The sequence below is a fragment of the Meriones unguiculatus genome, chromosome 10 (assembly GCF_030254825.1).
Source record: "Meriones unguiculatus strain TT.TT164.6M chromosome 10, Bangor_MerUng_6.1, whole genome shotgun sequence".
NCBI lineage: Eukaryota > Metazoa > Chordata > Mammalia > Rodentia > Muridae > Meriones > Meriones unguiculatus.
Window position 1 is genome coordinate 63,069,142 of NC_083358.1, and position 70,275 is coordinate 63,139,416.

At 39.6% G+C, this 70,275-nt stretch overlaps 1 long non-coding RNA gene across 2 annotated transcripts; it reads left to right on the forward strand.

Annotated features, from left to right (window-relative positions):
* Positions 1–9,397: 9,397 nt before the first annotated feature.
* Positions 9,398–53,129, forward strand: LOC132657039 (uncharacterized). 2 transcript variants are annotated; one of them, XR_009594880.1, is made up of 3 exons: positions 9,398–9,917; positions 39,906–39,970; positions 51,000–53,129. It is a non-coding gene; the product is annotated as an uncharacterized LOC132657039 (long non-coding RNA). The 2 variants fall into 2 exon arrangements; XR_009594881.1 differs by lacking the exons at positions 9,398–9,917; positions 39,906–39,970 and adding exons at positions 45,315–45,381; positions 45,900–45,977.
* The last annotated feature ends 17,146 nt before the right edge of the window (positions 53,130–70,275 follow it).

The following is a 70,275-nucleotide window of genomic DNA, read 5'->3' on the forward strand; positions in this document are numbered from 1 at the left end:
CCATGTGTATGTGGAAATATTTTCAGTGTGTCCGGTCACACTGACCAACGCAAACATCAGTATTCAAGGACATATGCCGGGAAGGGTTGAAATCAATGAGCTAAGTGATGGAACTACAATCCCCCATGCTTGAAGAGGAAGAGGGGGAGAAGAAAAGAAGCAAGATGATGACAATGGTCCTGTCTCTTTCCCTTCCAGGTCCTTCCATCTTCCTCCACAGGATATTCCAAGCTCCACCTAATGCTTGGCTGTGAATTTCCGAATCTGATTCCGAAAGCTGCTGGGAGTGGCCCCTCAGAAGATGGTTACACTAGGTTCCTGTCTGTAAACACAGCAGAGCATCATTAATGGTGTCAGGTGTTGGCTCTCTAAGGAGAAGGGGAGAGGGAAAAGAGGGTAGGAGGGGGTACCTGGAGGAGAGGATAGAGGGGGCTATGATCAGGATGTAAAGTAAACATATAAAAAGAAATGCTCAACATCCTTAGTCATCAGGGAAATGCAAATCAAAACAACTCTGAGATTTCACCTTACACCCATCAGAATGGTTAAGATCAAAAACTCAAGTGACAACACATGCTGGAGAGGATGGGAAGAAAGGGGAACCCTCCTCCACTGCTGGTGGGAATGTAAGCTTATACAAACACTCTGGAAATCAATCTGGTGCTTTCTCAGACAATTAGAAATAGAGCTTCCTCAAGATCCAGATATACTGCTCCTAGGCATATATCCAAAAGATGCTCAAGTATACAACAAGGACATTTGCTCAACCATGTTTGTAGCAGCTTTATTTATAATAGCCAGAAGCTGGAAACAACCTAGATGCCCCTCAGTGGAGGAATGGATACAGAAATTGTGGTACGTCTACATAATGGAATATTACTCAGCAATAAAAAAACAAGGAAATCATGAAATTTGCAGGTAAATGGTGGGAAGTAGAAAAGATCATCCTGAGTGAGGTGTCCCAGGAGCAGAAAGACACACACAGTATATACTCATTCATAAGTGGATATTAGACATAAAATATAGGATAAACATACTAAAATCTGTACACCTAAAGAAACTAATCAAGAAGGAGGACTCTGGCTAAGATGCTCAATCCCCATTCAGAAAGGCAAAGAGGATGGACATCAGAAGATGGAGAAAACAGGGAACAGGACAGAAGCCTACCACAGACGGCCTCTGAAAGGCTCTACCCTGCAGGGTATTAAAGTAGATGCTGAGACTTATAGCCAAACTTTGGGCAGAGTGCAAGGAATATTATGAAAGAAGTGGGAAATAGCAAGACCTGGAAAGGACAGGAGCGCCACAAGGAGAGCAACAGAACCAAAAAATCTGGGCACAGGGATCTTTTCTGAGACTGATACTCCAACCAAGATAACCGAGAATCCCTGCACAGATGTAGCCCATGGCAGTGCAGTGTCCAAGTGGGTTCCATAGTAATGGGAACAGGGACTGTCTCTGACATGAACTGATTGGCCTGCTCTTTGGTCACTTCACCCTAAGGGGGAGAAGCCTTATCAGGCCACAGGGGAAGACAGTGCAGTCACTCCTGATGAGACTTGATAGACTAGGATCAGAAGGAAGGGGAGGAAAACCTATCAGTGTACTTGGGGAGGGGTATGGGTGGAGAAGAGGGAGAGAGGGTGGGATTAGGAGGGGAGAAGGTAGGGAGCTACAGGGGGCATACAAAGTGAATAAACTGCAATTAATAAAAATTAAAATAAAAAATAAGTTATTTAAAACGTAAAAAAGAGGAAGAAAGAAAATTTTAAAAAGAGGGCTTGCAACAAGTTCTCACAGTCATTCTTAGTCAGGGGTTATACCAATAACTTTTTTACTCCCCATGAATATTTCTGCTGGATATCAGGCTCCAGCTTGACCTCTCTTTTTCCGGACATGAACCTCTTTTGCACCTTCCCTCTGACCTTCTTGTTTCAAGTAGGAAATTTGCTATTAACTCTAGCACTGTATCCTCCTACTGCAAAAGTTTTCAAAAATGTTGGTAAAAGACCTCATGGTGTGAGCGTCTTTGAGTTTGTCTTGTTAGGATTCATTTGGTTTCTAAAATAAATAAGTATGTGTCTTTCAGCAAATTTAGGAAGTTTTCAGATATTATTTTAAATGTTTCTCTCTGTCCTCTCTCTCTCTCTCTCTCTCCTCTCCTCTCCCTCTCAGCCTCTCTCTTTTTCTGCATCTATCTCCCTCCTTCCCTCCCCATCCTATCTTCTCCGTGTTGCTTGTGCTGTTTTCTGGTGCTCTACCACCTCTATTCTAAGCTTGTCCAATGAACACTTTATTTTGCATTTGACCATTATCAGCTCTAAATTTTCAATTTGATGTTTCTTTATAACTCTGTAGTTTTGATGCTGTTCAGATTTTCATTTGTCTCAAGAGAATTTATTATTGCATACCCACACATTTATTATTTTCCTTTGGCATTCTTGCCAGATAATTGCCACAATTGATTCATATGGTGCGTGTATCTGTTGATTATTATTCTTGATTCATGGTGTGGTTTTCTTGATTCTAGGCTTGATTCATGATTTCTTTTAGCATATATAAACATTTAGGTATTATAGCAATGGATTCTTTTTGGTTTTCTTGGATGTTTTCTGTAAAAAGTCTTCTTACTAAGTTACAGTGTAAGAATCAGATAGTAGGTCTGTCTTTTTCACCCTGGTTTACAAGGTCAATTCACCCTTTAACATACATGATTTGCCTTCCTAGCTAGATGTAGCACTGTCCCACACCAGTTTCTTGCTTTAGAGATGCCATATAAGTTCAACTCTCTTCTCCATCGGGCTCTAAGAGTACCGAAAGGGGAGACGTGCAGGCATGGGAAGCCCAACTCACAACATTCCAGGTAGAGGTGGGTCCTTATCTGTCCCCCTGCTAGGGTGGCTCCACTAAGCCTCTATACATTTTTTCTACTGGTGACTACAGAGCTTAGGGCTTAGCTCTCTATGAAACCCCACTCTGGTGTTAGTTTCCTAGAGCAGACTGGAGATCCTTAAAAACAAGAATGTATGTTTTTTTTTTACTCATTTTTCTATCTCCAGAATCACATTAATGTGATGAAGTTGTTCTTGATGAGTCAAACCATAAAATAATCATGAAAGAGGTTACAGAATTATATGAGCTTTAAGGACTCAAAGTCCTGTGGCTCTACAGACATGGTTCTAAGTAAGGCATAACTAAAGATTAAGGTGCCTGGTTCAGAGATTTAAAAATTCAGAAGTTCCCCACATCAGAGCTAAGAAGGAAGAGCCTATAAATAATCTTTTATTTTAAAATAACCCATTTAAAGTGTTAAACATAAATGTTTTGGAATCATCACTAAAATGATGTGAACCTACGCACTCTTCTTCCTGAGGAGAAATTTGAGTTTTTCAGAATGCGGTGCTGGATCTGCTCCTTCCCTTTCCCATCTGGAAGAACTGTGGCTCTGCTCTGCTGGCTGTTTCCCAGGTTCCCTGCAAATTTAAAGCAGCATTGTCTAAAACCATCAACTGAACAACCCTCTCCTTCTCACTTGCTCTGTTTCCCATCTGCTAGTCAGATGATACCCGCTGCATCTGCAGCCTCCTCTGCTCTTCAGAGCTGCGGAAACTGGCTTCCAGGTAGCCTCCCTTCTGCTCCAAGAGGAGCACAATTGCCTCTCAGTTTTCCCTTCCAGCAACACTGTGGTGACTATCACCCCCCATAGCCTACTCCCCATTAACGGCTGAAAGTACATTTATGCCTTGGAGGATGGTGAACAGAAAACACTTTAGAAATTTTGAATACATAGAGAAATACTTCAAAAAAAAAAGACTCAGAGTGTAGCTCTCTCCTGCGCTCTTGTATTTTCCTAGTTTGTTCACTAGCTGTGTCTTGAAAGTCCACTTTCTTCATCACCCATTTGTCAAACTACCTAGCAAAATCTTGAGAGAGAAAAAAAATTACAAAAGGACAGGTTCCTTTCGATTGGGTATTTCAGAGGTTTGCGTCTGTGGTCCCTGAGCTCCATAACTTGAGGCCTAAGATGGGATCTAGCATTATGGCAGCAAGTCTAGAACAGAGCAAAGCTATTTACCCAGTGAAGCAAAGATTTAGGGGATGCATGGAGAAGAAACAAGCCAGGAACAAGACACATCCTTCAAAAGCATGCCCCAGTAACATACTTCAAGTAGACCGCACCCTTCAATTGTCCATTCAGCTTCTAAATCACAACAGTTCTCATGAATAAAAATAATAAAATATGTTTGCCATTGTGGGATGGTAATCCAGATATTTGCTGAAAGAGAATCAACCTATGATCTTCATTTGCATAGAACTTCAGTAAGCAAATAGGGTCAAGAGAATACAATTGCATCGCATTTTAAATGCTAAATAATGTATTTTAATGACTGCCTGATCCCTGTCATTTCAACCATAATTAAAGTCAAACTTTAAAACTGGCAAATAATTAGTAACATGCCAACTTCCTTTTTAAACACGGTTCCTCTTCAAAATGTCTTTTTCTTATTTAAATTCATTAATTTACCCAACACTATAGACCTACCCTCACACCTATCCTCACAACTTTTCCAAACACAGCCTTACACACCCGCACTTTCAACCAGACTCATTTCAGAGGGCACTGCAAGGCCAATTTTATTATGTTTTCCATTCTAAAATTCCCCTGCCCTTCCAGGAGAACCCACGTTACTTTTCTTCAAGATAGCTCAAGATCCAGTTTCTCCATGAATATCCTGCAAGCTGGCATCTCCCAGCTGTCTTCAGGGGCTCCTCACCTGGAAATTTTCCACCAGCAATTTTTTTTTTGCATCCTTGTTCTAACCCTTCATATTCCCTGCTTTTTCTACTGTCCTATGTGCCTAATAATTTTACAAGTTCACTGTTCATCAGAATCACTTGTAGTTTTCTTGGAAAGAAGATAACTGAAGCAACTCTAAGTTAATAGGTGCAGGAGACAGAACTCTAAAGATGTACCACCAAGAATCCTGTCCTTTGTTGTTGTTTTTAATCCAGCACTAATCTAAGTACGACTGTGAAAGGGCATCACAGATGTAACTGAAGTCTCTGGTCAGCATTTCTTAGGGTATTTTAAGTGATCAGTGTGGGCCTAAGTAGTTGGACAGGGCTTTCCAGAGCACAGGCTTTCCTCTTGATGTGCACACAGTAAAACAATTTTGGAGGTTCTAAGAGAAAGAGGGACTCCACGTGCCTCTGCTGGCTTCAAGATGGAGACAGGCAGATGGGGGCAGAGAACAGCCTCCCGCCGACAGGTAGGTAGCAAAGAGCTGAACTTTGTCAACAACCTGAGTAAGTGTGGACTAAGTCCTCCCCAACCCCGCTAGTCTCCAGACAAGAATGTAGCCTTGACAGACAATGGGAACCCCTGAAAAGTGGGCACAGCCAAGCCCACTGGGCCTTCAGACATTCAGAAGTAAGACATTAGAAACTAAAACTGTTTTATTGCTTGTTAGTGGTCACTTGTTCGCAATAAAAAAATTAATATAAAACATGTGATGCTGGGCTCAGGAATCTGTGTTGTAACAAATAGGCAGTCTCTAGCCACAATTTGAGAAACACCATCCAAAAGCTTTTAATTTCTATTCTGCATGTCCAATAAGAAAGGTTCAAAGTCATTTCCTCCTTGGCAAGATAATCCTTTAGCTTGTAATTAATTCCACCCACACGGAGAGTCCCTGTTTTAGGGGCTGTTAACGTCTTCTAACTTTATAAAATTCTCCAAAGTACACAGCTATTTTCATCCAAACTATCATGGCCGAAGCCAGTGTTTGGACAACTCCTCATTTTTGGAGAAGGTACAGGAAATGCAAACAAAGGAGGGTGACTTCTGAGTAGGGCATTAGTTTCTTGGTCAATGGGCATTGGTCACAGGGCAGTAAACAGAACTCTGATGGTCAGGGTTGGGGCCAAAATCCCAGGAAGGGTACTCCAAAACTAGAGCCATGCCATGCACTATGCCAGCTCTGAGCAGACTCTGCACTCCCCATGACTCCATGATAGAAATTTCCCGAGTACTGTAGTAAAAGGAAAAGAGATGGAGAGATACCTGCAGGCTTGAGATTCTGAATTCTATCCTCATGAATATAATCTCTGATTGCTGAAGACCCAGAAGCACAGTTTTTCTAAAATCAGAAAATACTAGTGTTAGAAAGGAACTCGGAACCTCTCACATTCAAACCTTCACCACAAACGCTGCTTGACTGCCTCTAGTTCTGGGAAGCTCACCACCTCATTAAACAGTCTATTTCATGTCTGGGCAATTCTGTCCAGAGGATGCTTCCTTGGCTGAGCTGTAATCTGCCTTCAACCTGCTGTAAGCAGCTGTTTGCAGCTGAGTCAGTGTGCTTGCCTGGTTTTGTGTGTCCAGTAGATACAGGAAGACCACCATTGTACCCAGCCTGTGCTGGGTGTGCTTTCAGAAAAACCTCTGGTAATTCTTGTATTTTATTATAGGATATTATTCTCACATCTTTCCTTGCACTTGGTCTCTTAGAAAATCAGAACTAGAAAGACCCAGAGTAGGCAGACTACAGGAACAGGAAATGGTGATAAAGTAACAAAAGAAAATGGGCAAAAGGAGGGCACATGCTTAGAAGCCAGAGGAGGGACCCAGTCCCTACTAGCTATCAAGTTGTAACAAAATTCACAAGGTCCAAAGTACTCTATGTAAGAGCATTGCTTCCTCAAAAAATAATAATTACTTATCCTTGCTCCATTGTTTTATAGATCTTACTGCACTAGACTCTGTTTCTGTCAGGATTCTAAGTAAGACAGCTTCAGGGAAACCCTAACGGAATCTTCCACCCCAGCTAAGACCAAAAGTGTTCAGGACAAAAAAAGCAGAGAGCATAGGAGGAAAGATAGTCTCCATTCTCCCAGATCAGACAAAATAGTCTTCGTTTTTGACCATCAATGTCTGTAACTCTGAAAAGCCAAATATGCACTGTGTTTACATGTCCAGAGGGACAGACACACTCCGAGACAAATCACAGAGCCAAAATGTTGATGTTTTGGAAATGTTTCAGGCCAAGGCCCTGCTCCGGAGGCTTGCACAGCAGGAATGCAACGGGGATCCCAGAAAGCCATTGCAGGTTCTGATAGAGAGGAAGACTGAACGATCTGACTTAAAAAAAAAGAAAAAGTTTCTTTTTCCGGTTCCCCCTCCCTTCCCTGTGGCCCAGTGTAACACCTGTCTCATCAGCAGGGGCACAGGAAAGGGATGGGCCTCCAGGCACCTCGGTCCCCAGATTCTCCATGCCTCATTCTTCATCCACACCGCTCGTAATGTGCCATCACTGGCACAGTTACACCTGAACAGTCTGGTGCTGCCAAACACCTGGCTTGATTTTCCACTGTCCAAATGAAAAATAAGCATAATCTGTTTTTTGAGGATACAGCAAATGAGGGAGTTCATGACAAATTGTGTTGGTTTATGCAGAATGGTGATAATAAGATACAAATGAGAATTTTTTTTGCTTAATGAATAATACTAATCACGTTTCAACAAATGCTGTGCCCTTCTAATTAGAGAGACTGCATAAAACCAGCTTAATTTATTTGTGACTAGTTATACAGAGTTTAAATATTTACTAGAGATTTACTCAAATGTTTGAGAGGATTTTAAACATTTCCTCCAGTGGAAGTGGCCTGCCTGATTCCATGGAATGTGGTGACAGCTCTAACTTGTGGGGGCTCTCTGATTTTTGCAATGCGTGATGAAAACCCAGTCCCAACATGAAGAAGAAAGGATATTATTGATTTGCATGCTAATTCTCCAACTGTTACTCATTTTCTTGATTCCAGCTTCCAAAGTTGCTCTCCCAACATTCATCACTGTAATACACTAGAGGGGCTGAGCATCTTTTTCAATAAATTATAGGAACTATGACTAATTACAGTGATATTAACTATGCAAAGTAATGTGTAACTTAAAATGGATGCGTTCATCATTTCAAATTACGGCTTTGACTTCTGACAGTCTAATACAGGCATGCTCCCTTTGAAGAAAACGAGTACTGTATTTTTCAGGAGTCGCCATAAAAACATAGGTTTTGTTTATAAGCATAAGATCTTACTAAATATAACTCACCTCTTTGATGACCTATAACAATGGTAGTGAAGACATGAGAGACAGTAAGAGTCAGGGACACACATGTGATGTGTTTCCCTGACGTGAGATTTGACAGACAACCCAGCTGATGGGAGGCTTTGTTGAAATGCTTCATCATTTGCATTTTTTCAAAAGTATTTTTTGGGCATGAATTATTTTTAAAAATATTTTACTTAAAATTTGAGAAACTTATACGATGAATTTGATCATATTCAACCCTGACTCTTCCCAGATAATTCCCCTGTCCCCGTAACTCTGTGTCCTCTTTTTGTCCTTTAGGAACCCATCAACTCCAGTTTGCACTGCGCAGCTGCTCAAGGATGTAGCGCATGGTCAACCTCCAATCAGCCATACCTTTAAAGGAAGCCGAGTTTCCCTCCCTCAGAAACCAGCCAGTGCGTTTAGCCCACCAGCGTGGAGAGGGAGCTAATGAATGGCTTCCCACTCTTGGCTAGAATGTTGACTGTGTGTCTCATGCAGCTACCAGCAGCAAGGGATGGGGTCCTGTCATGAGCAGAAGACAGTTTCACACTGGTCCTCCCAACCTCTGACTCATAATCGTTCTGCTCTAGCAGCTAGCCTTCTGAGAAAGTCCTTGAGCCTTGGGGTGACATAGGTGCTCCAGGTATGACTGAGCCCCCCACCAGTTCATGTTCTCTGCACTTTGACCAGTTATGATTTCCATGAGCTGTTTTTATTTCATTCTATTTGTGTCCTCCTGTTCTGGAAGAAGATTGATTCCATTGGGAGATTCAGCCATCTGTCTAAAGATACAGACAGGCTCAACAACTACTCCAGATTTGCTCCCATGTTGGCCATGTTGTCCTCTCTACACCAACTGAATTGAGGTTCGAGTTTCTTAAAGAAACAGAGAACATTTTCAAATCCATCATTAACACATTCAATACAATTTGTTCCACTATTCCTTTTACCACTCACCCATTAATCTATAATGATTTATGAGACACACTTTCTCTGACAGGCACCATTTTAAATACTTCAAGCATTTGGATGATGTTACAGCCCTGCATTACAGCGTTGTCACCTGCCCTCAATATGACAAGGACTGTTGACATGCCGTGGACTACCATGCGGTATACTGCTGTTTGTAGAGAGGGTTACGGAAGTACACAGTGGAGAGATTGAATCTAACCAAATAAGGAGAAGGTTGGTAGAAAGACTCTGGTAATGTTCAGTTCAGTCTGAAGGAGGTTACTGGATTTATCCTAGTGGACAGGAGCACAGCCTTCCACAGACTCAGAAGAACAAAGCCAGGAGGGAACTACATCCAGGAAGATAAGTCTTGTCAAATAGACATGGGCATTTATGAAGGGCTTTATGTACATGTTATCTCAGAAAGCTCTGATTTTGTTGACAGTTTTCAGGTGTGCCAAGCAGAAACGTTCTGGGGATGCCTTTCTGTTTCATGAGGGGCACCTGAAAAATCTGCATAAAGCAGTAAGGAAGGGAAGACCCTAGAGGGGAAGATGAAGTAAGAGCCGTTGCAACAGGAGGAGCACCCCGCCCTCTGAAGGAAAGGACGGGACTTGGTTAGCAGACCTGGGTTTGGAAGCCCTTACGGAACCGAGTGCAGTGTAGGCTGCCCACAGTTCACACTGGCATGTTTTCCTCGAGCCTCCTTCTCTGCAATTTTGGTTTTTATGTGATGCGTATCATTATCCCTCAAGCTTACATAAAACAGGACTGGATGTTTAACAAGGAGAAATTCTGATTACTCTCTTGAAGTTACGCTGCAGATGGTATCCATACGTAACAGGTACATTCTCAGGTAAGAATTTACGATTCATGATGGGCTGTCATGACATGATAGTCTCTCCTGCAGTCTACAAAGAAACCAGCATGTATATGCTTGCTGGGGAACATATTAAGTTCCCAAGTCTACTTCCTTCAAAGAAAAAAACTGTGAACGATAAAGTAAGTGTATGTTTCAAATTGTACTATACAGCCTAGATTTTTTGGTGGTTAAGGTGGCAAAATGGGTTTCAATGCTATTTAATGATAACACACTTTATTTGTAATTAAGAAAATGATTGTGGGGGCTGGAAATATGCTGAGGGCAAGTTTGGCTTTCATCATCCATTGAGCAGTTCACAAGTACCTGTAACTCCAGCTCCAGAAGCTCCAATTCCCTCTTGTGGATTCCGAGGCAGGAATGTACTTATGGTTGCACATACCGACACCCCAGAACAGACACATGCACACACACACACAATTAAAAATACAGAAAATTAAAATGCTTGCACAGTAACTGAAGACTCCAAACCAATTGCCTAGCTAGAAACAACTTCTAATATAAAACACGTGACCTTGAATTAGCCATATTATATTGTTGTGCCTCAGTTTCCCCATTTGTGAAATGAGACAAAAATATTGACATGAAGGTTTATGAGTATGGAAGTGTTAACTAGTAATCATGCATACAGAGCTGAGTAGAGTTATACATTATTATAATTTTATTATTGGTGAAATTATCAGATTAAAGGACACATTGCAGCTTTAGTAGTATCATGCGATTCTGTCCGTCAGTCTGTGATTGCATTGTCATTATTACTATTTTGTGGTGCTGAGGTTGAACCTGAGGTCTTAGACATGCTTTTAGACAAGCATTCTAACTACTGAACTATCTTCCCAGATCATCATCATTACTTAGAAGAGCCCAGATGTGGCTGGGAGTTTGACAGAGGGAATAACAACTATAAGAGGTTAGACTGACTTCACTTTTGTTTAGTTTCCTCTAATGTCTGTTAAGTGGCAAAATTTTAAGTATTAAGATACACAAACTTTTGCAAGCACAGCGATGTTTTCAGATTTGGAGCAAAATAATCTCTTCTTTTTCTCTCAGGCATCACTTTTGATTTGTCCTGTATCTGTGTTTTGTTTGTTTGTTTTGTTTTTTTGTTTTTTTCTGATCTTTTGAAAGCCTCAGATCTATTTATCCTTCTGAAAGTTGGGAGCTGATCCAAGATTTAAAATAAAAATTAAAAAAAAAACACGTATTTAAACATAGTTGGTGCTCGATAAACATTTTGCAGACTAAACTCCTAGGATGAGCAGACATCACCACTGCCACATTCACGCTCTTTGAGTTGGTCCTTGTGACAGTAGGTCTTGTAGGGGTCATTATTTCTACTGTACAGGAAACAAACCTGGGAGGTAAAGGGCTTTGCTTGGGTCATGTTTTTTGCTCAGAAATTTGTCTGAGGTCCCTACTCCTGCTCAGTGAACAACATTATGCTTGGCCTTTGGCTATGCGTCATGAAGAATTTTTAATCTTTAGATGACATGTATTGGATTAGGCCTGTCCCAAGATGCTCAGGTCATTTAGGCACTGGCTTTTAAGGCTGGTTCAGAAATCTGACCCCACAAGCAGGAGTTCACATGCAGATACCTCCTGGTAGAGCAGAATAATGTAACCAATTCTCACCATGTGTTGGATCTTCCTCAAAGAACCAACATTTGCTCTATTGGTGGAAATTCAGAGACTAACACAGGTCCAGGACTTCACCACCTCATGCACTGGGAGCAACTCAAATGGACCCCCATTTTATTACCTTTCTGCAATACAGATCAGTTGATTTAGTGGAGCCTAAAAAGATCGATCACTGGACATTTTTTAAATGTGTTTAATAAAATGACAATTTAGAAGCAACCTATCAGCTGCCAAAAGCCTTTCAGGAATACGTGATGCACCCTGATTAGAAAAGAACAAATCAACAGCCACAGCCTTTGGGATCCCCCAGATCACAGAACTGCTCACCTCTCTTCTGCTGCCACAACTCTAGGTGCTAATTTGTCCCTGGACATTTTGGAGCCTGAGGCTGCAGCCTTGAATCCCAACCCACAGAAGCTGGGACTGGAGCTGTTCTGGCAGCAGGAGGAGGCCCTAAAAGCATCCGATTATTTTTAAATGTGCTTTCATTGTGCTGCTTGCAGCTGTGAGTTAATTTTGTTTAAAAAAAAAAAAAGACCATTTGCTTCTTTAAAAACCAGGTTTTTATCCCTCTGCAGAGCAGCTGTAGGAAGAGCAGACGCATTTCAAAGGCCCTGTTTCCCTAAGAGGCACTCTGGGAAGATGCCTTCCCACCAGCAAGGAATCAAGGCACCAGTTCTTCCTTGGCTGATGTGTCCAGATGGGCAGATAGATGGACCAATGTAGACCTGAACAATGTGATGGCTGACTGGCTGCATTTTAAAGAGACCCTGATCCAACTCTCATCCCTTTTATGTAAGAGAAAGTAAAAAAGCAAAGATGTGAGTGGCCTAACACTTCAAATCTAGCTACCTCAACCCCTGAGGCAACTATAGTCTAGGTTGAGAGAGAAATGTGCTGTGGAACAGTAGTGTTCCTGCACTCAGCATCGTTCTTCTACAGGAAGTGTTAGCCATTGCTGTATATGGCAGCTTAAAGGTGCTTTGGCCACAGGCCTCTTTTTTCTGCTTCTGCTCCATTCAGAATCACTATCTCAGTAGAATTTGAAGTTCCTTCTCTCTTGCCGTTAACCATTTGTCTGAGAATATCCTGCCTCAGAAGGTGTCTTTTTGGACATGCTCATCCTCCTCTCTCTCTCCATCACATTTTCTAAACAATTTTAGTACCATGTTTACATTTATTTATAACTTTGAGGATCTGCGTTTCCCACGTACTTCCTTTGCTAGCCCACGCTGCCTGACTACCAAGGGTCCTGTTGACGCGGCTTCTTTCATCACTGAGAGAGTCGGTGTCTCTGTGAATCCTCCCATGAGTCCATGCCGTGAGAATGAGTCACATAATGACAAACACTAATCAATCCCATCTCTGTCACTGCCCTGTTAGCTACAGGGTGGCTCTGCCAGTCACTTGCCAATCAATTTCACAGAATGGAGGTTGTGCCTCACCCAATTCGAGTCTCCTAATTAATGGAGTGACAAAATTCTGACATTTTGTTGGCTTCTCTGTCTCTTGTGGGAATTTCAGGATGAGGCTTGAAGGAAGTAGGGGAGAAGCAGGATGGCAACAAGGGAAGACACTGTGGCTTAAAGGATCTTTGGCAATTTTTGGTTAATGGTGATTTTTTAAAATAAATAATATCCTCTAATTATGAAAGAAATGTGTCTCCATGATACAACAACTTTTTAAAATACTGCAATTCACAAAAAAATATTTCAGACCAGTTCATTTGTTTGATTTGTTTTGCTTTCGCATGATAACAGCCTCAATGTTGTCTACCTTAAATAGTTTGCATCATGTAAAAATCACCCCAGAATGAAGGCAGACCTCAGATGGCCCATTTATCTGCCCATCTGCACAAATAAGCTACAAATATCATTAGACACAAGGTCTCACTCCACCTCCCTGTTGTGCCTTCTGTATGTTCATTATTTGGCTTCTGCTGTGGCCACAAAATCTCCAACTATGCGGCTGCTGATTGTGATATCTGGACCACGTGACGACATACTGGTGTCCAGGGAAGATGCCTTTCTCCCATCCAACCATTATCTAAAGGCCTCCGCTTCTCTTTTTGCTGTAACAAATGCAGTTATTTGCCTGCCTCTACAGCAGACATTAAAGCCACAATGGTGAGATGGCGGGGGGATGTTTGTCAAAGACTATAAAACTTCAATTCACCCTAAAGGATAAATAAGTTCTGGAGACCTAAAGTAAAACACGGGGACTAGAGAGATGATCAGATTGTGTGCTTGAAATGTGCTAAAAAGAATACACTGTAAATGTTTTCATCAAATATAACAGAAAAGTAACTCAAGAGATAGATCTGTTAATTACTTTAATGCTGTTAATCGGCTCACTAAATATTTGCACACCAAAGGATCATGGTGTGCACCTTAAATACTATGATCCTAATTACCTTTCTAGAGGCTAAGATAATGTCACTCAGGAAATGGCTTGGCCCTTGACTAAATAATCACTTCTAACCAAAAAAAATCCCTAACTGGAAAGACTGAACCATAATGGTTGTTTTCTCCCAGCAACAAAAACTTACGGAACTCAAGTCAGTTTCAGAAAACTGCCGGGATGTGGCACGTGGCATGAGGTAGTGGGGGTGAGAGATGACAGTTAATGGTTGTGTTTGTTCTACTCCAGTGATTCTATTGCCAAGGGAAAAGCTATTTGAGGTGATTTTGCTGTACTACAGTTACAAACGTACCTATACTTTGTGAGGGTGTGCACGTGCTACACAATTAAGAATCATATTATATCTGTGTTTCTGTGAACCTCTATCTTCCAGTGAGTAGCAGGGGATGTTCCTTATGCTACCAAAGCTCCCTAAAACCTTACTGAAAATTGTACAAAAGAATGCATGACACCTCTAGTGTGGACATTCCGTAACTCATTTCACCCTTCACCTTTACAAACGAAGGTACCATAGGCATTCTTAAGAGTACAGCACCGCTCACACCCAGTTTTGTTTCCATAGGGTAGAATGCCACAGGTGGAACCCGTAAGCGATGGAATAAAAACAAAATTTTGTATACTTATGAAAACTGGCCACTTAGAAATAGTATGCCAGCTTTACACTCTGCCAATGGGACAAAGTGGGCATAATTAAGTATTTATACCTGATACGGTTTTAAATCTCCAAAGCAATAAAAATTCTGTAGACATGAAGTTAAATCTAAGAGAAGGTAAGAGAAAACGATAGTTCGTTAAGGACTCAGCATTTAGAATTTGTAAGTTGCCATTTTTTTTTTTTTAGTTTTTCCTCTCTGGATATCTCCTATAAAACAATACAGTTTTCATTGGGTGTGGATGACAGCTAATCTCTTTGAAGTTGGTGCTGTCCAGCCATGCCTATGAACTAACCATTCTTCCTGGAGGGAGGCTCCTCAAGACTCGGGAAGTCAACAGAACTTAAAAGAAGCTCTGGAGACTTTCAGATTCACCAAGTCCCATCCCAAGGTCGTGTAAACAATGGTAACCCTGCGAACAGTCCAGCGCCTGTGGCTCATGCAGAGGCCAGCGGGCATGCAGCTCCCCTGGGCAGTCACCCAGACTGGGCTAGACATTTTCTAACAGTGATCCAACTGCCTTTTCATCACTCCTGCTTCTGTAACTAACCCTTCAAAGTGACTTTTCAACCATGTTGTTCTGTAACCCCAAGAAACTGAGGGGTTCGCCAAACTAGACATGAGGAAGGTTGTTTATGAGGTGATTGTTAGTGCCCTAGTTAGGATATTTGCTCACATCTCCCAAGGAAAAGTCACGCAATAGATGGACATTATGCTTTCAGCTAATCCTACTTCTCTGATATGAAATTAGCATAGTTTAGGCATATCTGATCAAGCACAGAGGTAAGTGTACTGACTCATGTAACACAGAAGAGTACCCAGAGATGACTAGACTCTCAAACATTGTGGTAACCAAGACAATTTTCTCTTCTTTCCTTACTGTGGCTTGCTGATGCCCTGTCCTACTGCAAATAGGGATTCTAGGAGACCTTAGGACCTTACCTGGCAGGTTTCTAAGTATGTACCTTCTTACTTTTCCCACCAGAAAAGCTACCTCAAGTCAAAAACCCCTGTTTAGCTAGGGCTAATTAACTGACAGGTCCTTTGCTCTGTGAAGTATAGTGGGAACACCAGGTTACTGTGTAATTGATAGTCTCTACTGCATAAACAGACCTCAAGTTCTATCTATCTCAAACATGGTGGATCAGGAACTGAAACCAATATAATCCTAAATCCTTCACACTTACCATCCATTAAACTCTCTTCAGCATTATGACTGTTGTGTAAATATATACACACTATCGTCAGACGGCATACCGTCTCATTCCATCCGCTCCTTCTCGCATCGCAGTTGTCCTAACCTTACACTATGGACAAACACGGTCCTTGCTTAACACTCATCCCTGAGAGAATCACTGTCTCAGTCAGATGGCTGTTATGCTTTCTTTGAAGCTACAGCTAGCTGCTGGGACTGTTGGGAATCACAGAGAAGGGGGAGCAGCAGATGCTAAAATGGAAACAGTAGTCCTCAGCCCTTTCCTGATTAAAAAAGTCTCACCTGCATTATAGGAAAGTAGTCTGAATTTCCATTTGTTCTCTCTCTCTCTCTCTCTCTCTCTCTCTCTCTCTCTCTCTCTCTCTCTCTCTCATAATCTAGGAGAGTAGGATAACATGATACAAAGTGCTCAAAAAGGTCCCAGATTTATAGAGAAGCTGCTAATCCGGTCTCACACACCCATCTTGTGATGGACAGAGATTATAGCCAAGATATGAAGACAATTTGCCAGGATTTAGAAACCCATCTAATTTCCGATTTCCTGGGGGGATGTCCTCCAGATTCAGCTCCCATATCCTCTACTAATAGTCATCCCAGTTACAAAAAGGTGTGTCTGACCTTCAGGGAAGGCATGAGATTTTAAGGGAAATGAACTTCAGAGAGAAACTCCCAAATCTAAGACAAATATCTGTGCAGCCTTAAAGGAAGAGGATCCTACCGGGTCCTTGAAAGAGATGGAAATGCATCCAATGACAGGAGATAAAAAAGGAGCAGCTGAGGACAGTGGTTGAACCGGGAGGAATGGGGAGTTGTCAGCATTATCATATCATATAGCTGTGATGTGCTCGAGTAGTGATTTGGTGTAAGATATTGGAAACAGAACAGTAAATGCACAAAAGCCACCTACTTCTACAGATAGCAGTCTTGTGGGGGAAATGGGCAGTAAGGAAACATTACAGGCATGATGGCTATTTCTAAAGCTGAAGGTCAGGCAGGTTGGGGATGTAGAGTCCATTTGTGGGAGTAAGAAGGGTCTCCAGAGAGATCAAGGGTGAGCAGAAAAATATTCAGAGCATAGAGAGTGGAGTAGAGATCTAAGCCAAGGAAGGGGTCTGTGCAAAGGCCTGGAGGGGAAACAAAGTGGTGACTGGCAACCTCAAAGCCAGTTCCCTAGTGTGAGCACAAGAAACAGCGAAAAGGGTGAAGTGAGGGTCTGGAGAAGCACATGGAGGCCGGAATAAGCAAAGCTCCATAAGCTACACTCAGGAATTTGATCTTTATCCCAAGAACAATATGGAGCATTTCAAGCAGGGAGCCATAGAATAATAGCTGCATCTTTATAAGATTGTTCTGACAGCAGCAGCCAGAGAAGCCAAATGTACTGAACAGTCTCTTAGGAGACCCTTGTACTCGCCACATAGCTTGGGTGTGGGTGTGGAAGGAGGGAGGACTCAGAATTTGCTTCCATCTGTCTCTAAACCATAGATACCAGCGTATGCAAAATCAAACCTAGAATCTGCTCAGGAGTCTCTGAGAATTAAAGAGAGAAAGAAATCCAAATTACCTCCTGTTTGCTAGGAGGAAATTACAGAAGTGGGTCTACAAAAGAAAAATAAAATTAGTTGTAGTAATTCTAATTCACAGACACTATTTCCTGGCCAGATGCTGCAGTGGAAAATCGCAGAAACACCCACTAAAATCATAAATGAAAATCACATATTCGTAACATTTAATGAGAATACAGGCTGAATTTACAGCCGCTGAACGTGCAATATGGATGAAGATGTTGATTTACCCATGCAAGACGGAAATATATATGATAGAGCAAAACAATAGCCAGAAATGTGATAAACATTTGCATGAAAATGAATCACGAGAAAAACTTGAGACTTCTTCAATACTTTATGCACCAAATTATCTTCAGGGCAGTCAAAAAGAAATAGTAATAAATAATAATAGGGCGTTTTCTTGCTGTTATTTATTTATCTTTGTTGACAAAACCTCTGTTGACTTCAGGGGAAGTTCAGCCTCCAGAATGTGGGCCATGAAATTTATAGTCCTCAACTCAGAGAGCAAAGACCTTGAACATCAAGAAAGTCTCCTACCCTTGTTTATATACACTGTTCTTTATCACAAAGGAAGAGCTGGTCCCCATTCCAAGTAACCAAGCATTATGCAAGGAATATTCTGACTCACCCAGAATCCTTAATCAGTAAATGCTGTGCCAATGGAAAGAAAGTGGAGAGAAGTCACAGCATCCATTAATAAAAAATGACTGGGGCTTTCTATCAACAGAAGAATCATTAGGAAATGTATGGTAGGAAAATAGTGGGCTGTAGATTTGTGGTGGCGAAGATGGCAACAGAATACTAACATTCATACCCTTTTAACCACTGCCTTCAAATGATGCTGGATTTCAGGTAAGCACTCATGTACATAATGTAGAATCACACATTTCTAGTGCCTTGCTTAACTACAGCCGCAAAATAAGGAACTGCTGTACATGTCCCTTTGGCTCACTTTCCACTCTGCAAACCTAAATATTCCTAACAGGCAATTGATATTTCTTTTCTGATCATGTTCCCCATGACGGTATTGGTCAATTGATCAGTTAAATATGCCAGGGAAGAACCCTTCAGATTTAATATAATCATTTTTGAGCAATCTCCTCTTGGCTATACTTCCACTCCCCCTACCCAGAAGCCTTGAGTAAATGATGGAATCATGATTCATCTTTCAGTAAATGCTGCAATCTCTATTTCATCTCAGGAGCTTGGCTACACAGAACACTTGAAATTTCAGAGTAACAGCATTAGCTTTAGAAAGAACAAGGCAGTCATGTCTGACAACAGAAAGCCTTCTGGAATATGTCACCTGGTGTTTTAAAGGGACTTGCATCATTTGCTGAGAATGATGGAGAGTAAGTTCACTATATATATATCCAGAGACCTCATGTGCAAAAGTGAAAATCCGTTACTTAATTCACTATTTACTATCGTCCAAAGTTGGAGCCAATATAAATTTCATAAATTTATTCAGATTCCACTACAAAATAATTTTTTAGAATCCATTAAATTAGCTGTGGGTCTCTGCATCTGCTTCTATTGTTTGCTGCATGAAGCCTCTCTTAGGAAACTGGACTGACCACCAATCTGTGAGTACAGCAGCAAATCAATAGGAAACATTTTACTTTTTTTCTGCCAGTCATGTTTGGTTCTATCCAAACAGTCAGAGAACATGCATGAGTCTGAGGTAGATACTCTGCATATAAGTTATGTTTGTGTAGCTTTGTGTTTGTGTGAAAATCATTAGTTTGGGAGCAGGGGATGTCTCTAATCCATCTTCTCGTGGGACCCCTTTTCTCATGCTGGGCTGCCTTTTCCAGCCTTAGTGTGAGGGTTTGTACCTCATCTTATTGTAGCTTGTGGTGGCTTATTCGGCTAATGGCCCTGAGAGACCTGCTCTTTATTGGAAAAAGGCAGTGAGAAAGAGTCGGGAGTAGATCTGGAGGAGAGGGAAGGGAGGCTATGGTCAGGATGCTTTATATGAGAGAAGAATACATTTAAAAATATGTAAAATTAATTCTTTATATGGATATATAATTCAAAATTGCCAAATTACATCAAATGGATGCTTTTTGTTTGCTTGCTTACTTGTAGGGAGATTTGAGTAAGTTAGTGAACTAAAATAACAAAACTAATGTGCTCATAAAGCTGAGGCAAGATGACTGGGTTGAGTTTCAGGCCAATCTACCATATTCAGTGAGACTTTTTCTTAAACAAACAACAAAAACGTAAAACTTTTCTCCTGCTGAAGAGTTAATAAAATATAGATTCATGTTTACTTCTAGGATGTCTGCATTTGTTCTTAACTTTTGCCTAAAAAATAATTATTAAATTAATGTATTTAATTAAAACCAAGTTTTTTAAATAAAAAAAAAAAAGAATCTTAACAAATGGATGGACAAAACCCACAAAAGTTGATGCTACTTTTCAAATATCAATAATGCATGTCACCAGTGAATTACCTAATCATACTCCATTGTAATGGTGTTTCTGCTCATCATTAACCTAAGCATGGCCCATAAAGTTACTTGAGTATCCATAAATGAGCTAATAATGCAAGTATACAATTTACAGAACGACAGCATCAAATCCCTCAACCAGGTTGTCCTATGAGGCTTGGGGCTGGAAATTGGAAATAATAGTATCAATGGATAAAACGAACACTTCTGTGTCAGGTTCCTAAGCCTTGCAAAAGATCATATTCCTCATCCGAATTCATTATTATGCCATCTCTAATGGAAGTCTCCTCTTCACCTATGTTCTCCCCTTAAGTGGAAACTGGACATGTAATGCTTCAAAGGACTCCTTGGTTAATGAATTAAGGACTCTACTGGTTTTGAAAGGAAGGTAGAGCATACCACTTACCCCATACAAGTCCTGTTTAATACAATTTTCTATTAGAATTCCAGGATTTATGTCAATATTATAGAAAAGCTCATTTTGACTATAGCACCAACATGACCTAATAAATGACTTCAAGATGCTGGAAAGAAATTTGGCCAAGACAAATAGGTGTTCAAAAAGGCCTCCCCAACACACTCATTTTGCTATATGGAAAATGAACTAACCAAGTTTAATGTACACCCAATGAAATTTAGAAGCATGGTCTAATGCTTTTTGATCAGTACCTGAAGTGAGCAGTTTTTTATTTCCCTGCTTCCTCCTCTAATGTGTATTCTCAACAAAATGGCCAGAATAATCCTTCTAAAACAAACATCACCTCATACTACTCATCTGCTCACAGCCCTTCCATGCCTCCTGTTCCATGGAGCAAATAAACCAGGGCCCTGGCTGGTAAACAGAGTCCACACATTGATCCTCTCTAATAAATTCTTACCCTTTTGGTCACTAAAGTTTGCTTCAACACTAGTGGACACACTGTTTCTCTAACAGATGCTCCATGATGGACCAGAGGACATTTGTCCAATCTGTGCTTCTGACAAGAATGTGCGTCTTCCTACCATCCACAAGGCCAGCTTGCTTATTGCCCCACAAGCTTTGCTTGAGTGTCATCATCAAACCCTTTCCAAACAGCTACATGCTTCATTCCACGGCCCTTTGCCACAGCTCAGTAGTCTGACAGGCATTCTAGATCCTTCCTGTAGCATAGCTTATCTTTCTCTAAAATTCTGTAAGGCTCTAGATGTACCATGTCCATTGTCCTCAACTGAACTGATACTCCAGACAGTCCATTAACTTCAAGCCCTGTGTGCCCAGAACATAGACTACATGGCACCTACCAGGTGCTTAACAATAGCCCCTGAATGAATTGAGTGACTGCATGAAGAACAAATGAACGAATTCTAAGTTCTTGACCACCGTACAGATCTATCTCACTGAAATTTCTTAAGAGTGTGTAACTTAAATTTATAATTACATTCCGCAGTTTCTCATCTGTGAAATGAAGTCATTCTATTAAGAGAGCTGCTACAAAGATTAAAACAGAAAGCACACTGAAGACAGAGCCAACCACATTGTATTTTGAAATAAGATTCCTCATTGATCTTGGACTTGGTTAGGCTTGGTTAACTGGCCAGCAATCCCAGGAATCCACATGTCTATGCTTCCCTAGCTCACAGGCACACACCACTATGCCGGGAATTTTTACATGAGTTCTAGGTATTGAACTCAGCCCCACTGTACTGGTTGAACCATCTCCTCATCTGAGCTTGCATCTCATTGAGGAGTGCTTTCCGATGCCTAATTTCATCTTGTTTACATTGTTGATGTTTAGTAAATTCTTGATGAGCAACTGAGAGTGAACAACATGGGTGTGTTTCCTGCTGCTGCCTACGGTAGCTTGCAATACAACTGGTCTCCTTTCCCTTCTACTGAAGTAATTAGAGCACAAGCAGATGTCTATAGCAGCATGCACCACCCTTCTCATCCTCCATGATTACGCTAATTGGGAAACTAGGTCCCCAGAATGTTGTGAGCAAAAGAATTACACATTTAGGAGATGTTGAATTAAACAAACTTAAGCAGACTTTTCCCCTACAGGACTTCTTAGAGCCTCCAACACACTAATAGACATTACAAATCTTTGAAGTTTAGGCAGTGTCAGTAGCATTCTGTGAATGTATTGGGCCATGTGCTCTTCCTTTCACAGTCTACCCATCAGGAAGAGCCTCTTTCGTGGAGCATCTTAAATCAAATTTTCTATGGAACATAATCACCTGTAACAAATACAGTGAAGTCCTTCAAAATCAGACTCTAGGGCTGGAGAGATCAGCAAGTAAAGATGCCTGATGTTCAAGCCCTGGGACACACAGAGTAGAAAGAAAGAATTGAACCCTGTAAGTGGTCCTTTGACTCATATACATACACATACACATACAACATACATTTACACAGACACAGACACACAGAGAGAGAGACAGACAGACAGACACAGACAAACACACAGACACATACACACACACAATAAATAAGTAAATAAATAAATAATTTTAAGCAGACTCTATAAAAAATTAAATTAAATATGGCAACAGAAATCTGGGAAGTACATGTTTCTTTCTAATGCTACATCGTTCAAAGGACAATTTACCTAGACTTTCTATTGCCCCCCAATACTAGTTTGCCTGGGGCTGCAGATGACTTAATTTTTTAATATAATTTTTTCATTTATTACAATTTATTCACTCTGTATCCCAGCTGTAGTTCTAACCTCGACCCCTCTCAATCACACCCTTCCTCACTCCTCTCCTCTCATACCCCTTCCCCAGTCCACTGATAGTGGAGAACCCCTCCACTTCCATCCAACCCTAGCCTATCAGGTCTCATCAGGACTGTCTTTCATAGTCTTCCTCTGTGGTCTGGTCAGGCTGCTCCCCCTTCAGGGGAAGGTGATCAATTCATTTTACATCCTAGTCCTAGCCTCTCCCACTTGACCTCCCAGTCTTACCCTCCCTCCCTGTTTCCCCTACTCCTCAGAGAAAGGGAACTCCCACCCACACACCCCAGCATATTAAGTCACATCAAGAATGAGCACATCCTCTTCCCCTGTGGCCTGGCAAGGTAGCCCCGCCAAGAGAAAGTAGATCACTTACTCTTAACAGAGAATTATTTTGGTAACTATGCACACAAGACTAAAATTTATATCAGTGTTGTGGTTTTTTTGTTTTGTTTTGTTTTGTTATTATTGGTCTAGGGCCTTATATAATCTTGAAACGCTAACCAAACAACCAAGGCTCTTTGTAGACAAAGTCATTAAACTGATGGCAAGAAAGGGAGCAAGGAATGCTCTTGCCTTCCTGGTCTTAGCACAGGTTCTACAGCAATCTCCCTTTACCTATACAAATGGAAATTTACTATCAATAGGGAAACATTACTCAAAGTCCTTTATCAGCCAATTCTTTTATTTAATTAAATTTACCAGGTAAGGTTAAGTAAATCTAACAAAATACTAAGGACATAGGCCATAGAACTTACATGCTTTGATGAGGCCACAAAGAGAAAGGCAGGTAAGGTCAGGTAGGCTAGGGAAGGGCAGTTGCGGTTGGGTTCCCAAGACACGAAATCATCATCTACAGAAGGAGGATCCGGTTAAATGGAGACGAAAGAATTAAATTCCACTCTGTCCATCTAAGGACTTAGCATCATAGTAGCCAAGTATAACATAACCAACAGATGTGCTGAGTAAATACCAGGAAGAATTTCTGGTTTGGACACAGGCTCCAGCAAAGAGAGGATGAACAGAGAATAAGGTATGTAACTGCAGATAAATGTACAGTCAAAGCACAATACCACATGCTAGGTCTTTCATCTGACTTCCTAGCTTCATCCTCTCCATCCGCCCCAGAAGACCATCTTTTTCTTACCCCAATGAAGGGAGGATGGAAACTAGCCAGGCTGTTTCTGTGACTCTGATCGATGTCCCTATGTATATCCACACAAAGCCTGGTCATCACTATTGCACCAGAGTGTAAATTCTCATTTTTCAAGTTACAAAAATATCCAGACATTTGCCTAATACCCGAGCTCCTCCCTCCCCTTCTAACTGTCGATAATTTAGTAACCTTTAATGGAATTCCTTGACTCCAAGATTTAGTCTCAATAAGCTGACTCTTCCCTGAACTTTAAATCTGGAGTCCTGTACTAGGTTAGGGTTCCTTTTCCGTACTCTGCTCTATTGAGCTCTGCTAATCACAGGAACCCCATTATACACCATTATCAGAGGCAAAGACGCTGCCGCAGGGCACCTCATTTTGAAATATTTTAATGGTAAATTTTAATACAATCTTGAATGAGCCTTCAAGCTGCTACGGGGGACTGCCTGCCTCCAGATGAACAGAGATGACCATGGGGCCCAAGGGGTGAGTGCTCGCCCCCTCAGGCTCACCCACAGCGCTCTCTCCAAGCTGTTATTCTTTTGTCTTCTTAAGAAGATCTGGCTTCCTCTGGATCCTCTCCAGCGTTAAGCCCACTCATTTCCGTGACTTGCAATGTCCTCTTGAAAACTAAGTAATAGAAGCAGATGCTCTAGCTCACACACATATTTTCTCACTCAAACATTTATCACAGCTTCCCACCCAAAGCTGAAGCACGATCTGCTGGGAAATTCACAATCCCTACCCCACAAAGGAAAGTTGCCTAGGTTGTTCTGCTGGGTTCCGTACTATAACTTTCAATGGGCATAAAACTTACTTCTGAAGCTTTTGCCCATCCGCTCAGATTTGGTACATGTGAGTCACCTGCTGGAAACCGGATATCCCGTTCTTTTTGAGCATCCCTATATGGAGGTGGAAGGGAATATATTCTTTTTCATGGAAAGAAATAAGACCTGCAAAGATCCTGGAATGACATTCATAACAATTTGTATTTTTTTTTTCTGTCTTCTCCTTCATCTAGGGTGTAGGGGAAGAAAGAGACACAAAGAACAATAATTTCTAGTTGTTTCCCTAAACTAAAAGAGCTTATACTTTGACCATATTCCTACCTATAATTGTATCATCTACTACATAATCAAAATCTTTCCATTTTAAACTCTCCAAAAAGCACACCATTACAATAACCTTGCGTGTCTTATAGAAGGCTGATTCCCACTAAATGAAGACAATTAATTAATTAAAAAGACTCGCATCCAGTATTTCTTGTGACTGCTGTTTATCTCCCATGGCATGTACAAACTTTTTTTAAAGAAATTGCGGGAAATGTCAAGACCCTTACTTGTTACAATTTAATTTTGTGCTGCTCAGGCAATTACAGTTCAATGAATGATGATTCTAACACATCCAAGTTTTCATTACTCTTTGCTTAATTTGTCAGTTAATGCCTTTGAGTTCTGCAGTTTCCCCAGCCGTCTTAACTTGCCATTAAAAGCCTGTCAAGGAAACTCAACCTTCTGATTCCAGCAGGGTTTAAAGACTGCATCTATCCTTTCATTGTTAAGAAAGTCAGACCTCACTCCTCAACCAAAATATTCATACTTCAGGAATTCACGGCTAGGAAAGATAGCAATAATTCTAGATTAGTGTTTTTTTTAATGTAACTGCACTGTAATAAATACCAGAAATAAGAGTCCGTGCTTAAGATACTATATATCACACGAATGTTACTTTCTATCCGTGTTTCTTAGTGGTTTATGGTTACCTGATAGATGTTGGACTTTTACATTCCATTCCATGTCCCAAGCATTTATTACATTTACACGTTTATACATCTCTAATATTTTTGCAATACATTTTCCTGAATCAGCTGATGACATTTAATAGAATATTTAAAGCACAATATAAAACCTTAAATGCTTTTGCTTATTCTACTAGGGGTGAACATAGATTGGATTTCAAATTAAAACCTACGGTAGTATACTAACATTTTTGCTTCTGCTGTGCATACTGAAATATGAGTGAATGCCATACCGCAGCATCAGGACAGACAACAAGCTTTTGTACTTAGGGGCAAGCAAGATGATTAAGGAGCTATTAATGAAGGGAAACAAAACCAGAGTACTAGAATGTAATAGTCCATGAAATCCTTATTGGTAGAAAAGGGATCTGCAGTAAATAAATATTAACCTAAATGCTATGGAAAACATAAAGCAAACTGGGGGTGGGGGGAGAGAAATGTGTTCTTTAAGCTAAAATATAAGTTCAAAATCGCTGACAATGTAAGGAAAGTCGATTTGCATACAGCAGGGCTCCATCTGCTGTGGAAAGTATAAGCTGCAAGAATGATTTAATATTTAATAGAAGTAGTGGCCGTTGTTAATTATAATTTGCACATTTACAAATCAGCACTGATAGCAATACAAATTATGAAATATAAGGGTGTTCTGCTGGGTACTAGGGAAAATAAGATGACAGACAAAGTTAATGGAGTATCCCTAACCACAGCTCTGTCAGAACACATCAGAGAACTAATCCAGTTACAAAGAGCCAGCAATGGAAAATCTATTTAAAATATTAAAATGCTGTTTGGTAAAAGCTTTTTCATAGTGCATTTTACTTAAACAGTTGCTTATTGCTCATGGGTCATTAGCCATATACCCAAATGCATTCTGCAAACTGCCATTTAAAAGAATAGTAGAAATTAAAGAAGAAATATATTTCCATGGCTCTTTTTTTCCCCTGATATATAGAAAGTGTTTACTGATGTCTAGTGTAGATATGGAAAATCTGGCATATGATCACACGAGAAGCAGGTAGCTGTGGAATTAAGCATTGGGCTTCACCTACAGACTGAGCTGTGCCATCTCACACTTCTCCCTCTAGACCTGATCTTATTCCCATTTATATTACATGCTAATCGTGATGATACAAGGAGACTCTTATTTAGTAGGAAGACAGAAATTATCATTGATTTTTTTCATTAATCTTCTATTCCACCCAATTTCTCTCATCATTGTATAATATGGATTAGCAGAGGAAGCATTTAGTTCACAGTGTTCAGATGGTAACTTTTTCCCCTCTAACTGGTGCACACTGCTAATTTTAGCCTCTGGATTCTCTAATTTATGGAGCTGGTTCTATATGCCACCTCCTTCAATTTACCGTGATTAGGGAACCTCTGCTCCAGGGCTCTTATTGTTAATGCATGCCAAGGGTATTATTGCATCTTTGAAAAAAAATATGAAGAACAATGACAGTACCAAACATTCACCTGAAAATATGTAAGCCTAAGTGAACCAATTCAGTACAGATCACACTTAAATGTGAAATTGGTTATTATCAAATTATATCAGGATATATTGGCACTTATTCATTTCAATTCAATGTAGACCATAAAGCTATTTGTTGGGTAGCAGCAAAGGTCAAATCTGTCAGTCTTTGCATCAAAACTGTCCAGGAGATGTTTATTTTAACCATCTTAAAAATGAATTTGAATATTTTAGACAGTGCGCCCATTGGTTCTTTATTGTTCTAGTTTTAGTGATTCTGTCTTTATCTTACTTTATCTAGTAACTTTCATATATCTATAATTCTGTTTGTTCTTGGATATGTTCAATGTATTTTTCTTCATGTGATACATCTAACATGTGTATTCATAGTTATAACCCAGTAATGAGTCCATGAGATGCAGCACCATTAATTTGAGACCAAAGAGGAGGTTACTTGTGAGTTAAAAGCCAAAGGAAAGGTATTGGAAACATCTGTGTGCTAGAATGGAAGTCCATCAGAGAGGATCTGTTTTCATCGGGATTCTAGACAGGAAAGCACACGCATGCACACGCACATGCACACACAATGGTTTCTCGTGAGAATCATCTCACAGACCTGCTATCATTCAGTTCACTTTCAAATGCACATTCCCTTTGCATCTGGAGACATGAACAACATTGGGGTTGTTCCCACATCTACCTAAGCATCTACCTAATTCTTTCTGTAATGTGGTACCAGTGAAGCATCGAAGATTCCTACCAAACACATACATTTCCAACACAACATACAGTCATAACAAAAAGTTTACACGAGAACCTTACTGTGGCTGTGAAAACTACTTTGTTATGTGTGCATGAATGAAGACATGAGAAAAGCAAATCACAGAATTAGCCTCCTCCCAAGCCTTACTGTCCTAAAAATACTAGTTATAAAATATGAAATAAGTAAAAGAGAAAATGCTATATAATCAAAGAACAAGAGATTGTCAAAAAATAATCAGTCAGAAATTGTACATACATACATCAAATGTTCTGAAACAATAACACATTGAGTTTTGAAAATATGTGGAAGTTCAATTTTTAATAATAGATTAGATATTTTGAACAAGCCTTGAAAACAACCAATAACTGTGGTGATATATTTTGGACAACATATGTGAATTCATGGAAACTACAAGAAAGCACATAACAATGAATTCAGACTTCAGAAGTCAGTGAACCAGAGGAACCACACACTTTCATAGGCTTTCCCTGATGGGCGATTGATATTTCCAGAACAAAAAGCTGAAAGGCTGAGAACCGCGCAGAACCTTTCACAGGCTGATGATACCAGATGGAGAGAGACCCACAGCCAGAAGCCCCTGAAAGGTAGTGACTGGCAATTTCCCTAAGCTTTAGAATAACAATAAACAATAAACTAGTTTTAAGTGTGATCCCTGTGTGGATCACAGCAAATGTTGATAGATGCCCCTTAACTACAAGTTAAGAGTAAAAATAAAATTTTTGATGCAATAGGACATTTCTCTAAGTCCCAAATTGCCTTTAATATTTTCATAAGCTGTGATCCAACTCAGCAAAAAAAAAAAAATAATCAGGATATAAGCAAACAATAAAATCTGTCAGGGTCTAAAAGAAGTAGCAGATCCTTTCAGGGGGAAGTGATGAAAGAGCAGGCCAATCAGTTCATGTCAGAGACAGTCCCTGTTCCCATTACTATGGAACCCACTTGGACACTGAACTGTCATGGGCTACATCTGTGTGTGGGTTCCAGGTTATCTCCATGCATGGTCCTTGGTTGGAATATCAGTCTCAAGGAAGACTCTGTGCTAAGATTTTTTGGTTCTGTTGCTCTCTTTGTGGGGCTTCTGTCCTCTCCAGATCTTACTGTTTCCCACTTCTTTCATAAGATTCCCTGCATTCTGCCCAAAGTTTGGCCATAAGTCTCAGCATCTGCTTTGATAGTCTGCAGGGCAGAGCTTTTCAGAGGCCCTCTGTGGCAGGCTCCTAACTTATTCCCTGTTTTCTCCTTCTGATGTCCATCCTCTTTCCATTTCTGGATGGGAATTGAACATTTTAGCCAGAGTCCTCCCTCTTGATTAGTTTCTTTAGGTGGACAGATTTTAGTAGGTTTATCCTATATTATATGTCTATATGAGTGAGTATATACCCTGTGCATCTTTCTGCATCTATCCCAGGGACAGCTCACTCAGGATGTTCTTTTACAGTTCCCACCATTTACCTGCAAATTTCATGATTTCCTTGTTTTTTTATTGCTGAATAGTATTCCACTGTGTAGATATACCACAATTTCTGTATCCATTCCTCCACTGAGGGGCATCTGGGCTGTTTCCAGCCTCTGGCTATTACAAATAAAGCTGCCACAGACAAGGGTGAGCAAATGTCCTTATTGTGTACTTGAGCCTCTTTTGGATATATGCCTAGAAGTGGTATAGCTGGATCTTGAGGAAGTGCTACTCCTAATTGTCTGAGAAAGCACCAGATTGATTTCCAGAGTGGTTGTACAAGTTTACATTCCCACCAGCAGTGGAGAAGGGTTCCCCTTTCTCCACAACCTCTCCAGCCTTACCAGGCCACAGAGGAAGACAATGCAGCCACTCCTGATGAGACCTAATAGACTAGGATCAGAAGGAAGGAAAAGAAGACCCCTCCTACCAGTGGATTTGGGGAGGGGCATGGGTGAAAAAGGGGAAGGAAGGGAGGGATTAGGATGGGAGGAGGGAGGGAACTACAGGGGGGGATACAAAGTAAATAAAGTGTAATTAATAAAAAAAAGTTTTAGAAAAAAGAAAACAAACAAAAAGACTCCAAAAAAAAAAAAAAAAAGAAGTAACAGATCACAGATATATGAACAAGGAATTTAGGAAGCACATTTTCTTATCTCTGAGATACATTACTAAATGATCCTATTCGTGAACATAGTACATTTGTAATTTAATGACATTTTGGGAAAAAAACTAAAAACCACACAACTGGGAAGTTCTGGAACTAATAAATATTATAGACCGAGTTAAGAAGTTCTTGACTAGGCCAGGGGATGGCAGAGCTCTCTTTTAAACTTAACAACCTGGGACACAGAAGCAGGAAGATCTCCATGAATTCAAGGGCAACCTGGTCTGCATAGCAAGTTCTAGCCTATCCAGGGTTACATAGTGAGACCCTGCCTGTCTCTAATAATAATTATTATTATATACTATTATTTAATTATTATCTATAAAGTTACATAATATTATTTTTATTATTTTCCATGGCTAAACTTTATTGCAAAACAAACATAACTAAAAAATCCTTAATAATGTTGAATATAGACATGTTAAAGATATATTAAAAGATGTATCAATATGTTGACAGAAATATCAATTGATTGGTTAAAAAAATATCTAGGAGAGAGTACAGAGAAGAAATGAGAGCAGAAGCAAAACAGAAAAGAAAATAAGAAACATAGGAACTTCAATTAAATGTTTTAACGTAGCTTGGGCCTTTGTGATGCAGTAAGGTCCCTCCAATAGACAAGACTCTAGTGTTAGGAGAACACCGACCCACCCGCAAAAGCTTAGATACAAAACTTAACCTGCCTCCAAGATCTGTCCCTAGAACGGATAGCGCAGAGATTGAGGGAAGGTCCAACCAATTCCTGGCCCGACCCAAGACCCCACCGCAGCCTCTTTCACTGATAATGACACTCCGGTATGCTTGCAGACAGAAGCCTATCAGAATCGTCCTCTGAGAGGCTCCACCCAACAAGGGTTCAAAACAGAAGCCAAGACTCACAGCCTAACATAGGGCAAAGCATAGGGAGACTAGTGGAAAAGTGAGGGGAAGGATAAGAGGACCTAGAGGAGACAAGAACTCCACAAGAAGACCAATAGAGCCAACTAACCAGGACCCAGAGGCCCCGTGGAGTCTGAAGCACAAACCAAAAACCATGCATGTTCCCTCCACAGAGGTAGCCAATGGACAGCTCAGGCTTCATGTAGGTTCGCTATAAGGGGTACGGGGTGGGAGGATATCTCTGACATGGACTCTCCTGCCTGTCTTTTGATCACTTCTCCATGACTGAACTGCCTTACCAGGACACAGGGGAAGAAGAGGAACACAGTCCTCATGAAACTTGATGAGCTGGGGTGGGTGGGTAGGGGGATCCCCTTTTCTGAGCAATAGGGGAGGGAGTCCGGAGGATGGGGAGGGAGAGGGAGCGTGGGACTGGGAGGAGAAGGGGGGATTATGACAGGGATGTAAAGTGGATAAGTAAATTAATTTTTTAAAAGTTTTAACCTAAATGTCTTAAAGCCCAGAAAAGAGAAAGAAAAGAGCAGAATTATAATTTGAGATAATGATGCGAAAAAAAAAAATACTTGAAACCTGTGGAAAGACAGACACATTTTCAAGAAGTGCAATAAACTTTAAGCAATGAAACATTAAATATGCCAAATATAATTATACCATGTATCATAAGAAAAAAGTTAGTCTTCAAGTGACCTCAGTGAGACTAACTAGTGGCTTCTCCATGAAAATGAAAATGTCATAAGATGATGAGATAATCTTATGAAGTTTGGAAAATAAACAGTACCATAAAATGTTATAGCTATTTAAAGCAGTACTCAAAAATAAAAACCAAAACATAATGCTTTCCAGACAAAACTTAATTTAGGCTGAAACTACCTATAGCACAGCTAGTATAATTTAAACTCCTAAATTAATTGATGAATATACTATGTTAATGGATAGGATCATCTAATAGTTAAGAAAACAGTTCTCAAAATTTATCTCAGAGATAAAACTTACTCACAGTCCAAGTCAAATGTTTGGGAAGTTTAATAAATTAATTGTAAAATATAGGTAAGCCAAACACTGAGAATGACTAAGACATGCCCCCTACCAAAAATCACAAAGAGATAAAGTGAAAAGCTGCTAGTATGCCAAAAAATCATAGGACCCTAATGTTGAAAGAAAAGGTAAATCACCAAAATCAGGTTACAGAACTGTGCTCCAGTATTATAATCTCAAAAATATTTAAAAGTTATATATAATTATGCTGCACTTTGATCCTTCAAAAACTTACAGAGCTAGGCATAACAAACAGGCAGATGTACCTTACAAATTTAATGTTTATCCGTCATTTCACTTTCCAGGGTTGCTTGTGACCAATCATGGCTCAAACATATTCAGTAGAAATTTCAAAATAATTCATGTTTCTAAATTATGTGCTGTTCTAAATAGTGCAATAAAGTCATATATCAACTCAGTCTTTCTATCCCCCCAAAATAAATTATCCTTTGCCAGTGGAGTATCCAAGGGAATGTGCTATCTGTCTTTAGTCACATAGACACTGTCTTGTTTGTCAGAGCAACTGCTATAGTATCTCATAATTAATTATATTTGACTAATACAGCATTTTACTTAACAGTGGCCCCAAAATAATTTAACAGTGACTTTGCCAGTATGATTACAGTATATTCTTGTAGTCCTGTAGTAGTTATAAATGCTCTATTGTGTTTGGTTATTTGTCTCTCTGTGCATAATTTATAAATTCAACTTAATCATAGATATGCGTAGATCTGGAAAAAAAAGCTAGGTATACTTAGAATACAGAGCTACCCACAGTTCCAAACATTCACTGTGGTTCTTGGAAAAATCACCCACAAATAAGGAGTAACAGCTGCTTACATTCCATATACCTGATATCATACATGCATACAAGTATATAAAACAAATACATAAGAAAAGACAGCAGACTCAGAGTTGTAGCCATATTTTGCCCAAAGAGAAAAGGATGCAATTGAGGAAAGTAGAAATCATCACATCAGGTGATGATTAGAATTATTTTATCATCATGGCTTATAATGTGAATGAACCTATCACATGTTCTCTTGCACATCAAATGTTGCATATTAAAAACACCTAAGACTCATCAGGAGGAAAAGGAAAACAAATCCAACTGCAACAGAATCCTGTTTAAGAGATGTCAAAAGCGGGGTGGCAAGATGGCTCAACAATGATCCTAAAGTCAAACATGATGACCTGAGTTCTCTGGAACCAACATGGTAGAAGGAGAAAACTAACTCCTGCAAGTTGTCCACTGACCTCCACTTGATTGCTATGGCATTCATATACCAACATAGACACACACACACACACACACACACACACACACAGAGAGAGAGAGAGAGAGAGAAATAGAGACAGAGAGCGAGAGTAAATAAATGTTAGGATTTTTTTAAATGTCTAAGGGTTACTGGTGTGCCTCAGTGGTAGAGTGTTTGCCCAGCAAGCATAATGACCTGGGTTTTATCACCAGCACTGAATAAAAATAAATTAAAAATAAAGTATGTAGAAATTTTATATTTTCCTGCCATCTTGGTTGCTGCATTCCTCTAACTTCATGATGTTTTTCACTGGCTTGATTTAGCAAGCAGGTCTCTGGAAACAGGAGCATCGCTATAGAATGAATGTCTTCCTGGACTGAGGAAAAAATAATAGGAAAGCCTGATCAACGCCCCCAAATATGACATTATTTGGAAATAGATCTTTAAAGAATTAATCAAGCCAAAATGAGGTCATTTGGGGAGACTTTAATTCAGCACAATAGGCATGTGCATACAAGAGAAAAATTAACATAAGGACTTATCGTTATATATTATTTCATTACATGTTTTATGTACATATTAAGAGAACCCACAGTAGCCCACAGCTATATACAATAATTATTATTGTTAGGCGATCATGTCACAGACATGCACCAGAGAAGACAGTGTAAAGAGAGAGAAAACCTGGAGTTTTCCTGTCGAAGCTCAGACAGATCAGTGGAACAGACTCTTTCTTCTCAGGCTTTGGAAGGGATAGGCATGCACCACACACATGCACACACACACACACACACACACACACACACACACACATATGCCAGATTTGAATTTGAGCCTTCAGAACTAAACAGACAACCCACTTCAGCTATTCTTGACCACTCTGTTTTTGGTACCTTGTCATTGGAGCCCTAGTACACCCATGCAATCAATCTTAATATTTATATTTTAAAATCATGTGCTAACCCCAATACTTTGCACTTGTAACCTCACAGTAAAACACCTGACAGAGTACCAAATTCTTCCCAAACTGCCTAAAACACATTCAGAATTATTTAATATGTGACGTGGATGCTGGTACATGATTATTATATGAAGTAAAAAAATACATTTCTTAAAGTTGGGATCTCTAGTGTCACATCTGATGAAGACCTGAAAAACTATGTGTTTCAGTAAAGATGCCAGCCTACTTGTAGCCAACTCAGTGTTTACTGTCATTGTAGGGATGGCATCCAATCCCTGGGATTCTATTGGTGAGCTTCCAGCAGACACTACTCTGAATGACTCAGTGCTAATGTAGTAATTTAGCATATTTCTGCATGCCAAATAATAGATTATAAAAATGGTGTCATTTGAACTCCAAATTGATTTAGCCAATGGCAAACAAGTTGGTTTTGATTTTTTCCTTCCATTTATAAACAAACAAACAAAAAAACAATTGTAGCGTGTAGGATAGTTAAGAGCACTGAAATTTAAATTTACCTGTTTAATGGAATTTAATAAGTCAAGCATTTTTGTAGACTGACAAAATGAGTCACAATTTTTAATATATTGTGACTAGAGTTAATGAAAAATTATCAGCTGAACTGAAAGAATGAGCCCACCAAAACAGAACAACGGCAAAAGAATCACCTTTAAATTCAGGTCAATCTCAATGAATGAATCTCAGCAAATACTTGCTTTCTTATCTGAAATAAAGGGTGAAAGCAATTTTTAAAAACACACAAAATATCAAACTTTTTGAAAAATGACAGACTTGATGTCTATGTGTATGTGGCCTCAATCTTCTCATCTGTTAAGTAAGGCCTCAGCTCCACTGGTTTCCCATGGTAGCTGTGAAGGCAAGTTAATTACTTAAAAAGTACTTAGAAATATAGAGTTCCCATGCATGCTGAGCACTGGGTTTCGTGAAATAAAATGCCTTACCTAGTTTGCTTTCTGTTGCTGTGGGGGAAAAAAAATCATTTAAGCTAAGTTAGGGAGGAAAGCATTTGTTTAATTTACAATTCATGGTCTACCATCAAGGGAAGCCAAGACAGGAACTCAGGGCAGGGTCTTGAAGCAGAAACCATGAAGAAATGCCATTTACTGGCTTCCTTTAGGTTCATGTTCAACTACTTTTCTTATATAATATAACCCAGACCTCCTTGTCTAGGGATGGTAGACTCACAATGGGCTGGCTCTCTCCTACATTGATTAGTTCCAAACATACCTACTGGCCATGTGATGGAGAAAATTCTTCAGTTGATGTTTCTTCTTCTTAAATATGTCAGCTTGACAACCAAGGCAAATTATCCCTAACAATTAAGTATTTTCTTAATTATTTCCACACTGGACAATATTACAACTTTTTCAGAAGCATGCATGCTATATATTATCGATTCTCTTTTCACTTTTGGTACAAAATTAAGTAATTCTATTTGCACAGTAAGTAGATGTTTTGTTTATATTTTTAAAGACCTCAAATATCTACAAAATCAGTTTTGTACCCTTTGGATAACATTTATTTTTTATGATACATTAAGAATGGTCAAGATTCTTCCCCATCACATCTCTTCATGTTATTATTCCTGTAATCAATATTTTGTGAAATTCATTCACTAAGAGAGGATGAGGACTGTGGACTGCTGGGTGGCTCAGTCAATATGAGGACTTGAGTTTGGACCCTCAGAACCAAGGCAAAGGTGAGCACAGCTGGTCCATGCCTTCAATCCTAGCACTGGGGATGCAGGGATAGGAGGATTCCTGGTGTTCCCTGGCCAGCCAGCCTAGCTAAATCCATGAACTCCAGATTCCTCAGAGACACTGTCTCAAAACATAAGGTGAGGAGAGGTTGTGGATGATATCCAACTTTGGCCTCTGGCCTCCACACACATCCATACAAATGTGTTCAGGTGCCACATGCAAACATGCACATACATACAGTAATGGAAATAATAATAATAATAATAATGCTGTATTTAGCCCTGACGTGGGAAGAAAGCCCATAGCTTGTCTCATCTAACCAACTCTGCACCTGTGGAGAATTTCCTTTAGTGACATCTCTGACTGTGACCATCTATCTAGACTTTGAACACTCTCTTAAAAGTATATTTAGTGTGGGCAGGGTTACTCCAGCTGTTTATAAAATAGCAAATTGGAAATTCTTTCTCCTGTGGGAGTCCAAATTTGCTGCTCTGGGTTTCAAGCCATCCACTGTATTTCTTCCCTGAAACAGTAGTGAATGAACCCATTCACATCTTCACATGATCTAGAAATTGGGGGTATCTGTTCACATTTTTCAGTCTCCCCTGTGTAGTTTCTGGAGCACCCCTTTTAGTACACTCAATCAATCTCCACTTCGCTTGAGGAACTCCAAGCCTAAAGCACATAGGACTGAAGCTCCATTTGCCTCTCATGTGATTCTGCAGAGGGTGTTTTCAGGAAGATGGCTGTCTCCATAGTCTCTTTTCATGTATTAGGGAAACATCTTAATCGGCTTTTAGCAGTGGTATCAGAAAGGGGGAGAATGTGGAAAGAAAAATGAAGAAAGACAGGGTGAAAATTCCACCTATTAATTAACTTAAGATGTAAGCTCTGAAAAATAAACATTTACGCACACTCACCATTTACCTCCTGCAGCACTCATTCCAACATTGAACCCACAGACAGAAATCTGTTATGTCACACAAGGACTAAGAACAAACCTTTAGAGGCATGGAGAATAGAGCTGCTTTTATCTGTGGACTGGTATAAGTGGACCAAGGGTATTGTAAGTAAAAGTTGAATGAATAGTAAGCATGTACTCAGAAGCTGAGCACACACGAGCTGTGAAATAGCTCTCCAGGTGCCCAGTGAAGGTTCTGACGAAATTGAGAGGAGGATATTGAACCAATCTGTGAGATAGTCAGTGGCTGACACACAGAAAAAGGGAAAGGTTGCGCGGGCAGATTGATTACCTAGCAGGCTCTCTACCTGGTGAATGAAAAGAAGTATTAATGAGGCCAAACTAGAAGGAAACCTTTGTTCTGGAGTTAAGGTTGGGGAGAAAGGTCAATGAAGGGAGTGAGGTAAACCTCGGGGACAATCAATTATAGGTCACAGTAGATCAATTACTGCTCCATCTGAGCACGTCCAACCAGAAACCCAATGTCAGCTCCATCTCCCTTTTTTTTTCTCCTCGATCTCTTGTGGCTCCTAAGACCATCAATTCTAATCCTGAAGTCAGTTCTCAGCAGTCTGTTCATATTGTTCATGACTTAGCAGACCTTTATCACCTCTTACCTGAAAATTGGTAATGATATTTCCACTAATCTCTATACCTTGTAAACTTATTCTCTTTTATAAGAATTTCTTTTAAATCACAACCTGGCCACATTTTTTTAGACAAAGACTTTTGATCAATGCTGTTATCTGCTAAAGTTCTACTCATGGAATTCAATCTCTTTCATTATCAGATCTCAAGATACTTTTCTAGAACCTCTCTTCCATCAACCCACCACCCAACTCACACTTTACTTGAATTGCAAGTGACTTCCTCAGATGCAGTACTGACCAGTTGTATGTCAACATGACATAAATTGGAGAGTCCTTTGAGAAGTGCACAGCCTCACTTGAGAAAATGCTCCAAACCCAGTGGTCGGTGGGCAAGCCTGCGGGACATTTTTCAATTAATGATTAATGAGGACAGGCCCAGCTCCCTGTGGATATAGTGTCACCCACCTCTAGGCAGGTGGTCCTAGATGGTATAAGAAAGCAGGCTGAACAAACCATGGAAAAAGTCCACAGTGGCTTTAAGGATCACTCTTCCATGCCTTCTGCTTCAGTTCCTGCCTCCAGTATTCTGCCTTGAGATCTTACCCTGAACTCTTCCAGCAGTGGAGGGTGACAGGAGTGTCATCTGATGAAGTGAACTCTTTCTTCCCCAAGTTGCTTTCAGTCATGGTGTTTTACCACAACAGAAACCCAACTAACCCAGTTGCTATAAGTTTTTGCTTAAGTTGTTCCCTCTGCCTGCAAAGTTCTTTGTCACTCTACTGGATACATTTCTAAAGAACCACATTAAAATGTCAAATCATTCCCCAATAATTTTCACTCCCTCAGTTTCTCTATGAATTATTTCTCCCATTTCCGTATGTCCTGTTCTGTCACATACTCTATTTTGTACCTATGAACTGTGCAAGCCTTCCTCTTGATATGTCCATAGGTTTCCAATTGATACTGGATGGATGGATGGATGGATGGATGGATGGATGGATGGTGGATGGATGGATGGATGGCTCAAAAATCAGATAAAGCTTAGAAGGTGATAAGTACTCTCTTGATGATTATGTTTAGTTACTCTTACAGTTAGGCGTATAAGTCTCTAAAATATTACAACTTATTTAATTCAGACATGCGTAAAATTACAAATTTTACAATGATGTGTTTTTATAGTTTTAATATTTTCACACTTTTGCCACTTGAACACAGTTGTATTAGACTCTGTTCTAGGCATTGGAATTCCTTAGGAAGTGGAATAGCCAAGGTACTCTTAAAAAGTTGATGTTCTAGTGACAGTTAAATGGGCAGGCAATAAGAAAATGAACAAATAACCTTAGTGGTATTGCTAAATAGAATGGAATAATATGCTGGCCAGACATCTTATGAAGAAAAAGGCATGGAGCTGATATTTCAAGTGAAACCTGAATGAAGTAAAAGCTGCCAGCAAGCACAGTGACTGAAGATGTCGTGTTTCAAGGTCAGGTTACTATGGTTGGTACCCAGCAGAAATGGTTTCCAGGAAGGCTATTAGGAAACTAGACTGGGAAGTGGGAAGGGGCTTTACCTTATATAATTTGATAAGCCAGGAAGAGAATAAAGTTTATCTATAATAGAATTGACAGCTGGGATTTCATGGTAGACCATTATGTTTTTGGTAAAACAAACTGTGCAAAGCATCTTCTACATGATCTCTGATGTCTGTCCCCACCGACTTGATTCCAGGTTTCCTATCTTGCCTGATTAATCACAGTAACTTCTGCACTCATTTCATTGGTTGACACTGTTATGCCTGCCTTAGTCTCTGTTATTGTCTGGTCTGTTTTCTGCCTAGAAGACAAATGGGATCACATTGTTCGCTGTTTACAATCCTGTGAGCTGTCCACATGGTCACCAAATTTTCAATTACCTTTTTTAGGTGAACTAGGTGACAGATTCAAAGACAAACATTCTCTTGGATATTGATAGATTTTGAAACTACCACATATAGAAAAGTCAAAGACCAATGTGTTTTAGGTTTCATGCAATAATGTCAAATATTTCTCAAAATATAAAAATAATTACATTGAAGAGGATGATGGGCTAAAATTTGTGTACATTTATTTAGCTATTGTTATATTGATAAAACGATACTGTTTGCCTAAGCCCTGATATTGTAAGTTCATCACTAACAACAGAAATATCTTACATGCTTGTATCTACAATATGCATTTAGACACAGACTCAAGCCACCCAGAAGCTCGGTGTCATTCCATGAATTCCTGCTGTTTTGTAGGTCTTCTTTTAAGTACCCTCAAATGTTTTGTTCCTTTTTAATTTATATTACTTAATACTGATGTTTACTCTTAAGATACTCTAAAACTGTTTTCTGTATGTAAGACCTGTATGAATGGCAAATATATTTTGTGAATTGCTAGATATTTCATTTTATTAACATTGTCTTTGAGGGAGCTGATGTTTTTAGTTTTGAGGCTGTTCATAAAAGTTTTAAGTTTATATATTCAGTAACTTAAGAAATGTTTTCCTATCTCAGGAATGCAGATTCTCTATTATGCCTTCCTCTGGATGCCTTGCTGTACTTGCTTTTATATTATATGGGTAAGCTCAAGTTTTTTGGTTTTTTTTGTATTTCTTTTCTTCTCCTAATTTGTAGCTAATTTCCCTTTTTAATTTCTAGCTTTTAGGATGGGATTGCAATCGTTTCCTTTAAAATCTTTCTTCTTTTATAAAACATAGACTCAGAGCTCTCAATATCCTGTGGGAGCCATTGTAGGGATTGAAGTTTTACTTCTCATCTGTGTTTGAGCTGAAAACCTGCCTATGGCCATCTAATGATCATTTAGCTCAAGGTATTGCCCAGATTTTCTTTTTCTTATTTAGCTGGCCGCTGGACGGTTTACATGTTTAATTTCCAATTATTTGGAAAATTTTTAAATGTCATTTTATATTTGTATCTAATTTAATTTGATTATTGTCAGTAAGCACTCTATGGGATCTTAGTTGATTAAAATATGTAGGTCTTGTTTCATAAGAAATAACATAGCCTAGCTTTGCTCTCTACACGGCTTTGCATGGTACATTGTCATTGGCTTCAGTATTCAGGAAATGTCCGTGAAGTTGGCTTGATTAGTACTATGATGATGTTTTTCAAGAATTTTATGTTATTGACTTTCTATCTGTTCATCATTTGCTGAGCAAAAAAAAAAAAAAGTTGATATTAACCATTATTATTGTCAATATTTTTTTATTTAGGCCTGCCACATTGCTCTGTGTAATTTGAAATTGTCATTATGAGTATATGCATATGAGTTTTCTATCTACTTAATGAAGTAACTCTTCATAATACCTCTTATCTTGGTCTATTTTCTGTTACTATGACCTAATTCTGGAGACTGTACAGTTTCTAAAACAAAACAAAACAAGACATATTTCTTACAGTACTGGAGTTTGTGAAGAACAAAAACATCACAGCCATCAGATGGCCAAATACCAAGCTAACAGAGTAGAAGAAAGCTTGGGCAGAGCAAGCCTACAAGAGAGAGCTCACTTTTGTAACCACTCCAAAAATACCTGTTTGTCAACTTACTCACCTAAGTACCATCAACACATGAACCTAGAGAATAGGTGTCAACTCATGAAGTTTGTGGAGTACACCAACACCAGCATTTCTCCAAAGCTCCCCTACCTTCTCACCATAATGAAGACAACCCCAATTTCTGTTCATGTTTGCTAATGATTTATAAACTCCCTAGGGTGTCTTTTTGCATCAAGGTAGATATGGCACACCTATGTACATTAAAGTTTTTTATCTGGTTAGATTTGGGTCTGCCATTTGCCACTAATCTCTTATACCTGTCTTTGCTTCCTTTTTGCTTTATTTTGTTATTCATCCTTATAAAAAGTTGACTTTTCTTTTTAGTAATAAACCATCCTCTTTGAGCTTATTAACTATATACCTCTTGATTTTATTGTTCTGGTTGTTCTAAAGTTTACAGTATCATTAAAATTATCTCAATCTACTTGCAAATGATTGTAGAACTTCATGTGTAATTTCAGGACCACACACATGCATTTTTCTATTCCTTCCAACCTTTGTCATTTCACACTTTACTTCCAATTTGTTTCCAACTCCCCAAGTCATTGATTCTTAAAGAAGTTTAATGAAAGAAATGTTTATTATTTATCTATAGTAAATACCTAGTTACCTATTGTCCCAATGCTCATTGTACCTTTATGAAAATTTGAATTTCCACCAAATATTTTCTTTCTTTCAGTTGAAAATTTTCTCTTTAGTATTTCTTGCCAAGATATGATCTAACAAAAATAGTTTGTTTTTTGTTTTTCTTAAAATGTCCTTATTTCATTTTTATTTTTTTTTAAATACTTATACCAAAAAAACCTTATGCCAATGGTTTTTTTGTTTTGGTTTGGTTTGGTTTGGTTTTTGGTTTTATGTTGTTTGTTTCTCTCCCAACTCTGTAGAATCATTGTTCTTGTCTCTGGTCATTCACATCTTTGTTTGTCTATAGGTGACATGTCCTTTCTTTATCCGGCTATTCACATATTTTGTTCTTTATACTTGATTTTCAGTAATTTTATTATATTGTGCAAATTTTCTTCCATGTTTTTTATGCTTACATTTTGTTGAGTTTCTGGATTCTGTCAATTTATTTAATTTTTCTCAAATCTAGAATTTTTTTCAGCCATTATTGAGACAAATATTATTTCACCCAACCCTCCATACTTTCTAGGACTGATATCAAATGTTTTTAAATTTTGTTGAAGAGTGAGTCCAAATCTGTAGCACTCCATTTGTTTTTTTTTTTTTTTCTAAACTTTTTTTTTCCTTATGTGTTTTAGTTTGGATATGTTATATTTTTCTACCTTCAAAGTGACTGAGTGTCTTTAAGTATTCTGTTCTCCGGTGCACCAAGAAAGTATTCTCTTTTGCATGTTGTAATTTTCATCTCAAGAACATTCATTTGTTCTTTTAAATAAAATAATTTGTTTCTTATTTAATTTATGTTTCCTTTAAACTGCTGGCATGCTTATAGTAAACATTTAAGCTTATATTCTGATTTCATTATCTCTTCCATTTTGTGGATATGTTTCCCTTGTTTATTTTGACTTATGTTTTCATTCTTTTTCAAGTATCATACAAGTTTTGTTTGGACCTTGACATTGTGAATGGCTTGTTATTCAGCATGTGGCTTCTATTTTCCTTTTGCCATTGCTAGTCTTGACCTGGCTGGGACCTTACCACAAAATGAACCTCATTCTTTGGGGGCCTTTTGTGTTTGTTGTCCATGAAGGTTTGGTCCTGACTCAGAGGTTTTGGGGTTTAACTCTAAGACTTATGCTCTCCTCAGTCTTTATCTAAGATCCTAAGCAGTCTTCAGGATGCCCTATTCTAGCTTGGTTAGTTTTATTTGACTCCCTAGGTGAGCCCCATAATCTTTTGATGTACAGTTCTTCATTAACAGCCCTTTTTGTATGATTGCTCTTTGCCAAACTCTGTCAAGTCTTAAAGGTCCATAGAACTTATTCAACTAAATTTTCAATAGAACCCCAAGTGCCATCTTTAAAAATTCCTTCTCTGGGTAGCTCTTCACTCTTTTTTTTAAACTCTGTATCCCAGCTGTATCCTGCTCCCTCATTCCCTCTCAATCCCTCCCTCCCTCATCTCCTCCCTGCCCCTTTCCAAGTCCACTGACTGGGGAGGACCTCCTCCCCTTTCATCTGACCCTGTTTTATCAGGTATCTTCAGGAAGCTCTTCACTCTTAATACTAATCTTCCAAATTCTGCCAGCCTCAGTTTCCCTAAAGTCTAACATCTGTGTCCTTAATTCAGCAAGACCACCAGGGTTGTCTTGATTTCCTTTCCCTTTACTGGGGTTGAGAAAAAAGTTTCTAAGCAGAACTAATAATAATAATAAAATCAGGCTTGCCTTCCTCACTAATTCTTATGGAACCTACAGTGCCTCCTGCATCTAATATCTGAGAGCAGTTAGCTCCATCATAGGTTGGAGCTAATGTTCATCAACAGACAAAAGTGATACAGTTCTAGAATCAGCCATCTTATAACACAAAAATGACCCTAAATCCCCAGAATAAATAATACTCTATCCGTGACTGTAACAGTCACCAGCCTCCCTGCCACACCTGACCAGCTTCTCTCAGACCCAGTAAATGGAGTACTGGTGAGCAGGTTTAACAGAGGTAAACGCAACAATTATGATTTTTCCTTTAACTGTAACAGGACTCACCATGAACTGTAAATACAAACACTTTTGTATGAATCCAAGCACTGTGTTGAGAGCAACACTTAATTCAAAAGTAAAAACCCAGTCCTGAAACAGGCCACTTGATTCTCAGAGCCTCACTTCAAAAACTAGCTCCAGCCTTTTCCCCAGGCACCCTCATCTGTACCGCGTGCCGGCCTCCATTAGCTCACTTCAGTTCCAGAATGCACCAGCCCTTTGCTCTCTGCCATATGTTCAGATGTGCCACTGCTTCTCAGAGAGCTGCCTCTCCGATGTTTAACCCCTTTTCTGCAAGTCAGTCCCCGTTAATCTTCAATAACCCCGCCACCTTGAATTTAATAGCTCATGTAGCGTTAAAACATTTACTAAATGTTTCCTACTCACCTCTGAAGTTGCTTTATGCATGTGGAATGCTTAAACCTTACAGTAACATTTTATCCAGACTTCATAGATGAGGACAATAGTGAAAGAAACTGGAGCTAGAGAAAGCTCATTGTTTAAGGCACTGGCAGCTCCTGCTGGGGACCCATGTTCAATTCCCATTACCCACATGGTGGCTAAAGCTGTCCTTAACTCCAGTTCCAGGACTAGTACCCTCTTCTGATCTCCACAGGCACAAGGCATACATGCGTGCCCATGCGTGCAGGCAAAACACCTAAAATAAAAGTAAACAGTTCTTTAAGAGGACGTAAATTATTCAGTTGTTAATAAAAAAGCATAAATATAACCTCAGCTTTACATGTCTCTAAATGATGCACTTGTAAATTTGAATATGCCTTATATTACAATTATCTGAAAAATTTAAATACTTTTCACACTAAATTAGAAATCCGGAGGATAAAACATAGTTAGCAGACCCTGAAAACTTACAAATGATACAATTTTCAGACATATTTGAGAATCAATGTACTATCACTGTACTTTTCCCCACATAAATTTGTTACTAGTTGATGAAAAGTCAAGGAAGTGGCCAACAAGATTTTATTGTAATGAAATTTAGCATTTGCCAAATGATTACTGATTGTGCAATGTAAAGAGGGCATGAGGGAAGTAGAAATCAATTGCTCAGAAAAGCAGTCTTAAGCTCAAGCACCAGGCAACTGTTGAGTAATTGAATATCAGAAGTCTACCATTAGGGCAATAATAAGACATGCCTCGCTTGTTACTGTGGTTGGCCTATTCTGTCTAAGTTACTGCTCCCTGGGCATTGCAGGGTACCATCAAGTAAATAGGAGACATTATAAAATTGCTTTGCAAGTGTAAGTACAGAATATAATACTGTTATGTTGTTAACTAAAAACACTGGGCATTCTGTCATTAATATCCTTTGAAGGATGGGGTCAAATCTGGGTTCATGTCAGGGAAAAAATGCATTAACTTATCCATAATTATTGTGGAATATGGAATTTAAATAGAATATTAAACCATAATTCTTTTAAGTCTAGTGTCCTGGCTGGCCTCAAGAATACCCTAGATATAGTGATCTTGTAGCATTCAATAGAGGTCCTGTATGTGTTATGTGCCTAGTAAGTTGTTTATAATACATTTCTTTCTGGTCCCAGTAGGAAATCAGCTTCTGGATCAGAAGTAATGAAATTCAATTATCTCCCTAAATTGCCCTTTATGCTTACAACTACTTATGTCTCCAGATTCTGACTGTGTATATCTTCTTTTCAGACCCTGAGATATACCTTTTTATGCAGTATTAATAATGCTCAATCAGGATGGAATTTTGCAGTATTATGGGTAATGAGACTTCGATTTTTTTAAAAACATTTTAAATTCTTCTTTCGTATGTTTCATCCACACCACAGCTTCCCCTCTCCTTCCCCTCTCCTTCCCCTCTCAGGTCCTCCCTATTACTCCCCACACCCTCCCCTCCATGCACTCATCCTCTGTTTCTATTCAGAAAAGGGCAGTCCTCCGTCTATCAGCCAAACAGGGCACAGCAAGTTGCAGGAGTAGACACCGCCCCTCATGTTAAGGCAGGACGCAGCAACCTAATAGAAGCAAAGGGGATCCCAAAAGCGAGCAAAAGAGTCAGAGACAGCGCCTGCTACCACAGTTAGGAGTCCCGCAAGAAGTCAAAGCTGCACAGCTGTAACGTGTGTGCAGCGGACCTAGCTCAGACCCATACAGGCTCCCTGGCTGTCAGTTCCATCTCACTGAGCCCCCATGAGCCTAGATTAGTTGGTTCTGTGAGTTTTCTTGTGGTGTCCTTGACCTCTCTGGCTCCGACAATTCTTTCTTCCTCTCCTCCACAGGATTCCTCAAGCTCTGCCTAGTGTTTGGCTGTGGATCTCTGTATCTCTTGTCATCAGTTGCTGGATGAAGCTTCTTTGGTAATAACAGAGCTAGACACCAACCTATGTGTGTAGCAGAATATCATTAGGAATCATTTCATTGATGCTTTTTTCCAACTGTATTTGGTTCTATTCTATGTCTCCGAGCTCTCCAACCTCTGGGTCCTGTCCCTCCAGGCTGTGTCAGGGATGAGCATCCTCTCATGGCATGAGCCCCAAGCTAGAGCAGTCACTGATTGGCCACGCCCACAGTTTCTGCACCACATTTACCCCAGCACATCTTCTAGGCAGGACAATTAAGTCGAAGGTTCTGTGGCTGGGTTGGTGTCCCAATCTCTCCCCTGGAGGGGAAGACTTTCCTGGTTACAGGAGATAGCTACTTTAGGCTCTGTAACTATTTCTTTTATTTTTTGTTGTTGTTGTTTTCAATACATTCCAACTGCAGTTTCACCTCCCTACACCCTTCCCCATTCCCTCACACACACTCCTCCCAGCCCTGCTACCTCCCCTCTCCCCCAGATTTACTCTTCCTCCGTTTCCCTTCAAAAAATAGCAGGGCTCCCAGAGGTGTTCATTGAACACAGAATAAAAAGAGACAACAATACTAGGCAAAAGCCCTCATTCAGGACTGGTTGAGGCAAGCCAGTAGGAGGAGAGGGTCCCAAGATCAGATGAAAGATCAGGTACACCCCATTCCCCCTGTTAGGAGTCCTGTAAAACACTAGCCTAACAACCATAACCTGTACACAGAGGACCTAGCCTGGAACCATGAAGGTTATGTGATTGTTGCTTCAGTCTCTGTGAGCCCCTGTGATCCCTGCTTAGTTGACTATGTGAGCTGTGTTCTCCCGGTATCCTAGACCCATCTGGCTCCTACAATTCTCCCCCTTTTCAAATAGGTACTCTCTTCTTAAATGTTATTCATTATTATTATTTGTGTGTTTGCACACCTGCACAACAGGAACACACATGTCAACAGCATGAATACAGAGGTCAGTGGACAACTCTTGTGAGTCTGTTCTGCCTCTCCACCATAGGTTGACATCAAATTTAGGTAACAAAGCTTGCACAGAAAGAGCTTTTACCTTCTGAGTCATCTCACCAGCCTGGCATTTTTGTTATAAGAATAAGATTGCATCTGAGTAGCTTAAGAATTTCTTTAGTATAGTAAACTATATCCCTGTTGACTAACAGCTGGGATGTTTAAAAATATTTTGCTTCTTCAATATCCAGTTGAGAGCTCTATTTTCTATTGAGGGATGTTTCTGTCAGACTCGGGTAGGCAATAATGAAGCAACAAACAGTCCCTGAACTAAGGATGCTTAAAAGGAACATTAGCTTATTTATCAAATACATTATGACCCATTGGAGACTTCAGGATACCACATTCTACTAGAGTTGGAGCTGATGGAAAGATTCTTGAAAGATGCTAGTACCAAAAGGGCACATCAATCACTTCCAGGTTCTTAGTTTTTCTTGTCGAAATAAGTTCTAAGTCTTTGTGTGCCAGAAAATCATAGTAAATAGAATTGATGATGGCAGTAAACTGTCCTCCTGAGTACTAAAGGTTGCCTTGTTCCCATCCTTGCAAGTAAAACCTATTCACCTGACTCACAAACTTCACCATTCACAGTGTCAAGCTGAGGGTTCCGGACCTAAGACATAGGTTCTTCTACATCATTCATTAGCAGTCAGTTCACTGGGGGATCAACAGAGATCATAGGAGTACTTCTCAGAGGTAAATTTAATATTCTGAGTAAGCTGAAGGTCCCTTTTCTGAAGGGCAAATACTCTTTTATTCAGCTTCTTGTTTTCTGTGGTTCTTCCCTTTGTCTTCTGGGATCGTGTTCCTTTTTCCAACATATTCCTTGAATACATACCAATGGGTATCAGAGGAAACTCTATCCCTGAAATGCAAAAAGCCTTCTAGAAACCTTCTTGTACATAGGTAGATGTAACTCCAATGGTCATTTAAAGCATTGGATTTCCATGAGCTAGCGATTTCCTTGGCAGTGCAATGTTTTAAAACTTAGTAGGCTTCATCTTTTTACACCAATGACTTCCGAGTATCAATATGGCAGCTCTTTTCTAGAGTGTACACTTATACCTGCGGTACCCCTTCTTCATTGTCAACCATGTCCACCATTCCAATACCTGGAATCTTAAAGCCCTTAAAAGGGTGCCTCTGGTTTCCTCTTTGGGCAATTGGTTTATGTTTTCTTTCTAGGTTTTCTCTTAGAACCATTGTCCTATTGGAAATATTTCCTGAGCATGAACTTATTATACCCAAAGGTTTGATGTGCCTTGTCATAGTTGAAAGAATTTTCATTTTCTTTCTTTGTTCTTCTAATGTTTAAATTGATAAGAAACTACATAAGTACAGAGCTTTTGTACTCCCTTTATTTATTTCTATTTCTGCTTGAAAACACTCTATAGCTTCCAGAAAAATATAAAGTAACAGAATCTTCCTTATTATGCCCCAAATAAATACAATAAATAAAAATATATACTGCCATTCTTGATTTTATATGCTAATTAGAACAACACTAAAATTCTAGGTATAACCGCTCATGTCATTCAGATTTGGGCTGCAATAACAAATGACTTCAAGTCTCAGGGTTGAGAGTAATGGAGAGAACTGCTAACAGTCTCTTCATTGCATCATTCAGAGTCCCAAACAGATGTAAGAAACTACTAAAAGTTGATGGCTGCAACGCCAGACTCACAGAGAAAGCACATTGAAGGATATATTGCTTCTGAGAGCAGTTTCAGAAGTGATATGTGTCCTTTACATCAAAGCAAACCAGATAGCCACACTCAGTTGAAGAAGGGTGGAAGCACAGAAAGAGAACAGCGTTTCCTTGACACACCACCCTGAGTATGACAGAGGAGGAACTGAGAGCAAAGACTTGGTGACTTCATAACTGGGAAAGTAGCTCAGCAAACAAAGGAAGAATCATCAGCCCCGTCATTAACTCCCGACAGCACAGGAAGATCCCATAATGTAGCAACAGCTCCAAAGGAGAAGATGTGGAGGAACAGAATTCTCTCAAAGAATGGAAATCAAATCCACTCTATATTTTAAGCAAGAAAGCCCATTTTAATTCTACATTTGCTTTTTACCGAAGGTCAGAACTTAATCTGTAAATATACCCCAAATGAAATGATTTACTTCTTTTCCGTTTTTGGTGTATTTGTTCTACATGGCTCTACCAGCAGGTCTCTTGAGAGGATGTGAGCCACAAAAGACAAATCTGAGCTAAGCTTAGCACAAAAGAGAAATTAATGTTTCTCTCAGGCAAGTCACCTATGACTCACGAGGGATTCCTCTTCAGGAGCGTTTGACACCCACATCCACAGCAAGGGTGCTAGGAAGATGAGAATCACTTTGAACTGACGAACAGAAAGGCACTAGAGTGAATAGGAGAGTTCACTTTTCTGAATAAGATTCAATCTACTAATTTCTCATTCCTCTACTAAAAATATTAACAGGAGCTACAAACACGCCACTGTTTAGCCAAATTAACAGACTATTCCTTCTGCGTTGCCAACTGCATAATTGAGATGATTGTGCTCTGATATCCTGTCTTCTCTGTGTTGTTCAATATACATAAAGCTCTTCAAGCTTTACTCTTCAAAAGCGGGACATGGGCCATCAATTTCACCTCCTATTCAGCTTCCTGTCTCCATGGTCTGAAGAGATCCTCAGAAAAGTGGGTATTCACAGGGCCCTCATTCTCATCAATAACTCATTAGCCTGTAGATGGCAAAGCCAACTGCTCGGTGCTTACAAGATGGGATATAAAGAAGGGCCAGAGATGAGGAGGGTACCACGGAACACCCTAAGTAGTATCAACATCCATCTGGACTGACCTTGAGTTTCCCTCTCTCATTTTGATTTCCCACTTACCATACTCTCCTTGGCCCTATTTTAATGCCTCATTCCATCACACTCTCTGAGTGCCTGGAGTAACTTTCTAATTAAGATCACTTCCATTAATCATACACCAAGGTATGCACTGATACGATTCTTATTTTGAGTAAAAAGTATTTTTTTCTCAAGCTGCTAAGTTTAAGTTAGGGAAGATTTTACAATTTTGTGTGACTACTCAAACTCCCAAGCCTACCAATATCAAGTAAAATAGGAATTCTTATTACATGTGGCATGTGGTCAGCAAAATATTGTCAGGATGTTAAATATTAGCGACTGGTGGATTATCAATTTACAAAAACAAGAATAAGATCAACTGATTTCCACATCAAAATAGACATTGTTTTTCATAAAATGTGTCCTTTAGAATTATAATGAAACACAAGTTCATTTTCACAAAGTGGCATAAAGATATGCCAGAAATTAAGGTGAATTAATTTTATTTCCTGAAGTAATGACCTCGTGCATGAATGTCTCTTGTCCTGCGATATTGCCCTGGCTCTGTGTTCAGTCTCACGAGTGCCCTTGACAAATCATACAGGGAGAAACGTAACAGTAGCAAAGGAAGTTCTTCTGCATTTGTGTTTGCCCTCATGTTCTTCTGCCTTCACCATGTGAATAATCCCAGGTTAGCCTCATAGGGGATGAGATATATGAAAGTCAATGCTATTTTCCCAGCCAGAGCTGCAGACACCGGAGGGCACCGCTATCCTGTTGCCCCGCTGCAAGCCGATCACCTCACCCATCTCATTGCAGACATTCCAAACCATCAAACCCACAGACTCATGAGTAAAAATAAAGTCATTATTATATGTCACTTGGGTTTTAAAGTAGTTACATGACATTTTTGTGGCAATAGATATCTGCAACTTTGAAGAACTGTTTAATAGAGTTTTGGGTTTAATAGAACACCAGACAATAGAATTCACAGTGCCTAAATTTAGTCTCGAAATCTGTCAGTACAAAATTTTCTTCTACAGCTACATAGTAACATATTATGAAACTTCTGAGGAAAAAATATTAATTTAGAATGTTCCTTAAATGTCACTTTACCATATTGAGCAAGCAAACATGCCTCTGCAAATCATTCAACTCCTCTCCTTTTTTTCTCCCCCTTTTCTCCTCCCAAGCAAATAGATAGTCAAAGAAAGAGAAAATGGTGTGGAGGAATGAAAAGAGCCCTCATGCAAGATTTTCAAAGTTGAAGAGGAAAGGCTGATGACGTACATACCATGCCAACTTAAAGAAATACGATTTGTTAGACTCTTCCTTAAGTGAAAGCTTCTTAAACAACGGGATTATACTTGATGCTCAGGACTGTTATCCCCCTGACTCTGGGATTGAACATCCTCAAAAACACAAAGCCAAAACTTCAGGGCTGCCCTGTTTAGCTTCAGCTGTCAGCTGGGCAGAATCATCTTCAGGAGCCTCAGTTGAAGGATTGCCAGATCAGGTTAGCCAATGCCTGTGTCTGCAAGAGATAGTCTTGATGGATGATTGGTGTGGGAGGGCCCAGCCCACTGCAGGTGGCATCAACCCTAGGCGGGTGGGCATAAGCTACAAGAGAAATTTAGCTCCTATGCATAAGGCAGCCCATAAGCCAACAATGTTTCTCCTTGATTTCTGTTTCAGTCCCTGATTAAGTTTCCAACCTGAAGTACCCCAATGATAGGCTATGACCTAAATGTGTCAACTAAATAAACCTTTTCAAACCCTCTGTTGCTTATGGTCATAGTATTTGTTGCAGCAACAGAAAGCAAACTAAAAGGAATGGGATACCATACAAGTCAGCACACTGGCAAACCACATTACAGAAATGCGCTTGATGGCAGGCACATTGAAAACAGGAAACAAGTTAGGAGCCTGCCACAGAGGACCTCTGAAAATCTCTGCCCAGCAGACTATCAAAGCAGATGCTGAGACTTATGGACAACTGTTGGGCAGAATGAAGGGAATCTTATGAAAGAAGTGGGAAATAGGAAGATCTGGAGAGGACAGGAGCTCCACAAGGAGAGCAACAGAACCAAAAAATCTGAGCACAGGGGTCTTTCTTGAGACTGATACTCCAACCAAGACCATGCATGAAGATAACCTAGAACCCCTGCACAGATGTAGCCCATGGCAGTTCAATGTCCAAGTGGGTTCCATAGTAATGGGAACAGGGACTGCCTCTGACATGAACTGATTGGCTGCACTGAGGGGGGAGCAGGCTTAACAGGCCACAGAGGAAAACAATGCAGCCACTCCTGATGAGATCTGATAGACTAGGATCAGAAGGAAGAAGAGGAAGGCCTCCCCTATCTGTGGACTTGGGGAGGGGCGTGTATGGAGAAGAGGGAGGGAAGGTGGGAATGGGAGGGGAGGAGAAAGGGGCTTATGGGGGATACAAAGTGAATAAAGTATAATTAATAAATATTAAAATAAAAATATTTTTAAAAAGAAATATAACATTAAACTTAAATTGCTACCTTGTGCTTTGGAACTGTAAGTGTCCCACATATCTTCTTGGCCAGGAACTACAATGAATGAAGGTATATTTCCTTTGAACATAAGAAAGATGCTGTGGTTGCTTCCATCCATTCTCATCCCCTTGGAAATGAAGCCTCTAGAACCTCAAGACACCGCACATCTCAGATCATCCTTGATGCTCAAAGTCCCTCCATCCCTTAACAGTCATAGGATACTGACGTGGGATTGGCTTTCCCTAGTGATAAACTCAGTGCTGTGACCATCTTAAGAACCAAGACCAGAAATAAATTTGATCCATGAAACAAAGTAAAAGCAAGACTAGAAAAGAAATCTTCTTCTACTTCCCAATCCAGCATTCCTACCATGAATAATAACCAATGCTCAGTTGTGGGGAAACAGTGTAATAAGCCATGCTAACATGACATTCTCCAGTGGAAAGAGAGGGTTGGTTCTGGGACGGAGGCATCCATCTGATAGACTCTCCTGGTTATCCTCCACTTAGCCATCGTTATTTGAAATGTGCTCTCCAAAATCCATGCATTATAAGCCTGGTATCCACATGGCACCTTTAAGAATGGGTGCCTAATGAGAAGTCTTCAAGGCCACTGTAGTTGTGCCCTTTTGTGCCCTTGAAGGAGATATTGGGACCTCAGCCTCCACCTCTTCTTTCTTCTTTCTGGCCATTATGTAAATGGGCTTCTTCTGCCATACATTGTCACCACAGTCCTCACCCCAAAGTAACAGTTATCAACAGGACATGCACTGTGAGCTAAAATAAAGCTTTTCTCTTCCGAAGTTACTGCCTCCGTTACTTTCATAAAGAAATGAAAAGCTAACTGGGACATTTCTAAAATCTCTCTCTCTCTCTCTTTATATATATAAAACTTATTGTAACCCATTTCTCTTTCTTCCCCTGTATTTCTCCTCTGTTTTCAACTCTTTCTTACCAGTATCACATCAGGGTTACAGGAATGATTCAGAACTTTAGGTGGGGCACTATATTTCTGAAAAATTTATTCATCTGTGTCTCACCAAAATATTTCAAACTTTGTAAAGAAAATCTCAAAAGCTCACAAAGAAAATGTGCAGAAACTTTATGCTAAATGTTAGATGTCTGAACTTCCCTGGCTTTGGATATATCACATAGAATTTGGGGAATTATGTGAATTATGTAACATGCAAAATTTGAATATGCAAATTCACAAGCCTTTCTTGTTAGGCAAAGTTAATGCACATAAAAAGATATAAAGTGAATAAGAACAATATTTAAAGAACTCTTTATGCATGCCCATATGAATTTCTTACATATTTTAAGTACCATATTCTACTATTCTTGCAAAAATGTTTTCATATATGCTTATCTTATATTTAAGCCATTTGTATGACATCAGTAGGATGAATGACTAGAAATTCCTACCAATCTGCCTCCCTTTCCCTCAGAAGACAATGAATAAACAACTGCAGGGTTTTTTTTGTTTTTGTGTTTTGCTGAAGTTACTAGAGGAATACACTATAATACAGCCAAGTTGTAACATGAATTCTGTAGGGCACTAACACCAAGAGAGCCATGTGAGAAAGCTAAGGAAACATCCTGCTACCTACCCACACCCACCACCACAATCACGTCTCAGTCCAGAATTACTTCTCCCTTACCGATAAAACCTGGACCACTGAGGCACCTATAGCCATCACTAATGTCAATTATAAGTGAGGAAGCTGCAAGGAAGCCAAAATCCCTGCATCTACCCAGAGCCAACCACTGTGCCCTGCCAAAACATGACCCTCAAGCCTATTGTCACATGAAAATCTGTTCCTAGTAAACACTGTAAAATGTGTAAGAGAATCAATGCAGGGAATGGGAGAATATAAAAAGCAAGAAAATATGATTCCACAAGAACACAATAATTCTCTAGAAATCAACACCAAAAATGAGGAAATTTATGAATTTTTTAAAAGGGAATTCAAAATAGTGTCCTTTAGAAAATTCAGTGATATAAAAGAGAACACAAATAGACAATTCCATGAATTCAGGATGGCAATTCATGATCTGAAGGAGAAATTCAACACAGAACCAAACAAATCGTGACACTGAAGAATTTGCCCAATGAAGTAAAAATTCAGCTGAGAGCTTCAAGCAGAAGAAAGAACCCATGAACTTGAAAATATCTTCAAATGAATCATTTAGAGAAGGAAAATAAATGAATGAGAGAGCCTACAGAACTTTGGAGGCACCACTTAAAGGATAAATATGGAAATTATGGTCCTTTCAGAAACAGACACGACAAAGACAGAAAGTTTAATTAATGAAACTAGCTACTGAGTATTTGCTAAGTGTTTAAGAATGATGCAGACACCAAGATCTAGAAAGGTCAAAACCCCACATACATATCTGACCAGAGTCTTCTCCTAGGTATAAGATGACAAAATTGTCAAACGTAAAAGACAAAAAGAGAAGACTAAACTTCAAAAGTCACATGTCGAGAACCCCCTTGCAAACATCAAGGCGTTCCTCAGCCAAACCTCGTAGGCCAGAGGAGAACTAGATGACACACTCAATGTGCTGAAAGACAAAACAGCCAGCTACGCAGCCAGTCTGTGCCACAGCTGCCCTCCAAAACACAAACAGTCTTCTAGATCACACAAACTCTATGGGTCTTATAACCACAAGGTAAGAAATGCTTGAAGGATTTCTTGAATTAGAAAACAGACAGTGATAATTACTTTCATAAATAAATACACAAGTACAAGTCTTATTACTAAAAGCAAAGACAAACAAGAATAAGCCAATACCAGAATGGCTGTGTATATACCACACACATCTATAGTATAAAAAGAGAAGTTTATAAGCTTATAGCAATAATGTCTATAACATAAAAATAGAAAGAGCCAGACGTGGTGGCTCATGCTTAAAATATCAGAACTCAGGAGTGAAAACTTCACTGAAAGTTTGTGGCTAGACTGGTCTACATAACAAGAATATATCAAAAAGGAAAGGAAGCGGGGGAGAGAGGAAGAAAGAGAAGGAAGGGACCAAAATATTCTTCTAAATGATGCTTCAAGGGATAGAAAAGTTAGAAAAAAAAAGTAAAAACAAATGGGCAAAATGAAGAAAACTATGACCATAATAGAAATAAGTCAAACTGAGAAGCTAGGATATTAGAGAGAAGCAAGTGCTGCTGGAACAGCACATGGTTGGAGAGCTGGCCTCACACATGCAACTCCCTAGGTCAAGCTCAAGCACCTGAATAGAAAGCAAGATGGAAACTAAGATACGTGAACAGAATGAATGTTGGAAACCATGTGATCGTCTCAATCTACACAGAAAAAAAGTCCGACAAAGACTAGCACTGCTCTTCACAAAACCTTCATCATTTTGAGTACAGAAGAAAAGTTCCTCGATATAAAAAAGGTCATTTACAAAACAAGTTACAACTAAGATTAAAACTATTAAAATGAGCAGTTTTCCATAAAGATTAGTATAAAGCGAAGATGCCCACACTGACGTTTTATTCAGCAGAGTACTGGAAAGTACTGATCAGAGAAGTAAAGCCAGGAGAACTAGGGATCCAAATCAGAAATTCAGAGAGAAAAATAAAAGCACGTCTGTTTACAAATTCTGTACCTCCTGATTTTAAATTTTAAATATATGTATATTTCATATAACTGCTAAGACTAATAGCTGAGTTAAGATTTCAGTAAAGTTACAAAAAACAAAACCAGTAGTATTTTGTATACAACCGATGGCCTTACTGACAAAGAAATCATGGAAGCAGTATCATTTATGATAACATCATCATTAAAGAACAAACTTCCTGAGAATAAATCTAACTAAGAAGATCTGTGTTTTGAAAACTAAGAAGCATTGTTCTGACACCCAAAGAAATGCAGTCAGTAAGGTTAGTATCAAAACTCCAATGACTTTTTGTACAGAAGTGGAAACAATTCTAAAGTAAACATGAAATGTGAATGGATTCAAAATTGTCAAAGCCACCAGTGAGAAAGACAGAGTTGAAACCATCTCACTGTCTCAGCCACAGCAATCCTGTTAATAACTATGACATGAAAATGGTTGCATAGACTCATGGAGCCCCAAAATAACCTGATAATAAATTCAAACACACTATCAACTGACCTTTGACTAGAGTACAAAGAGGACACAGTACAGAAAGAAAAAAAAAACCTTCAATGGCCAGTGGAGGGAGAACTGAATTTTCACATGCAATAGAATAAACTTGGACCTTTATCTTATACCAGACACTCATCTCATAATGGCAAAAAGCAGAAATGTAAGGTCAGAAATTATTAAACTCCCACATGAGGACAAAGAAAGACTTTTGGATATCACACCAAAAGCTCAATCCACAAAAGGTAAAATGAACGAATGGGACTACATTGTACTAAAAAAAAACTTGAGCATATCAAAGGAAAAAGAAGAGAAAAATGAAACTGACTATTTGGGAAAACTATTTGAAATCTGTCATCAGATAAGTGTGTAATAATTATTTATCACATTTAATACATAGAAAATTATTGACATGGAAGTCAATAATTTAAAAAAACACAAATTTTAAAAGAGGCAGGAAATTTAAAAATACATTTCTCAAAAGAAGGTAAATATGGGCAAAGGTATATGAAAAGGTGTTCAAAATTCTCAATCATAAGGAATTAGAAGGAAAAAATTATAGGGGAGAATTAAAAAAACTTCATTCGTTAAAAAAAGAAAAAGCATGAAGGCCAGATTGATGGCTCAGCAGGCAAAGGCACAGGTTACCAAGCCTCATGACCTGAGTCTAACTCCTCAGAACCACCTGGTGGAAGAAAACAGTCGATTCTTGCAAGTTGTTCTATGACTTCTGCATGAACACACGCACATGCGCGCGCACTCACACATACACAGAGAGAGAATAAATGTGAACATTTTAGTATTACTACTAGCAGGCTGAGCCTAGTAGACACTGTGTTGGATAAAAGAAAGCAGATACAAAAAGAAAAATATGCACAGGTGACCTCACATGTGAAGTGTGAACTACAAAATCAGAAATAAAGAAGCAGGGTGTTGAGAGAGTAGGGTAAGGTAAACCAGAAGACATGCAGTGGACAGTAGGCAGAAGGAGCAGTCTAGAGGTCTGCTGAACAAGGGGAGGACCTCAGGAAATAGCCTTTGCTGTGTGTGTAATTCACAGCAAAGAAGCAGATCTTAGCTGTGCCTGCAACAAAGAGGAGGAGTGACTGTAGAACATGACGGCTGTGTTAGCCTGTTTTCCTGTAGTAACCTTTGTGTCATGCCTGTGTCCTATGATGTTACATTTCATATCTTAAACACGCAATAAATTTTTATTAAAAATTCAATCATTTGATGCTTTCAATATGACATTTTCCTTTGAGAGGAAACTGACGTATAACATACAACTTCAATTTTTATAAAGAAAATGCAAGGGAAAAAAATGTTTGTAACATACTGGTAGTGATTCTCCTTCCTCTCCCAAACAGCCTCACTCTGTCATACCAGAAAAACCGAGTTGTTACGGCATGACCCATTTTCCCTGCGGTTTATACAGCAGAGTAAGCGTCCATTCTCAACAGTCTTCAGCTCCAACCCAAGTCTCTCAGGCGCATCACGGGCTCGCATTGCAAACACACTACGTCTTGGAACACACCCAAACCTATCACAATTTCACGAGTGGTTTGTCTTACTGATAACATCCCACCGATTAGAGCAATCCACAGGGGAGTAATTTAGGAGCCAGCTGATTGTTCTAATAATCTGAGATACACTTTTGCTTAGTCTCGCGGTGGCACTGGAGCTCCTTGAAGGTTCCTATGGCCGGTATCAACTCAGAAATCATGCATGTGGGCCCTTTCCCTCAAAGCTGGAATGTAGCCTGACCCTCCCCGAGCCAGGCTTTCTAAAGACACAATATATATTTTGATTTTGTTTTTCAGAGCATGTTCCCAATTTTCACTTTCAATGGGAATATTTTTAGAGACCTAGGAAAGCAAAATGTCTTGAAAATGTCTACAAAACTTCTCTGAGCTTCTTTCCAAATGTCATGATTTTTTGGAAAAGACCACACCAAGTGGTAAGGAGATGGACAAGACTGCAAACAGTTTTAAATCTCTTTGGAGATGTTCCATGTACCACATTACATATGAACTGAGAAATGAAACATCTGTGACTAATACAAAATTGAGTCTGTCTTAAATTATAATTAACAGCAATGAGAAAATGTTGCCTGTTCACTTCTTCAGAGAATCAAGTCATGTTTTTACCATTAAAAAGCTTGAGCTGATGATTATTATTTGTATAATTGCTCAGCCCAGCACTCTTCCAAATTGCAGCTCAAGACAACAGCGTAGCAAGAGTGAAGAGTCTTACCACGATTTAATAAAGCCTTCAAAAATCAGGGTTTTTGTTTCAGGAGACTTCAAGCCTTCCATAATATTTAATCTGTAAGACCTCTTTTTTGGCCCTGTATCAAATATTCATATCATCTTTTTCTTTGTACCAAACGCTGTTGATAGGAATTACGCATTTAGCTTCAAAAAATATATAGTCCTAATTTTTCTCCTGACAAAATTTCCAACAAGAAAATGTAACAAAGGAGAAGAGAATAAATTAAATTTCTTTGGGGACCCATGCTAAGGCCTCCAGGCTGTGCTTATGGAAGAGAAAATGAGGTCCTCAAACACGGGTGCTTCATCACAGGCCTAGGCATCAGTTGCTCAATGCCTCCCCAGTCTTCCCTTTGCTTTAAATAGCATAGTAGACATCCATGCTGCCAACAGATCTTACATCTGTGGGGCCCATCACTTCTTTCTCATTTTCTAGTTATTATTTGTTTCTCGGTCTATCTTCAGACTCACCTTCCCTTTTGGAGACCTCTCCACACATGACAACATAGCTCTATTTGAGTACCTTGTTCTTTTTCTCTGAACTCCCACCATTCTCCTAAAGACTCAGCTGTTTTCACCTGGAAGGGAGTGCTCTGTGCTGTAGTTTAGAGACATGGTACTGTGTCTCTCCAACTCAGCAAATGGCCCTGAAGAAAGGAGGCACTATCTGTTCTCCACTCATAGACTGATGATTTCTTGAATATGCGAAAATACTCTTCCTTCTGAATTTTTAAATCCCCTGTATAGTCCTTTCCTTGCAAGTCCCACAATAACCCAAAGTAGGCTAGCCTCTTTATCTTCACATTGTACAGATCTAGGAAGAAAGACTTTGAAATGTTTGGGAACAAGCCAAAGCTATTCTGCCTGTGATTAGCAGCTATGTCTAGTGTATTATTAGTGATCAATTATGGTCATTATTTACATAAAGAAACTTAGGTTCCAAGATGTTAAGCAACTTGTTTAAGGTCACTATTAGTGGCTATGTCTAGTTTTAACTTGTAGTTTTAAAACTTTTAGATGAGAATACCTTTAAATCTCCTTTAAAGATGCAAGATCTTCAAATTATTCTGATCACTGTCAACCTGGCCGCTGTTACTTGTCTTCTGGCTGTAGAGATCCCTTCTAACACTCAGATATGGAACATTTTACTTGCTCTGCCTTCTCCTCCAATGCTGTCCCTGTGTCTGGCTCTTCTTGGCAGACTCAACAGTTGCCTCCTCAAACACTCGGTTTAGTGGTTGCTTTTGTTAGTGCATGGCTGAGAGTGGGTGGATCTATTTTGTTCATTGTTTCAGAGGGTTCAGTCCATGAACATCTGGTATCACACCCTTTGATGAATCATGAAAGAAGGAACATGTGGAGGAAGCCTCATGGTAGACAGGAAGCAAAGAAAGAAGAAGTGCCTAGAGGCCAGACATTACCACCAAAGGCTCCTCAGAACCTACTTTCTCCAGCTAGGAACCCTGTCTGAAAGTTTCTACCAACTCCTGAAACAGTACCACTGGCTGAGGGCCAACACACATGAGCCTGTGGAAGACAGGCTAACTGTAACATCTTGTATGTAAGTTTTAGCATTGGTCAAATAATTCACCCTTTTTGCAACTGCTACTTGGACCTTCATCTGGATATTTGAAATTATACAGTTGCTTGTCCTGGGAAAAGGAATTCTTGCACAGGACCCCCTAAATGCCAAATCTCAATATATCAGCATCAGAATGCATGGAGCAATGTATTAATAACTGGGTTTCTCAAGGAATTACCAGTGTTAACAAAAATCCAGGTACTTACAAGAGAACATAGACAAAACACGTTATTAAAATAATCATAAACTAATGCTTGAAGACTTTCTATGTGCTTTCTGGCAGCCATTTAATATTCTTATCACTTCTTCTTCTCTCCTGCTGCTAAGTAGCATTTTTCAAGGTCTCAGTTGCCTTGAGCCTGAAGTATAACTCATCTATGTAAGACAGAACAGATGATTCTAGGCTTGTCATAGACAAAGGATCAAAAAAATCAAGAATCAAAAATAAAATAAATTCAAAGATCAAAAGAATCAACGATAGAAATGTGTTCTAGATTAGAGACTAAGGTCCAGAATCAAATATCACAATTTTGTGACTTTGTTTAAAGTCACAAATTGCTTAACATCTCTGAATCTAAGCTTCTTCATGCAAATAATGGCCATGATAGATCATTTATTATTTTGAATATTAATTGACACATAGAACATATCCAGTGCTTCCCAGACCCTGGAAGGTTGACTAGTTCTATTCTAGCTGGTGTGATCATATACTTGAGAAACCATTTGAGAGGGGAAGGTTTGTTTCGGTTGTGGGTTTAAGAAGGTACACAGTCTATCATGGTGGGAAAGTCCCATTAAGCCGAAGTATGAGACTGTTCCTCACATTGCGCCCACAGTCAAAAACAAAAGCAAAGAGGGAGTGGGGCCGGGCTCTAAAATCTCCAGGCCCACCCCCACTGACCCACTTCCTCCAGGAAAGATCCACCTCCCTAAAGATCCAAAAGCTTCTCATGCGGCAAGCACCACCAGTGGTCAGTCCCATGAGCCTTCGGGGACACTTCACTTTCCAACCAGGACAACCTGTGAGTAGGTAGAGGAGACTGGGAGGTGAGCTTCTAGCTACAGCAGGCACCAGCCAGCCACTGCGTTTATCATGCTACATACACCGTCTCACTATACTTTTTCTACAGTGAGGAGCTTGAGGTTCTGGAAAGCTAGCGCATGCTCAGTTAACATCACACATCTATCAAGCTGGAGAATTCTTTAGCCACCCGGACACATACCGTTGAGATGCTTCCAGAGGAATGTTGGTATGTTTCAATGGCAGAGTGGTTCTCTATTTTGTATAGGGTCAGATGTTTCAATATCCACCAGCATAAATAATAATGATAAATCACCATCATCACCATGATGATGCTTCAGTGATGTTCCCCATCATGGAGACTGTGTACCAAAAAAATAATTTAAAAAATCACTGTTTTATACAAGACTGCAGATATTCTAGTCAGAAAGCAACACCTAACTAATATTCAGAAAGGTGAATGTCTCTAATGCATAGCAAAGTGTGTGAGGAGGGCTAGCCCGGAAGCTTCTTGTACTTCCTGCAGTGCAGTGAGTGTGGAAGCTAAAACTGGTTCTGACAAAGGAATCGTGGAGGTTCTGAGCAGTACACAAATGCACAGATGGTGGGAAAGGCCATACAAAAGAGACAGGTGAACAAGGAGAGGGAGGAAATACTGATTTAACAGGAATATCAGTTTACCGCCTTCTCCATTCTGGAGAGCTTTAACAGGTATCCCCCACCAGGAGTCTCCACAAACTGTGACGGTGGAGCCGTTGACTTAAGCACAATGGGAAAAGTTTATCTGCCTGGTTAATCCAGTCTCTTCAGAGTTTAACTGTAGTTGGGTGCCAGTACTAAGAAAAAAGTCCTGACAGTCCCAACCTACCCTGGAAAGCTGAAAGTATTCTGGGAGTCAGAGCTTCTGGCAGCCATGCCCTTCAAGCAGCAAATAGTGCGAGTGGCCCCCACGGTGCCACAGTGGAGCAACAGCCAGTGGCACTTCTCTTGTGCAAGTAACAGGCATGAGAATTGCCTAGCGCCTCCTTGGCATGGACTAATTGACCAGCCGATTATTATACAAATCCGTTTTTGCTGATTTCTTCTCTTTTCCCATTAGCGTTCCCCTAAGATATTTATTCTTTCCGATATATCAGATTGAAAAGATCAACCCTGGTGCCACATATTAAGATATTCACATTAAAATCACTAGCTTAAAGTTTAATTGTATTGATCTGATATTTAGAGGCGGCACTCACAAAAAAATATTAGCTATGCTGTGCTGCAGCGCAACATTGGCTCAAATAGCTATTGAACGTAAAGCCCATCCTGCAATAATGCAATCCGCAAACACACAGGCAAAGACAAGCATGAGGTGGGCTGGATCCCATTACCTCCCCTGCGGCCCTGCTTTCAGCGTGTTCTCAAATTCCTGTATCAGACCTTAACTCCAAATGGAGCAGATGTTCAGAGGTGGGACGTTTGAAAAGCGGTTAGGCAGACCCCTCAGAAGTGCCATTGCATTTGGTACAGGACCGTACACCATTCATCTCTCACCCTTGACCTTCAACTACCAGAGAACAAGGCAACAAGAAAGCCTTAGGCAGGTTCCAAACACCTTAAGGCCAGACGTCCCTTCTTCCAAGACTGTGACAAATACAGCAATACAGAATGGACAGAAGCACTTGTTGGCTCTGCCGTTTTAACTCTCTCCATTGTACTCTCTTAAACAGCTCTTCCTGTGAACAAGGAAGACTTCTGGCTGACGAACTGAGCCATCAGTGAGGGTAGCAAAGCACCATTGACTTCAGAACAGAAAGTCAAAGGAAGGCTGAGGTTATAGAAAGGACTGCAGCTGCAGGTCCTTGGAAAAGCACTTGTCTCATGTGCACAAGGCCCTGTGTTCAATGCCAGTCCTGGCAGAAGAAGGAAGAAGAAGAGGGGGAGAAAGAACAGAGGGAAGAGGAGGAAGAGGAGTCACAAAGAGCAAGGAGATCTAAAAGGAAACTCAAACAAACAGATACGGAAGTCTGGTTGGTGACATTAACTTGATTGAATAATTTCATGGCTGTTTCTTATCTGCATCTCAAATTCTGACAACTGAAAGATGAAGATAACAATGATCTCTCCCCCTTTTCATCTGCAAAGTGCACAGAATTGAAAGTCTGGGAGCAACACAGATCAAGGGTGAAAGCTTAGATCCCCCACTTTCTGAGTGTGGAATATGAGATAAGACACTGCGCCCATACTTCCTCTGAAAATTCGGAGAAATAATCCTGACCTCAACAGTTAGCACCGAGTGAGATAATATGGGAATGTACTTAGCACAAAAGATGTTCAACCAATATTATCTTACTTCGTTCCTACTTTAAGACACTGTGCTGGGGTACCTAACTATGGTTGATGGGAACACGCTGAAGAGAACTCGAAATTCTCTGCAAATGTAAAGAGTCAGTACTACGGTGATTCTTCAATTCAGTTTAATTCCGTTTTCTTATACAGACATTGTTGTCATTTGTTTGTTTGTTTGTTTGTTTGTTTTGTAAATATGGTTTGTAGATGAAAGAGGCTGAAGGGGGAACTGAAAAGCTGAGGCAGACAGTGGAAAGCTGGTGTTCCCTTTGCATGGTGTTTGATAAGTCAGCAGATAAAACCAGCTAACACCATTGATGTTGTTAGAAGGGAGGAACCAAAAATAAAGGAGCAGGTAACCATGTGTTTTTAAGATCTTGTTGATGCTGATGAAGCCACCAATGGAAAAGTACTAGGCAAAATGAAAAAAAAAATAGTAAGTACCAGGACATTCCTAAAATGATGATCCGCACCAGACCCTCTAGCTACTAGACTGAACGCAAGCCTCTCTGTGGGCGTGGCTCTCACCTTACTCCTCCAAACACTGTCTGAAAGGGCTCTCTCAGGCCTCCAGTCCTGTGGTGGCCCAAGAATTTCCAAGAACTGTACCCTAGCCTCTGGAATAATTGTCCCTCTAGAACCATCATAGGCTTCAACCCACTAGATACGTGAGTTTATCAGCTAGTGAGGAAGACTGACATACCAGCAACAACCAGGGACAGACAGCTTCGGGAACACCAGAGCTGTTAGCACTCTAAGAAAGACAGCACAATGGGGAACCCACTCACTCCACACCACCCTGGGAATGCAGGGCTTAGCTAGAAATCAGGTACCCGATTGCAGAAGAGAGCCTTCTAGGCTCAAATTTTCAGACAAAATAAACCAACAATAATAATATAAATTACATTATCCTAAATATTTTTTATTTTAATATTCCGAACTAGTCCCAATGTGTCTTAGTGATAGATGCACACACAGCTCCTCCAGAATTCTGCTAGACTCTGTGGAACCCCGTGCTCCCTGTATATCATGGAAGGAACTATGTGCCTCGCTTTAAAATGTGTTACAAGGCAGAAAATGTAAAACAGTCATTTAGAGCTTTAACACCCAAACAGTTTCTCCTTCATGTCAGCTCTCTCCATCCATGTTCCTCCCTCTCTCACGTGTCTACCTTACTCTTTGGGGGAGTCCTACATCTTAAAATCCAAATATCACAAAAGAAGTTGGTTCCTCCGTTCCCCCCATGTCTCAAGCAGGCAACCCTTCGAGTAGATTATTGAGCCCCACCATTTTGTGTTTAACTGTTGCAGCCTGCTTGCACGCCTCATCGTGAAAGTTAGAAACGGTAAACAAGTGACTGGTAGCCGAAAGACAGGCAAAATTACCCTGGCAGGCTTTGCCTCCAGGATTTTGCATTTCCATTCTCTTCACGATGGGTCTTGTTCATCGTTTTGAAATTTGGAAAGGGGTGAGATACACGCTCAAGCTTCCTTTTTTTTTTTTTTTTTAAGTTCACACCCTCTAGGAAAGCCATCCAAATCATTTTATTTCTAATCTTTCTGTGCAAAATGTTTTGTTAAATCCTGATGACAACTTTTATGCATAATGCATAAAATAAACTTTGCCAAAATCTGAGGCACTTTTAAAAAGCATGTAAAACCTCTTTAGCAGCAAAATGACATTACAGGGTATGTGGCTGCAGCAGACTGCGAAAACCACCTAGCAAGGCTGACAGAAAGCATTGTGCTCCATGTCATTAACTCCGAGTATCTAATAGGTGGAGTTCTCTTGGTTTACTTGTGTTCAAAATTCCATGTTATTTCTTATGAGATTTTTCCATATATTGATGCCTAGTTTATGTACTACATAAATTCAGTTCTGCCTTCAACACTTCTGGGAATCGTCACACTTAAAAAGGACCAGATACTTTTCCATGTAACTGAGGGAAAAAAAATATTGTCTTTGACCAAAAAATATATATATATATAATTTAAAATAACATTTTTTGTGTTTGTATAAGTATAGTATTTGTATGCATGGCTATCATTTGATAAATCATGTAGGTAAATCTAGTTCAAATCTTACCGCTGTTTTTGCTAATTTAAAACCATAAAAACAGGAACCAGAGAGAAAAAAAAAAAAGACTTTAGCATTCGAAAGTAGGTACCATAAATCCTGCCGTGCTCCAGCCAGATAAATAAATAAATAAATAAAAATGGGAACAATAACAATGTATCACTAGCCAGTGTCACTAAAATGATTTGCTTTATTTCTCTAATCTGTACCATATCTAAACTGACTATAATAAATGAATAATTGCCCTGAATACACAACCATTAATTGAAAAACTGCACGAAGTATAAAACCAAGAAGTCATAACACAAAATACAAGGTTTCCTCAGTGTTTACGAACTTGTCTTTGTCAATATTTTTAAGATTCAGTGTAAATGATACTGCTTTCTATCATATATCACAGACCATCATGGGTTCCGGGAGACGTCCCATGAATATTAATGGCCCTGAATTTCAGGACATTTCATCAGTACACATCCAGGTGTGAGAATCCAGGGGAGTTTGCTTTCGTCATAAAAAGAGAGAACTATGGATGGGTTTCATCTTTGGAGACAAGTTTTTAGGGGAGGGCTAGGCATGCTTCAATCTGGCCAAGGGTGGACTTTCCCTGAATGTGGAAGCTGTGGCATCTAGCTCCTAGACAAGCTGTTTCATGAAGCTGCCCTATGAACATTCATTTACCATTGTGTTCACAATTCAATGCCTAGGAGGGAGCAAATACTGGAATGCCGGAACAAACCCTGTATTGTTGATTTCAAATCATGTTTTCCTGGGAGAGCATGCATTTGTGGAGCCATCCCACGGTGGACAAAATAATTTCAAAATTAGTTGAATGAAAGCAGGGGCACAAAGACGAGTAGTTAATTATCGGGGCCAGTGAAAAATGTCCTTTCTGGAAAAACCTTTGAAAACCTATAGCATCTAAATTTGCATGAAAGTTGTATTATAAGAATACTTCTTTATTGAAAATAAAGCACTCCAGGCTCAGCTCAATAATAACAGCTTACAGGAGAGTAATTGAAGTTATCCAATTTGCCTCCCATAGAAAATGACCTACAGTATGTGCACACAGAGATGCAAGAAAAGAAAAAAAAAAAAAACAATATGTCATGCAATTTTATTGAGACTGAAGTAAGAAAGGAATCGGGGTTAGACACTGTGTGAGCATTTAACACACAAGAAATGATGATATGGTCAGAGAAAATTATCCCCTTTCCCTCACATTCTTGTTCCGAATTCTCATCTTGCGCCACCCCCTGCTGAGCCTCCATTGACTTCAAAGGGAAGTCCATGGGGGTTCAGTGCAAGATGAGAATTTGGCCCTGCATGCATAATTTTTGTTCTCTCTCATTCATAGCATGCACAATAAGCACGGGCTTTGAAAAGACTCTAACAGGGCTTGATAATGGCTCCAGAATGATCACGTATCTTCATAGTGTATTAAACGATATCACCAATTGTGCCTTCAGACTTACTAAAAGCTCCTGGGAAAAGATCATGCCAAGTCGTTATTATTTTCCTCATCTGTTATTATTTCACTAACTAATAATAACAATATTTATGTAGTATCGCGTCATGGCCCCGTTACTGGAGCTTTCATAAGACCACAGGCACATCTGACCTTTTGTTTTCAAGAGGCAGTGCAGAAGGTTTTGAGATCTTCTCCCAGGAAACCTCCCCATCTCCAGGTCTAAGACAAATGTGGGCAAACAATAATGACCTGAACAATAACATACAATTACTCCTGACAATAATAGAGAAATAACAGGTAGAATAAAGACGCTTTTCAGAATACTGATAAGAAAGACAAGTTACTATAATCCAGGCTTGAAAACAACAGAATAACTGTCAGAAGAAAAATTAAGAAGAGTTGGGGCTGTTCTGGGGTCAAGGGTATGGGGATAAACCAGAAAACTATTCTAGTGTTATGAAAAGCACTACATGAGGAGAAGAGACTGGACCGTGGCTTTCCCTGATTATATACAGATGACAGTGTTAATTACATGTACCCAAAAGAAGAGCAGGTAGCAACAGGTCAGTTTCCCCAGTGGGTGGTTTAGTCCATCGTCATCAATTTCACCTATAAACTTTTGCCTATAGATGTAGTTAAACCAATATTGCTCTGCATCCTCACTGTGCTGATGGATAATTCATCTTTGCAAACATTGATGACTTACCATCTATCCTAAATTTTCAAAGACAGATGAGACCATGGAATGGCTGAACAGCTTATTTACTTACATAATTTGAGGGTATTAATCATTTCAGGTTTTCTTGATTTCTGAGATCTTTCAAACACAACTGTATTCCACTTAAGTTGCATTTTTAACCCAGATCAGTAGGAGAAGCACCGTCCTCTAATAGATCACATCTACAAGTTACAGAAGTACTAATTTATGGCTTGTTTACAAAACAGTCTCCAGCATATTATTTCGTGTGATCCTCTCAACAACACTGGAGGTCAGTTGAAGAGAAGAAAAATGAAACTCCTAATTGCCAAGAAAGCTTCCCACAAACCTCTTTGCCCTAACAGACATGACACTTAATTAAGAATTAGACTCACTGCTTCTTTTGCCACAGACTTTACTCTCCTGGTTATGTTGCAGATTCCTCAGCATGTGACCTTTTTCTCGGCTTTTAGCATTGCTATTATCACACATACATGCAAAAGAAAAAAAACTGACAGTAACTCAGAGATGCTATTATAGGTGTTAGGATAGTCGTATGTGACCCTGTTTTATTTCTTAGAGATGTGCATTACGTAGACACAACATTAACTCTTATTCTAGTTACAGGGTTCATTAAGGCAGGCTTCTGAGGACTAAAGAAGGAAAACAGAATCCGCTCATGCTCTCTGATTTTCTTTACGAAGTTCAAAGTGGAAAATGAAAGCTTAGGATTTGACGTTCAGCATCTAAGACCTTAGCTCCTAGGAAGAGACTGGCAAGTTATGTAAGATGAATGACCCCACCAACAATTTCACATGCTGAGTTCACATGCTGAGTGCAGAGAAACAATTATATTAGAATAATTCTACAGTCCTTAGTTTGTCGAAGTAACTATCAACTTAAAGTCAATTTAAAATTTTGGCTCTATGCTTTGCTTTTGTGGACCCAAGGAGGAGAACTTAAGACAAAGACATAGAATGCTAACGGGGCACAGAATTCTAACCTAAGACAACCTCTAGTCAGCCAAATAAAGAAGAGCGTGTCTACATTGTGCTGCGCTAGTGATAGACATTGTACTTGCGCATGCTAGACAGGCGCTCTACCACCGACATTTTCCCCGGCCCCCCACCAAAGGATTTACCTTTAAAGCATTTTTTCCTACTCTCTGTGATTGAGGAACTAACACAACAAATGTGAGGGGAAAAAAGACATGGTAATATTTGAAGCATGAAGCATGCAACTCGTTCACATTCCTACAGCCTTGCATAGTAAAAGATTACGTTTCTAACGAGGACCGTTTTATTTTTTACTGGATATCTATCACAGAACAACACGGCAGCTGGGACACTGGAACCTCCGGAATGTATTGCACATTTTAATCACGTTGGATACAACACTCTTTCTCTGGATATCAATTATCCTAATGACTCTTATATAACACTCTCATGTGCCTACAGGATATGTATTGTCATCTCTCCTTTGTCATTAAAATAGTTGGTAGTTCTGGATCCACACTGAAGTACTTGCTTTCATTTTTATATAATGAATGAGCAACACTGTAAAAGAAGACATTTTATTCCATATTAGCTTAGCAGAGTGAAGAGACTTCACATATGACAGTGCTAAATATACTCTTAAACTGCTAATAAAACCAAAGCCTGCGGGAAAAGAGTCTAATGATGAGCAGAAGTTTGTATCTCTGAAAGGAAAGCAAAAATGTTCCTCTTAGGTATAATTTCTAAATATCTTAAAAAGGACTCGGGATTTCTAATAATTTCATTTCCAATAAATCTCCCAAGTCAATTTAGAATCACTTTATTTGCAATAAATCCCCTCTGTCAGCCCAAATGATGAACACAACTTTCTCTCCCCTCCTTTCTCTGAGAGTGCAATGTTGTAAAAACTTCTTTAAATTTGTCCTTAAAATTAATCGCGGCAGAAACCCTGACTCTTAGCCAAACCAATACATGCTTCTTTTTGTCCACAGGACAAGAATTTCTGCCAAAATGGTAGAAGATGAGTTTTCTAAAAGTGAATGGATGATCCCACGATCAAATCCGGAGGCTGTGTTCCAGAAATGCTCTTCACTGTCCTTATTCCTCGGAAGACCTTCTAGCCACACTAGAGTTAAGGCCTTAGGAGACGTTCCATTGTAAACTTCCCGTTTACAGGATTAATAAATCAGTCATAGAAAAATATGTGCTCACACCTGAAGCTTAGCAAAGCAACTTAAAGGACAAAAGAAAGTCTGGCTTTGTCACCTTTAACTTACACACATATACAGAGATAACGTGGGGCCCCTTGGATATATTTTTGCTACAAACAGTTTTGAAGGCCTATGAATTTAATTTACTTATGTAGAAAAAATG